The 72,089-nt window shown below is 40.7% G+C and overlaps 1 protein-coding gene across 3 annotated transcripts; it reads right to left on the reverse strand.

The window, feature by feature from the left end:
* Nucleotides 1-14,798: 14,798 nt before the first annotated feature.
* Nucleotides 14,799-53,053, reverse strand: LOC127435316 (beta-1,4-N-acetylgalactosaminyltransferase 3-like). 3 transcript variants are annotated; one of them, XM_051688708.1, is made up of 20 exons: nucleotides 52,905-53,050; nucleotides 43,232-43,275; nucleotides 43,020-43,055; nucleotides 38,960-39,049; nucleotides 38,775-38,865; nucleotides 38,586-38,686; nucleotides 38,376-38,443; nucleotides 38,179-38,254; nucleotides 38,011-38,077; nucleotides 36,733-36,876; nucleotides 36,537-36,643; nucleotides 28,094-28,194; nucleotides 27,880-27,941; nucleotides 23,561-23,738; nucleotides 23,208-23,443; nucleotides 21,493-21,646; nucleotides 21,343-21,415; nucleotides 21,052-21,205; nucleotides 18,394-18,520; nucleotides 14,799-17,838 (listed from the first exon to the last, which is right to left on the reverse strand). In XM_051688708.1, exons 1-20 carry the CDS (start codon nucleotides 53,041-53,043, stop codon nucleotides 17,739-17,741), a joined length of 2,148 nt encoding a protein of 715 aa, XP_051544668.1. In that variant the 5' UTR covers nucleotides 53,044-53,050; the 3' UTR covers nucleotides 14,799-17,738. The 3 variants fall into 3 exon arrangements, 2 of the variants coding, with proteins under 2 accessions (XP_051544668.1, XP_051544667.1); XM_051688707.1 differs by having other exon boundaries at nucleotides 43,193-43,275; XR_007896180.1 differs by lacking the exon at nucleotides 14,799-17,838 and having other exon boundaries at nucleotides 21,329-21,415; nucleotides 43,193-43,275; nucleotides 52,905-53,053.
* Nucleotides 53,054-72,089: the final 19,036 nt, after the last annotated feature.

The following is a 72,089-nucleotide window of genomic DNA, read 5'->3' on the forward strand; positions in this document are numbered from 1 at the left end:
GCAGTTATCCTGTGCCCACTGATCCTTGTAGCCAATGTGCTTTGTCAATGTTTAGCACGTTCATCTTCAACAGAATTTTATGCTGGTTGGCCAGCAATTTTTGGATAGCTATGTGGGACCAGCTAGACCAACACTAAATCAGCCTGAACCAGCATGAAAAATTCAAGCTGTTGTATCCTGGTCTTTTAGCAGAGTAACATGTGATAACATGTGGTAAAGGTTTTAATGTGGTAAAATAAAGAACAGGGTATTGTGGTTGGTCTATATATGGTCCTTTAGACCAGAGGCATTTCCACAGCCTTCAGTAGTAAGTTGAGAAGGTATAGACATCTAAAGTAGGGATCATCTAAAGTGGCTCATGCTATATTTTTAGACCATTTGTCCAGTGAAACTAATCTCACTCATCCTTGAACTAAACATTTGAGCATACACTCTCCACTGTGAATCCAAAGATATAGGGACCGACAGCATGGCTGTTATGTGACAATAAAAACCACAGGCCTTTATATATGGGGCCCTATTTGCGGTGTCCACTGAAATCCCGTGGTCAAAGGTTGTTCGCCAACAATGGATGCACACATATATGTGAAAAAAAAAAAAGTTGGCTGCTTTTTACTTTACGCTTGTGTATGTTGACTGTTATTACCTACTTAAAAAAAAATACAAAATAAAAATAAAAAAAAAAGATACATTTGCTGTTTTAGGTATGATTGTGCTGTGTTTTGGTCATCTGCTCATTCTCTCTGTTGTCTGCTTATGTCGTTCTCTCTATCGTTTGCTTGTGTCGTTCTCTCTGCATCTGCTTGTGTCATTCTTCCTGTTGTCTGCTTGTGTCATTCTCCTTAACGGGATAAAGTTGGGTGCATATGGGACCGTCTGAAAACTCCACACACTGCCTAAAATGTCACTGCCGTCTGATCATTCATTCAATTGACTTTCATATTCTATCCTGACAATCTGTAATTTGAAAAAAAAAAAAAAAAAAAAATATATATATATATATATATATATATATATATATATATATATATATATATATATATATATATATATATATATAAATTAAAACAATTACAAAAACACTTCTACCAGTGTGAAGGATGTACATGGATGTACAGTATTCAGTTATTTTTAGAAAAACAAAAACAAAACAAAAAAATACCAAAATGCTATTTTAACATTCCAAAGGTTGTAGCAGGCTGCCAGTGGATAGACTGACTTACTACAGTTGTGAATATTACAATATGTCTAAATATATTAATACAATATTCAATTATTTTAGATTTTTTTTATTTTTTTATTTTTTTTATTAATGTATTGGATTTAAATAAGTAGATACTTAAGAGCCTATGACTGGATCATTATTGCAGTAATTAATATGTTTCAGCTGGCAACAATTCTTTTTACCCTAACTGATGCAGTGTGTAGCTTCTAATTTCTTAAACAACCATGTTGGAAGATGTGTCCCATGGAAAAGATGTTACTGTGTTTCAGAAGGGGCAAATTATTGGCCTGCATCAACTAAGGAGATTGCTGAAATCACTGGAATTGGGTTAAGAACCAATGGTATAGTAGTGTCTGAAGATGTTGGCATACTGTGATATATATTTTTTTTTCCATTTAAAAAAACAATTTGGTTGTAATTATAGTCACACATGAATTTACAAAATGTATATTAGGGTATAACAAGTTTCTTGCTGGCATGGTGTACAGAACAACTAAGAACCATGGTATGGTAACTTTATTTTAAATATGTATTTAAATATATAGGTCTTATTAACAGTGTTGGGGAGTAGCTAACTACATGTAGCAATGCTACTAACTTAACTACATTTGTCAGTAGCTTGACAGTAGCTCAGCTGCTTTTAAAACAGAGTAGCTTTTCCATTAGCGAACTACTTTTTCCAGCAAGTAGAGGTATAGCGTGACCAAACGCTACATCATGTTGGTCAGATTATAACTAATAGCCTTCCTTATTGCATAGAAGCCAAACTTTTACCGGCAAAACTTCTGGCAGCATATTTCTGTCTGCTGATCAGAATCAGGCAGCGTAGTCTTTTGTAATGGCAGATCACAAACAAAAATAGTGAATTACCGCCATCTACTGAGAGCTTATTACAGCTCATTTGGATAAGAAGTGAGTGTCTGATGGTTATGTAAAGCAAACATCCACAGTTTGTTTACCTTTATAAGACCTACAGGGGCAGGTAAATCTGAAAATGATAAATGAACACCATTTTATTCTTCTATGAAACAAAGAATGTTTCAGACACTTTGTTCTTAATAGATCACACAAAAGCATATTTACCATAACTATTTTAAATAAAATAATTCAAAAAGTTATTACTGCATTTTGAGAGATTTTGTTTCTGTTCTAAATATGTTTATTTCGCTTCTCATCATTGGGAGCAGCGAGTTAATTATGATATTTATAAATATACAGTATATATTATAATAATTACTATCATGCAGAACTATTTGATTTCTCCATTTCTTAACATTTAATTAACTATTATTTTCATGAAAATAAATAAAATGATTGGTAAAATAAACCATTTATGACCTGTATTATTATGCAACAATCTAGGATGACCATCTGTCCACTTTTTTGGACTTAAACAAAGCGAACAAATATTGTAGAACAACCTCTGTATGTGACCTGTAAAGCTGGCACTTGCATGTCAATGGCAAAAAGTCAGAAAATACAATGAGCCTGAACCCAGCTGAGGGGAGAAACAAGCCCTGAGTCTTTATTCACATATTATCCACACTAAATATTATGTGAAAAATGCCAGCCCAAGGAGAGTTTGTCATTAAAATCTGATCTTTAGGGAAGTAGGCCAAAGCAGGACTGAAAAGTGTGTAGTGTTAAAAAGATTTTTTAATGGCGTCTTATCTTTTTTTAAATTTTATTTTTCATACTGTTGCATTTTATTTCATGGCCATTATTAACTGTATTAATGTTACTATTCATTAAATGTATTAAATACATTTAATATATTTAATTAAACACATTAAATGTATATAATTAATACATTAATAAATGTCATTAGTGTAAATTGTTATTAATATTATTGGTTTGATAGTAACAAAAAAAATATTGCCTCATTAAGTAGCTTCAATGTAGCTAGCTACTTTTTGATAGTAACTTGTAGTGTAGCTAACTACTTTTTCAAAAGAGTAGCTTGACTGTAGCTTAACTACTTAAAATTTGAGTAGCTTGTCAAACTACAGTTTAAAGTAGCTTCCCCATCACTGCTTATTAATGTTCCTTTCATTTGGCTACTATGATAATTACGCTAATTAATAAACTAATACATACGTACATAATTCGCAATAAACTGTTAAGCATTGTATAGCTTATACGAGTGTAGTAATGTTCACGTTAACACATTATCTAGTATTACCATATATAGCCTACGTAATAATTAATGTTTATTTTTTTTTATTTGTGTACTATAACGTGCTTTTCTGTGTATAGTGAAATTGTTTTCCTACTAAGAAATATACATTTTAATTATTTGATATCACGAGAAAAAGGCACCACCAACAGCAGTAAAAGGCACACACAAAAAAAAAAAAAAGACATTTTATATAACTACGGGACACAGTTGTCCAGGATCTGCAAAGAGCATTAAAAAACTTGCACGGGTGCAATAACATGCAGTATTTTCACAAAGTTGAATTGCATAAGTTGATTGGTTAGCAAATATCCAATCGTGTCTGAAATGAACGTTCTGATCGGTGGATCAGCTTAGTCAGACTGCCTGTCTTGCCAGTGCCATCAGTTGCGCTCACGCAGCTCTATGCACATTTACAGAGAATCTCTGTACACTTTTTAAAATAGTAATAATAATAATAATAAATATAGCTGCAAGCAGTGATGACGGGCCCAAGCACCATGGGTCCATTTCCACTCTGTAGCTTTCAGAAAACAATGCATGATGGACACAGCAACAACTCAACAATCTAAACTTGGACCCTAATCATAGAATGTGTAATAGATATATGCCACCATTCCAGTTTGACTACAACTTCATGTAATTGAATCCATTGCCATGACAACACTATTAAAGCTATCAAGCATCCCTTCAACATTTTCCATCAGCAGTGTCTAAACAAGTTTGAAGCAATTTGGGTAAATGTAAGAGGACTATTTCAAAGTCTGTTGTGCCACACTTCCTGCTGCCAGTTGGTGGCGCTATGACCCACAATTGCCACATCCATGTGATTAGCCCCCAAGAAAAAACAGAAACAACTCAATTTTGATCTAAATCACACAATGCACACAGAAGATTAGTGTAAGACATCATTAGAGACTATAAAAGGTCTACTTTTATTTGTGTACACTCACAATAACAACAAAACCTTGTGCTTTTGTAAAATAAAGAAAATAAACAGGGTGCGCTTTCAGCTGTCTGTCTCCGCAAGCATCTTTCTGAAACACGTCAAAAAAAATGAACTGAAACTCTGCTAATATTTATCACACAAACATGAAACATATATCTAAAGAAAGCTTAAAATGTCTACTTTTGAATTGTTTTATTTAAAATTTAAAACAAATATTCTCATGCAATGTAATCTGTATGAAACAAAGCGATGTACAGTTTCTCCTGGCTCAGCTAATTATCGCTAATGTGATCACACCCACCAGCAGAGTGTGCTATTCATATGGTAATGTGCTGAGGCGATCAATGCAAATGGTAAACGCCCCCAACAATACCTTAAAAAGCATCAAGTTCATTCACTTTTCTGTGCATTTGGAAGATGGCACGCTACACAGGTGAGGAAGCTCTACAGATGGTCCTGGATAGTGACGAAAAGTTCACATTTTCCTCAGAAGAAGAGCGGGAATCCGACAAGGAACGTTTGCATTTTGAAGAGTGACTTGATCCAGTCGAGGATACAATTTCGGATGAGTAAATCTTTACTTACATTAGTTGACATGCTATTTTATATAAACATGTACATATTTTACTAGTTGGACTATTTCCAGACTTGCCAGCCAGGATTCAGAGTATTGACATTAGAAATATGTCCTAATAGGCAAGTTTTAGTTACATTTAAATGTTGTTTCGGCTAAAGCAGGTATTTAAATTGTATGCTGTATGATATCAATATGATATGTAATATGATATAAAAATAATATGAATGTTTAGATTATATTTTAACTAGTGTTTATGCTGCCTCATTATCATCAACAAAGCTTGTGCTTGCAAATATCTGTCCGGGTGTAAATGTTTAAAATGTGCTGTAAATATGCCCATATTAGAAAATCAGCATATTAGAATGATTTCTGAAGGATCATGTGACACTGAAGACCGCAGTAATGATGCTGAAAATTCAGCTTTGATCATAGGAATATATTGAATTTTACAATATATTCAAATAGAAAAGTTATATTAAAAATATTTCACAGTATCACTGTTTTTGCTGTATTTTGGATCAAATAAATGTAGCCTTGGTGAGCAGAAGAGACTTCTTTTAAAAACATTAAAAAATCATACCGATCTAAAACTTTTAAACGGTAGTGTAGGTCTAATGTTTTTAAGTAAAGTCTTTATGTGAAGAAAATGTATAGTCAGATTACTTCTTTTAACTTAAACTTGATTTTGTGAATAAGCTACAAACAATACATTCAGTCATTAAGTCTCCTCACATTCATTCTCTCTCAGGGGAGGGGTCTTTGTCTCCTCAGGTGTGAATCACATCAATATTCATAATCATCCACGCCTCCTCGCATATGGCCTTTCTAACACTAAAAGTGTCTTACAAAAGTTAAATGACTATATTTTGTATGAATGAGTGATCAGGATGGTTTTCACAATTTTTGTTGCAAAAACTCTAGGTTACAAGATCCAGTTCTCAAACGTCTTGTGAACAAATGTTTAGTATGTGTTATATGGCCTTATTTCAGTGACTTAATTATTATTATTTTTTTCAAAAATACAAACATGTACATACATGTTGCTCGCATATTATTGTAGCCCAGTTTGTGCTGAATACAGTGTTATCAGACTTTAGCCATTAATATGTTTAATCAACTGAAAAAAGCACAAATGTCAAGGCATGACAAAACTTCTCCAGGGCCCAAAACACCCTCAGACCCCAGAGGGTTAATTTAGTAAATCGCCATGGCAACACCATTCGATATTTAAAAATCTGTATTCAGATAATCTATATATCTATCAAATTTTATTGTAATTTTTTTTTTTTTTTTTGCTGACTGATTAATTTAACATTTTTGCTATATTTAATATAATTATTTATTGAAAAAAATATGTAGATCTAAAGATTATATTGTAATGAAGTCATTTACCATTTTTATTTATCCTTAAAATGGTTTTAAATTAAATTAACAAATGTAATTCAAGGCATTAGGTGTTAAGATAGTTTAAGTAGATTTTAATATGAGCACAGAAGTCATTTAGGCTTGTAATTTTGTTGCAGTTCTGTGGCAATAGGTTTCAGTTTCTTTTATTGTTGCTGTCAAAATAAATGAAGTACATTAACTTTGAGCCTGCATTCGTTATTCATACGCACAACTGTTTAAATAGCCTCTAAATTAATTTTGGGCAAATGAGGACATAAATTATGTTATAATACTGCATGTCTGCCCATAGAATAATTATTAAAAGCAAAAATTACCAACTGGTTACCAACAAACTACTGTTTGTCATGGTTCCAGCATCTGTGCCGGCTCATACTGTTGTTTGTTTTTCTCTCTCCCTCATGTCTCACAGGTGGAGCAGGCATGCGATCATTGGAACGCTGATCAATCTGGGGAGTCGCTGATCACAGCAATGATTTACTCGCCTGTTACCATCTGCTTCACTCTGATTGCACTCCCTACTTATTCCTTGTGTCACCTCATTATTTGCCCGTTTATTGTTCACTGTCATGTTAACTGTGCTCTCGTGTAGTGGCAGCATGCTCTTGTGTCTGTTGGTTGCCCCTCTGTTGAGGTGCGGTTACCTTCCTGCTTGCAGTCACCCTCGCCAGTTCTGTGCTCAGTTCATGTGGAGGAGGATTCCTTGGTCTCTGCCTGCGTCCCGGGGACTATATCATCTGGGCTTTGCTTCGCAACACACCAGCTTTAACGGAAGCTCTATGGATTGTTCCTGACTTCCACAAAGCACATTTATCATACGAACATACCCTTCACTAGTCCATTGCGGCTTGCTGGATTTCAGCCTTCTGCAGCCAGCGCCAGGTGTGCCTTGACATTGAGAACTTTGTTAATAAAACTATTGAACAGTATCTCTGCTGTTGTGTCCTTTGTCCCCCCCGTAACACTATTGAACCACGACCTTGCCACAACGTCGTCATGACGGACTGGCACCACTCCAAAGTTATGTTGTGGCAACGAATACAGAAATGTCACTTTTCCGGTTGTCACAACATAATCAGTTACATTGCCACAACTAAAGTTTGGTCATCAAATTATGGTGTAGTTAGGAAATGGCCATGTGATTGGGCTAGCTGGAATTACAAAATGGCTGAATTTGCTGCTACTTTTCTCAAATTTTGCAATGCAATTTGCTGTATTTTTGGGGGTTGTTTTGCAGTGAAAACTCACAAATCATCATTATATACCTATGTAATTGTGTTAATTACATTTTAAATGCAATTACATGTAAATTTTTTTTAGTGCATAATAACTGAATATGCAGTTAGCAACCAAAAAAATTAAATACAAATAAATGCACACAAATATAGCATACATTTAAGTGAAAGCTGTGGGTATTGAAATACCCTTAATTATTTTTGTATTATAATTTTCTGCCTCAGAGAATGCACTAAAACTTGTCTAGGCCTTCAGTGCGATTCATGCCATTAAGAACAGTTTCACAATGAATAAGATGCCGTACGCCCATCATACATTACGTGTCAGTCAACTAATAATACCAATTGACATTTTAAAAACACGTCCACGCATGAAAGCCAGAATCAAGGAGGTCTAATACCAAGATAAAACTCTCTAATAATATTTGCGATTTAAATTTTGCTTGCATTGCAATAAATTTAGTCAGTGTACACGGTTACTTTTCAAAACTTGATCCGACACGGAATGCTCAAGCAGCCTAATTTACACTAAGAAAACTCCTGATGTTGCTATAACAATACAAAAAGCACTTACCAGTTTGCTTGAAGTGAAAGTGCAGTAACAAATAATAAAGAATAGGCAAGTGTGATCAAACTTTTCTACAGTTCTAGTCTTACACTGAGGGGCCGTTCACATTGAGCGCGTTTGTGTCTGTCTGCGCTGTTTTATAAATGATTTCAATGTAAATGTGCGCTAGATAGACGTCTTAGACAGCTTGTTTGTGTTTTTAGATGCCATGTCAAGTTTAAAAGAGCTTAAACTGTTAAACGTCTCGAGTTGAGACACATACGTTTTGCTCTTTTGTGGCGCTGCGTGTAATTTTAGTGCAACAAACGCATTCAAGCATGTGAATGGCACGTAACATGAGATGAGAGATATAAGATGATATAACAGGTGTAACTCTGCAGCTGAGTAGTTCTGTTAGCTTTACAATTCTTGTCAAAGGTAATGTGAAAGGAAGCGCCATGATTTGAAAGGCGTCAAAAGACGCTCCAACCTTGAACACTTGCAAATTGCAATGTTGACAGCTTTGTCGATTATAAGCAGGAGCGACAGTGATTCGCTCACTTACAGAGAAGCATAATAACGCCATTTGCATTTCTGACTAACGGGTTTCTGAAGGTTTATACATGTGTAACATCATAAATTCAGTAAAAATGCACTTCCCTGTGCGCACTCACACTAACTCAAGCGTCAGCTGCTTAATGCACGAGAGAGAGAGAGGGAGAGAGAGAGAGAGAGAGATAATTGACTAGCGCAGATTCTGCTGTTTTTTGCGTGTCCTCTATTCACGCCCCAAAATGTAAGACCTCAGCAAACGAAATGTAAGACTTCTTGTAATTTAAGATATTTAAGACTTTTTATGGCCTTACATTATAAAAAGTACATTTAAGACTTTAAGACATTTTAAGGACACGCGGGTACCCTGTTGGCATCCCATTGAGCACACAACTGAATAAAACAGGCTGCATGACACTGATAAATGATTACTACCAGAGTAACATTCATATACAGGTGTGAGGGACGTCAGAATTTCACAAATAACACAAAGAACAAACGTATTCCTCTCACTTGGTTTTGCGTGCGTGTCCCCTCCGTGTGCGAATGATGCGAAGATCTATTGGGATTTTACTAAAGTTAGTCACTGAAAAGGTTTGCTCTCAGACTTGGCACTAAACAGCACACGCAGCTTCGTGAATGGACATGGAGTGGCTGCATCACACTTTTCTTTGAGCATAATATTGCACTATTGAGGGCTAAGTATTTTATTTATTTATTTTTCAAAGAGGAGAGAGAGTGCCCACTCACATGCAAGGCTGCCAGATTGCATAAATTAAGTATGACATAAAGTGAAATATTTCCTATTTGTGCAAGTATAAATCTCTGCTTGGGGTGTTTCGCCTATTATCTGGCAACCTGAGCATAGTACAAGCTTGTGGATGCACCATAGGTCCCAAAGCCAGATAAATGAAAGATCTATTAAAAAAAGTTCATTCAACAATGGAGCTTGGCTGACCTCTATTGGAGATTTCTTGTAATTGCCACTCAAAGCTGAGCAGAGACAAATGGCAGTATTTTCTAGTATTTTTACATTTCATTTGACATTTTTATTATATTTGATTTATATAAAAGAAATGTTTAAACAATAAACTTAAATTAAAGCATGGCAAATACCTCAAAACATGTGAATATACACAAAAATGAATGACGACATTTAATGCATTGCCATGGCAATAGTATTTAAGATATCAATAATCCCTTCAGAATTTTAAATCTGCACTGTCTTGACATTATTCCATTTTTTTTTTTTTTTTTTAAGCAATTCAGGTAAAAAATAAGAGGGATATTTCAAAGTCTGTTAAAAGTGATATACTTCTGCCAGTTGGTGGCGCTACGACCGTGACCCACAATAGCCACATTAATGTGATCCGCCTGCAAGAACAAACATTCGGCTCAATTTTGATGTTTTTAATTTTCTGCATGCAGAAGATATGAGACATTTCCTTATTCCAATTTTTTTACGTTATTTTATCGCATCGCCATGGCAACATCGTTTGATATATAAAATTCCTTTGGCAATTTAGCATTGTCAATGTCTTGGCATGATGTCACGCACATTTGGTACCTGTAACATGAAATCCCTATGAAGAGTGTTTCGAATTTGAGAGCATGCATTTTTGAAACAAACCAAAATGGCCGACTTCCTGTTGGGCGGAGCTAATACAAGCCAAATGGAAAATATGTCTGTCATGGTGAGAACAATGCCCTCACCAAAACTTGTGAATATCAGACAGGCTCTGTGGCAACCACAGGGATAAACTCACTCAAAATGTTAGGGGGCGCTATGGAGTCCACTGGCCACACCCAAGACAAGTGACAAAAGAATTCTAAAATCTTGCCAAACTTTGACGGGTGTGCCGTGGCGCTGTGGAACCGATGAGGCACATCTATGCTGAATTGCAATATCAAATCAAAAGATGTCCTAAGACAAATGTGTAAACTTTCATAAGTTTTCAGCCATCGTAAGCCCCTCAAAACTCCACGGGAAAATGTGAAAATCCCACATTCCTGTTGGGCGGAGTCAAATACAACCAAGTGAACTTTGTCTATCATGATGAGAGCAGTAGCCATACCAAGTCTTGTGCATATCTGAGCAACTTAACCCAACCAGTGCCTGCATTTGGAGGCGCTGTAGAGCTCCTCGACCACACCCAAGCCTAAACACTACATGACTTTTTGATTTTACACAGGTCTGATGTGTGTGCCAAGTTTGAGTTTTCAAGAATGATGAATGCCTTATAAAACGGGTGAATGCATTAAAAATTAAATTAAAAATAATAATGAAAAACATTCCAAAAACAATAGGGCTTTAGCACCTTCGGTGTTCGGGCCCTAATAATAAAAATACAAATAATAATCCTTAGAAGAACAATAGGTCCTCTGCACTTTCAGTGCTTAGGCCCTAAAAAACACAAAATTCACTCAACGGTTCAGCAGCATTGTATTATTAGATTGAAAAAGTTCTGGGTCTAAAGCCTACTCTTTGTACTGGTGGCCATACGTATCATCACTTATTTTAGGTGGGCATATGCAAAATCCTAAGAAAGATAGGTGGGCATACGGCGTATGCCCTAGACTACACTACTGTTAAGAACTGTCCAATGCATTATTAAAACCTGGAAGGATAGTGGTGAACCGTCAGCTTGGCGGAAGAAATGTGATCGGAAAAAAATCTTGAATGATCGTGATCGTTTGGTGAAGTCACATCGTAAAAAATTAACAGCTGTGTGGCCACAAGAAAGCCACCTGTTAGTGAGGCTAATCGGAAAAAAAGGACTTCAATTTGCTAGTGAGCATAAAGATTGGACTGTGGAGCAATGGAAAAAGGTAATGTGGTCTGAGGAGCCCAAATTTACCCTATTCCAAAGCGATGGGCCCGTCAGGGTAATAAGGGAATTGCATAGTGCCCACTGTACAAGCCTCTGAAAGCAGTGTTATGATCTGGGGTTGCTTCAGTTGGTCAGGTCTAGGAACAGCAACGTTATGCGTCAAAAAAAAGTCTGAATGACCAGTTTTTCCCTTCAATGGTTTTTTTCTTCCCTGATGGCATGGGCATATTCCAGGACAACAATGCCAAGATTCATCAGGCTCAAATTGTGAAAGAGTGGTTCAGGGAGCATGAGGAATAATTTTCACACATGAATTGGCCACCAAAGAGTCCTGACCTTAACCCCATTGAAAGTCTTTGAACAAGGAGTTGTGTGGCATGTTCAGAGAGGAAGGGTCTTATTTTCCTGATGTTATAGAGAGCAAATCTACATGATCGTGCTGTCTTTGAGATGTGAAATTAATTTTCTACTCAAAATTACTCGTTCATGATCAAAAAGATTATTATTGTTACCATCGTCGTGTTTTGTGCACCAAGTGTTGAGATTTGCGTGTGCAGCTCCATATTTTTATCCCATTGCCAGTAATGCAAGGTGATGTTGTGTAATAGACTACATAGCATTCCTGGAGCTTTCCTGTGGAACACTTTCCTATCGTTGCTGTCTGATGATAAACACGTATCTCCATTTTTGGCAATTTTGACTTTTTACCATAGACGGAGTGCAGTGAATGATCTCTTCCTACTTTTTGAATTGTGCATTGAAATGACCAATGAAAAGATGTTTAATCAGGCTTTCTGTTCAACAAGTATCTCCACTGATATTGAGAAGTGTCAATAAAAAATGTGTATGTCCCACCCTTATGTTTAGAAGAGCGTCAACTATGGAGTCTGCTCATCTATAACATCACCACCAAGGTAAAGTATCTCCTCTTGTTCTTTAAAAACAGTTCAAATATGTACAACTATGAAAGGAGTCCAAAAGCATAGATTTGTGTAAATAACACTAATTTAACTGTTTTATGATTTGAAGTGTAATAAAGAGATGGGTCTGTGATTTCCCTGACAACCAAAGCCATTCATGCATGCACAATGTCATGTGGCTTTATAAGTAGACTATACCAGCCATATATGGTTGCCAGATTTCCATCTTCGTGAAACCACGAGTGAAAGCTAAATCTGACAGGCAATTTATGCGTTGGACCTGAAAACACATCTCGAAACTAAATTGTCCACTCAACAACCGGAATAGAAACCCTAGTCATATAACTGATTTCAATCTAAAATAGTAAGTGAAAGCTCAGATTGTATCCAAAAATAAATTCTCTAGCAATCGATAACCTACCAACTCTGGGAACATGAACGGTTAGACTGTAGAGTCTGTAACTGAACATGTGCCATTGGAACCCTAAGAAAACCATGTATGTCCACGTTCGCTATCAAAAATCTATGTCCAATTAAAATATTGAACAGTGAACAGATGTATAATGACAGGATTCTGTTTATGGTGCTAAACAGGCACGTGCCAGAGGGGTGGCTACAGTGGCCCAAACCACTGCCCCTTTGCCCTCCTGGTCTGAGTTGCCCCTCTGGAGAAAGTAATATAATTTGCACATATTCATTTTATAGATGCTTTTTTATCCACAGCGTAAAAGTGATTTATATGATGAATGGTTCAACACTGTCTGCATGATTTTTATTTATTTTTTGGTTTGTTGCATTGTGTCTCTGTTTTGCAGGCAGCGGATCAGGAGTGACAAGGGTAGGGGAGGTTCAACGCTTCGCAATTGAGCACATCCAAATGCTTTAAAAATGTGCATTAATTAGTATTGACATTGCTTGAGCGTGCCCAAATGCATTAAAAATGTGCATTAGTTCATAAAGTGAATGATCAAATCGCAGAGCTAACATAAGTCTATAAAAATGTATACTTTTATTTTGTTGATATTTAAAATTAAATATAGGCTGTCCAATCACTAAATTGCTGCACATCTAAATCATAAAGTTCTAATATACAATAAATGTTAAAGAATGACAAAGGTAGCCCTTAAACTGTTGCTGAACATATTGTGACGTAACGTGTGGTGTGTGGTTGAATTGGTGCGGGGGATTTCCATTTCCCAAGATGCTCAGCGTAGGGCTGGAATGTGTTAGTTAAAGAAAGCAGTTAAGTGTTAAATAATGTGTGTTTAGGAAAAAATTCAGTAAATAGAGATATGTTTTATGTTTTGTTATGCTGAGGTTGAAAAGGTGTGTTTTTATTTTCGGGGGGTTACCATGACTGAGAATGCTGGGGTGTTTTGATTTAGCTGGGGCCTGTAAATAAGCATGAACAGTAAATTTGTTTTTTAGATTGTATAAAATAAAATGCTGTTCTTGAGTCAGTAATCATACACTGTGTTTTCTTCATTTTAACATCCACCCATGCCATACGCTACAGTATGAAGCAAACTGTCTGCTATAATTTACTGAATATTGAAGTATATACACACAATACATGTGAAAGTCTATTTCAGTTCTAAATATAATAACAATTAAGATACCATGGAATTTAACTGCATAATGTTAAATAAAACCAGGTCTGCAAATCTGGCATCACATTATGCTGTGCAAATTGTATGTTCAAATTTAGTGTTGCACACTGTTTATAGTACCACACCTTTACAAAAAAGTAGATTGAGAAAGCGGAAGGATGCTTAAGAGAGTGATTTTTGCAAAGCTGGATTCAAAGCACCAGCAAGTAAACAGGTGAATGATTAAAATCTATTACAAAAGATCCTTCACACTGTGTCTCCGGTAAAGTATTTTTTCTTCAAAATCATCTGCCATTGGATGAAGTAATGTATGACTTTATGTTTAAAAGTAATGCATATTTTAATAAAAATGAATTCATAATACTATACAGAATAAAAAGAGATACATACATTATTCTACATGTGTTATACAGTATATTTAGCATAATATACTATATGCAGACAATATTTTTCTATATAACAATAAGTGAAGAGTAAATCCATTCAAGATGATGCATAACCACAAGGCTGCAGATCAGGTACTGGTGAGAGGACTTTAGTGACATACTATAAAGGGGCATAATACTAAGAGTTTGATAAAGAGGAAGATAGACAGATAGAGAGAAGTTTGTAAATTATTCTATGTAACTGTATTCAGGGGTGAAAAAAAGGGGTGGGGGGTTGAGGATGCCCTTTTTCTCAGTTTGAGCCACTGCCACGCAATATTTGTGCATGGCCCTGGTGCTAAATTTGACTAAAAATGTTATTTTTTGATTCATTTTGTAAGCTTTCTTATGAGAAAAATAGTTTTTCCATGGTCTTTAAAAATGAATTATAACAAGGTACGTGCCTTTCATCAGACAGCGACGATATGTTATTAATAAAGAAAATTAAAAATGTGGAATGATCTAGTAAAATGTTTATTTAAATATTACCAAGCTTATTTAAGTTCCATATACATAAGATTTGTGAGTAAAAGTTACTGGAATGGTTAAGTTGAATGAACTCTCTCACTTCAATATTATTTCATGAAATTAAGTAGATTTGACTTAATTTTATATAATTGAAATTGACTTAGAGTGCAAAAAATTGTGAAATAAAATTTCAGTAAATCTCACTCACTTTTTTCAGTGCAGAATACAAAATGCAAAAATATTCAAGTACACCGGCACATAACAGATAATGCATGCAGGGAAGAATTAGGCAAATATACACCAATTATAAAAATACAAAAATGGGCAATAAAATTCTGGAAACATCTATAACTCAGTAACCCACTCATACCATTATAAAGCCCTGCAATTACAAGACTTGAGCAAATAAACCAATCCCCTCTCTCAGCTGGTCTGGAGCTTTAGTCCAGATGCTTCACCAACATCTACTAATTCTCATCACACTAATGACCAGTACAAGAACAATATTGCTAAACTAATCAGATACAGACAATTTACAGCACAAATTAAAACAAAATGATATCACTTATAGGAAAGCTCAATGGAATAATAGGGTTCAAAACAGTGTTACTATGAATGCAAACTTTAATACAGTGAAAAAGACACTCTATTAGCATAACAAATAATATTTCACTCTTATCATTGTAAAATGGCACGTTTTTGAATGGCATGTAAAAATGTAAAAACAATCACTCAACCTTAATTGTTTCACTGGATCTGTTGCTATTTTAATTATCTAAAATACAAAGCACTGACCATTTAAAGTGTGAGCCTGTACATCTTGAAAGAGTTATATACATTTACAGCTCTACAGTGTTATTATGTGCCTAGATATTCTTTAAAATAAACTTAGTTTACCCAAAAATGAAATTTCTCTCATCATTTACTCACCCTCATGCCATCCCAGATGTGTATGACTTTCTGTCTTCTGCTGAACACAAATGAAGCTTTTTAGAAGAATTTCTCAGTTATGTTGGTCCTTTCAATGCAAGTGAATGGTGATCAGAACTCAGAAGGTACAAAAATCTCATGAATGCAGCATAAAAGTAATCCATACAAGTCCAGCGGTTTAATCTATGTCTTCAGAAGCGATATGATAGGTGTGGGTAAGAAACAGATCAACATTTAAGTTTTTTTTTTGTTTTTTTTTACTATAAATTCTCCTCCCTGCCCAGTATGGGGCGATATGCTTATGTAAATCACCAAAAACAGAAGAAGAACTCTTAAGAGAGAAGAGTGCTTATGAAAGTGAAAGTGGAGATTTATAGTAAAAAATGACTTAATTATTGATCTGTTTCTCACCGCTTCTCATTTACTTGCATTGAATGGACCAACAGTTCTTCTAAACATCTTCATTCATGTTCTGCAAAAGAAAGTCATACACATCTGGGATGGCATGAGGGTGAGGAAATGATCAAATATCCCTTTAACATTCACTTATTTTTACAACACATACAATGATGTCTTATGACAAAGTGAAAATCTTAGTGAATGCCGTATGTGGTATAATGACATGGAGAGCTTAAATAATTTTCAAGTAATTACATATATTGCATATTTTTGCTGTGATCTTGTTTTATTGTTATCATCTTCACCCCCAACCCCCCTTTTGGGTGTGGGCTGACTTGGACATGACATCCCGGGCTGAATATGAATCCCACTCCAGCCCTGTTAGCAACTGACACATAAGTGCCAGCTTTACATGTCATACATTCTGCTTCCCACGGATCTCGACCTGGGTAAAAGCATGGGAATTTTTGTGCAAATCTTCTGTAAATTTGCACTTTTGTTTGGGCATTGTTTCCACTCAGCTGTCATTTGCTGCTACTGTCAAGCAACTGTTTGATGCTGAACACAACAGCGCTTTGCGCGTTCGCGGAGAGATTGACAGGCAGGAATTTGGACAATAGTTGCTGCAAGCCTCTTATAATCCACCAATTGGTGTACGAGAGGGCGGGACTTACAAAGAGGGGTTAAAGCAATGCAAATATGAGCACACACACAAAAGTATTAGACCAGATGCACATCATAATGCAACTAAAGCCGAATCCCGGACATTTTCGCAAATTTAGAAATCCCCTCCTCCCTCCCAGGTTTCGGCACCAATGTAATGAGTTTCACAGCATGGGCAAGGAAGTGGCGGGAACCGGCTGAACAGGAGCGTAAACTTTAAAGACAGACAATAAACATAACATAAAAGTGCTTTGCAGCAAACAAAGACGCGCACACACACAACACGTGCGTCTCTCTCTTTCTCTTGAACTGGACTCCTGGCCCCTCCTTATCTCTCTCCCGCTGATTAGACAACTGAGCGCCAGGCATGCATCATCAGGGCCCGTCCACACCCTCCTCCTCGTCACAATAGTATATATATATTGTATGTATATGTATGTATATATAGTTATAATTAATTACTATTAATCAAGGTTAATAAATGCTGTAAAAAAAAACAAAAAAAAACATTAATCATATTTAGTTCATGATACATAATAAAGTTAGTGAATAGCACATTTTTGTACACCTATACATGCAAACACCACATTAGTGCAAAATATTTTGACCTAAAAAGTAAAACAAAAAACAAAACAATAAAACAATAATTTACTAACTGTACAAACACAAATTCATTCTGAATCCATGAATAGGAATTTTAATTCATTCAATGCTCAGTCATTCAACAATGTCATTCAAAGGCCACTAATACACTAGTACAGGTTATAAATGATGGCAGTGTGCAAAATATTTGCAACTAATTACAGCATGAAAACAAGCATCTGTTGTTAAGCCGGAATGTCGTCCCACATTCCATGTCTGCTGTGGAAATGGTGCAAAAAATTTCGAAGATGGAGACGCTCCACCTCTAACCCGTTTCCTAAGACTCTATAAGATCAAAAAATAAGATGACATTTTGAGATTATATTAACATAACCTGCTTTTTCAAAATATTAAAAGGTAAAGTTCACCTAAAAACAAAAATTCTGTCATTATTCAATCAATCACCCTCTTGTCGAATAGTGCTTTTTTGTCTAGTTTTTGTGTAAATTATGTCATTTTATAATCTGGACATGGGCTAGACATGAACTTCGGAGGAGGTGAACTTAAATTTCAGTCAGGCAAGCTAATATCATATGGCTTCAGAAGAATTGTAATATAGTGCATGGGTTATAAGGACAACTAATGGTGATGTTATAGTGTTTTGTTGTTGTCATTTTTGGACCTTGACTGTCGTTGTATGGCAAGAGCTGCATAACAATTCTTCAAAAAATTCTACTTTGTGTTCCATGGACATGAGAAACAGAATACAGGTTTGAAATGACATAAACGTGAGTAAATAATGACAAAATTTTAATTTTTTTTCTTTTGTGAACTATTCCTTCAAGATTTTCCAAAAACTACAGAATTTGTATAAATTCAATAACGATGGCCTCTCGTTACCTGTCTAACAACTCCCAGTCTTCACCTCCCCATTTTTCTTTAAATTCTTTTGTGTTCATGCCACCAATACGGACCATGTCTGATTTGTAGATTCCCATCAGACCATAACCAGCAGTCTCCCAAAAACCTATGGAACAGCAGAAATATTTGGCCTCACTCAATCAATAAGAGAACACATCAACATTAAAATCATGTTATAGTACAACTTTTGTAATATTTTTTTGTAGGTAAGCTTATGTTTTAAACTTTCATTCTGCACAAATGAAATGCCAAATCAGAATCACCTTAAAATAAAAAGTTCACCCAAAAATTACCCTCATGTCATCCCATATGTGCATGACTTTTTTTTTTTCTGCAGAACACAAACGAAGATTTTAGAAGAATATTTCAGCTCTGTAGGTCAATACAATGCAAGTGAATAGTGAACAAAACTTTGAAGCTCCAAAAAGCACATAAAGACAGCATTCCAGTGGCTTAATCAATGTCTTCTGAAGAGATCCAGTAATCTTTTTGGTGAGGACAGACAAAAATGTAACTCCTTTTTTACTGTACATCTTGCCATTGCAATCTCTAGGCACAATCATGATTTCAAGCTCAATTACACTTCCTAGTACTTGACGCATGCACAGAGCAGTAGATGGTGCTAGGAAGTGTAATCGAGCTTGAAATCATGATCGCCAAGGAGACTGCAGATGTCAAGATTCATAGTTAAAAACAGGCATGGACTGGCCATTGGGAGAACCGGGACTTTTCCCAGTGGTCCGGCCGCGAAATGGGGCCTCATGGGCCGCCGCGTTATGCAGAACACGCCACAAAATGGAAGGGGTTTTTCAGCGATATGCAGAAAAGAACAGCAGTTATATTTTGGTCTGTTCTCATCCAAAATTGACTGGATCACTTAAGAAGACATTGATTAATCCACTGGAGTCGTATGGATTACTTTTATGCTGCCTTTATGTGCTTTTTGGACCTTTAAAGTTTTGGTCACCGATCACTTACATTGTTTGGACTTACAGACCTCAGATATTCACCTACAAATATTTGTTTGTGTTTAGCAGAAGAAAAAAGTCACACATCTGGGATGGCATGAGAGTGAGAAAATGATGAGAAAATTTTCATTTTTGGGGGAACTTTGCAGTTGTCATGACACTCAGCATGTGTCTTGTTTTCTATTAGCTGTGCATGAGAATCCACACAAAACACAGGTTTTGTGCAGCTTTTGCAGTGTAAAGTAAATAATGCACAAATAACCGATTCACAATTAAGTATGCAAATAAATGTAAGAAAGAAGACAATTTGCAATTCTGTAAGCAAATATTAAAATGGCGAAATGGCTGTCCGTTGGATTTTTGGTGGTTGTCAGACCTATGCTATGCTAATGTGGTCTGAGTGGTTTTTAGCAGTGCTGAGGGGTTTTTAGCATGTTGCTATGTGGTTTCTATGGTGTTCTGAAGTGATAGGCTTCTACATACACTGATGAGCCAAAACATTATGATCACCTGCCTAATATTCTGTTGGTCCTCCGCGTGCCACAAAAACAGCGCTGACCCGAGGTATGGACTCTAAAAGACCCCTGAAGGTGTCCTGTGGTATCTGGCACCAAGACATTAGCAGTAGATCCTTCAAGTCCTGTAAGCTGCAAGGTGGAGCCGTCGTGGATCAGACTTGTTGGTCCAGCACATTTTATTTTATTTTTTTCTCCCCTTTTCTCCCCAATTTGGAATGCCCAAATCCCAATGCGCTCTAAGTCCTTGTGGTGGCATAGTGACTTGCCTCAATCCGGGTGGTGGAGGACGAATCTCAGTTGCTTCCGCATCTGAGACCGTCAATACGCGCATCTTATCACATGGTTTGTTGAGTGCGTTACTGCGGAGACATAGCACGTGTGGAGGCTTCACAATATTCTCCGCGGCATCCATGCACAACTCACCATGCGCCCCACCGAGATCAAGCTGAGCTACCCAAGCCCCACTCCCGTATACATCATTAAAATTTTCTCTGATTGTGCCACAGTAGACCTTCTCTCGGTTTAGACCAGACAGCCTTTGTTTCCCTCACGCATCGATGAGCCCTGGGCGCCCAATACTCTGTCTCCGGTTTGTGGTTTGTCCCTCCTCGGACCACTGTCGGTAGGTATTTACCACTGCTGACAAGGAGCACCCAACAAGCCTTGCCGTTTCAGAGATGCTCTGACCCAGTCATCTGGCCATAACAATTTGCCCCTTGTCAAAGTCGTTCAGGTCTTCACTCCTGCCCATTTCTCCTGCGTTCAACACGTTGACTTTAAGAACTGGTTGTTCACTTACCATCTAATCTACCCAGACCTTGACATGTGGCCTTGTTAGGAGATGATCAACATTATTCACTTTATCTGTGAGTGGTGATAATGTTTTGGCTCAACAGTGTATATCAGCTAGGCTGATAAATTTGTCCATTTTGAGATTATTGCATAGTAAATATGTTTGTGAATTTTGATAAAATTTATTTTAGCATTACAATATAAAAATAAAACATTAATTTAGATCAAATCCCTAAGCAATAGTATAATTATTGACAATAAGCAATATTAACAGCAAACATCGCTAACAAAAAGAATGGGAATTTCAATACAGTGCTGCCTTGCAAGGACTGTGATTAGACCAAATTTGAGACCAGTACCAGTTGGGTCTCTTGGAGATGCACCGCAATCCAGTCTCATCACAACTGGCGCATAGACCATCTTTCCCTCGATAGTGTGTTTACGTATGTAGTTTATTACATTCACAGGATAGTAGAGGTGCAGGTCGCACAGGAACAAAATACTGTGCTCATCCTAAGGAGGAAAGACCAAAATTAAAATATAGCATTCAGCTACATTTCATCCATTCTTCATCTATGGTTTCCTTAATCTAAAATAGTAGCATTGTAGGAAGCTTTAATTATTGAACCTACCTACTTGAGGTTACCTACTTCAACAAGATCTATTCCTGCTTGAAGGCCCCCCGATCTCTGAAAATTACCCTCCATCTTCCGATACTGGTAACTGTAAATATACGCAGACAACTTTAGCATTCACATAACAAACTCGTGTCAAAAACATTTAAAAACAAAGTGCTTTACCTTGGTAATTTTGCTTTTTTAAGTCTTTCCTTTATATCAACATCAGAACTGCTGTAGTCTATAATGATTACATTAAAGTGTTTGTCCCCAGTTACTCTGTAGATTTTCTCCATTTCCCTGATAAACTGTATGATCCATCTGGCCTGATTTTTCACTGTTGAGAGATTAGAGGAATAGTAAACACGTTCAATGCTTGCATTCACAATTTTCCTTTTGCACACTCCGTGTCCTGCTGAAAAGACCATCTTAAACCAGCCTGAGGTGGTTTGCTGGTCTTAGCTGACCACCAGGCTGGTTTTTACTTTTCAGACTGGTGTAGTTTGATGATTTTAAAGGGGTTTTGGTCAGTCTGGGAGACCAGCTAAACCCCAGCGTGGCCAAGATGGAAGACCATGTAAACCAGCCAAATACTGGCTTGACCAGGGGTGCGTTTCCAGTACAATGATGTAACTCACTGCGTATCCACCATAGTATGATGCATTGTTGTAGAAATTAACTAGCTAGTCACGACTGTTTCTCAAAACAGTAGTAACTATGTTGCACATCCATTGTTCCAACCATGTTTGTTTAGCTGTTAATGACGTTACTCAGGGGGTGGAGGAATAACTTCCGCAAATGAATTATAATAGCTCATTTTCACGTACACCAGAAAGCAATTTAATGCAAGAAAGCTGCTGAAGACACGAAAGCAGCATGCACTTTGTAATGCGACAGATGCATTGTGCTGCAATAGATGGGTTTCCCTCTATATTAGACTTTGGTGTTCCCCTGACACACTTGAGCATATGCACATGCGCTCTCTTCAAAAACATATTAACGCCACTTACTGTATGCATTAACAAACAGTATGCATCCGACAGAAACTGTATGTGATAAAGTGCTTTCTCTTAATAGCCTTTAATCCCTTAAAAGGCTGCATTCGCATTTATGTGACATTTCAGGATGCCGCTTTCTGCAAACCCCCGGAATAAATAGTTTTCTTAAATGCATGTAAACATAGTCAAAGTCTTGACAGAATGAAAAATGTATATGGAATGAAAGATATAGAAGCTTCAGCAATGTCAAATGATGTCCATACAGCAAAACTAACAAGAAACTATGCTTCTAACCACAGGTGAAGAGACACACATATTTGTGATGCTGTTTGCCAATGTCTGTTGGAACTACGGTTTTGGAAACACCAAATCGTTGAACTATGTTGGTAACGATAGAATTGCCACCATAGTTGTCTAGCAATGCTTTGAGGAAACGCACCCCAGGCTGGAAGACCAGCTGAACACCAGCTTGGCTAGGCTGGGAGACCAAGTAAATCAGCTGAACACCATCTTGACAAGGCTGGAAGACCGGCTAAACCAGCTGAACGTCAGCTTGGCCAGGATGGAAGGCCAGGTAAACCAGCTGAACACCAGTTTAGCCAGGCTAAGAGACTAGCTAAACCAGCTGAACACCAGCTTGGCCAGGCTTGGATACCACTTAAACCAGCTGAACACCAACTTGGCCAGGACAGAAGACCAGGTAAACCAGCAGAACACCATCTTGACCAGGCTGGGAGACCAGCTAAACCAGGTTAACTAAGACTAGCAAACCACCTTGGGCTGGTTTAATCTGGTCTTTTCAGCAAGATGAACAATATTGGATGACACAAAACGGAGCAAGTACTTTTACATTTAGTTTAGATATTCAAGACTGATATTCACAAATCTGCGTGTAATCACCTGCCACAATTACATGAACAGTAGCAGATGGGTTCCAGCTGAATTCTTTTGGACTGCAGAGAATTGGGTCTGTTTGTGCGTTCTGGTCCATTTCCATCTGCGGTGCATAAACGTAATGTGAAACCAGGACTTTCTGACCCTGAGGGCCCACAAGTTCCAGTTCCACCAGATACCGGCTGCCCACAGCATTGTCCTCACGCCTCACTACATTCAACACTCGCAGCAGTGAGAAACCACTGTAGAGATGCAAAGCCATATGTGTTTGATTATCTGCCTCTTAATGGACAAGCAATTTAAAATTAAGTGACAAACAAAGAGAGAGAGAGAAAGATTAACATACTCAAAGAGCTTACCGTGTGGGCTCTTTTGAATGCAATGCTTTCAAAAAGGCTCTAACAATGGGTATGACATCATTTCGGGTCATCACAATGTTTCCTGCTTTTTTGCATGAATTAATTGCAGCAGCATTTTGCTTTGAAGCAACATCAAAGGGTTTCACGTCAAAGACACGCCGCCATGAAGAAGCAACACCTAGTTTGGGTTTTGTAAAATGTTTTAGAGCACTGTATTTAGTAAGTGTGGTATATGCACAATATTCAGTATATAGCTGTGGTCTACACTCTTAAACATAAGTTTTTCAAGAATTCTTTGAAGCACCCCTACACTGTAAAAATTAAAAGACACTCGAGGCACCATTTGGGGTTCCTCAGATGCCACACAGCTGGAACTCTCTGGAGATACTCTAGACACCCTTTAAGTTCTCTGAGAAACTTTCTTTTAATTCCTGCATGAACCCTAAAAAACTCTAAGGATTGCCAACTGTTCCTTCAGTATCCCCATCATAAGGGAAAAGCTTTGATGCTTTTGAAATTGATCTGAAGTTCCTTGAGTACATAAGGAGGTTCACCAAAGAGTTAGCCAGAGGTTTTCTGCCAGTTTGGCATGTGAGAAATGATGCTGCAAGAATTTATGGTCAGGTGAGGAAGCCTCTTCTTATCAAGAACCTTTTTTTTTTTTTTTTTTGCTGTAGTATTGGGTTCTTGAGTTGACTATATGGTTATTTGGAGATTAACACAAATGTTTTTGATGTTATATTATAGGTCCTTCAGATCAGTGCAATGGTTCTAGGTTTCATCCCAGGCCTCCTGTGTTCTTTGGAAGACCAGTACATGGATGGTATTTTTAAGAATTTAGAAGTCAACAGGTCAACAGCATTCAGAACACATTTTACCTTAGTACTGTGACATATTTGTGAGTGAAACAGGATATTCAACTAAACAAAAATGTAGGACGGGGCTTGATCTGGCTACCGAGGGAATTCACAGCAGACATTATCACTGCTGTGTACATCCCACCACAAGCCGACACAGACCGGGCACTCAAGGAACTGTATGGGAGTATAAGTGAGCAGGAAACCGCGCACCCTGAGGCCGCGTTCATTGTGACCGGGGACTTTAATAAAGCCAGTTTAAAATCAGTCGCACCAAAATATCACCAGCACATTAGTTTCAACACACGAGGGGACCGGGTTTTGGACCATTGCTACTCTCCGTTCCGGGATGGCAAATCCCTCCCCCGCCCACCATTTGGCAAATCGGACCACTCTTCCATTCTGCTTCTGCCCGCTTACAGGCAGAAATTGAAACAGGAAGCACCCACCCTCAGAACGATCAAGTGCTGGTCGGACCAATCAGACTCTACGCTACAAGACTGTTTTGATCGCACGGACTGGGAGATGTTCCGGTCCGCCTCTGATGACGACATCGAGCTTTACGCTGATAGCGTAATGTGTTTCATCAGAACATGCGTAGAGGAAGTGATTCCGACCAGAACTGTGCGAATCTATCCGAATCAGAAGCTGTGGATCAATAGCGATGTTCGCGCGGCACTTAATGTGCGGACCTCCGCTTTTAATTCCGGGAATGCGGAGGAGCATAAACAAGCCAGTTATGCCCTCCGAAAAACTATCAAAACAGCAAAACGCCAGTACAGGAGTAAGATTGAAGGACAGTTTAACACCACCAACTCTAGAAGCATGTGGCAGGGAATTAACATCATCACGGACTTTAAAGGGAATAAAAACTCCGCCATGAACACCGCTGCCTCTCTACCGGATGAGCTAAATACTTTTTATGCTCGTTTCAAGGGAAATAACACCGCCCTCGCGGAGAGAGCTCTCACGGCCGAAGCTACAGAGGTTAGTTCACTCTCCGTCTCTGTAGCGGATGTAACCCGATCCTTCCGACGGGTGAATATCCGCAAAGCCGCGGGTCCAGATGGCATTCCGGGCTGCGTCATCAGAGCGTGCGCGAACCAGCTGGCTGGTGTTTTTACGGACATTTTCAACCTTTCCCTCTCTTTGTCTGTAGTCCCCACATGCTTTAAAACATCCACCATTGTGCCTGTTCCAAAACAATCGAAAATAACTTGTTTAAATGACTGGCGTCCTGTTGCTCTGACCCCCATCATCAGCAAATGTTTTGAGAGACTAATCAGAGATTACATCTGCTCTGTATTACCACTCAATCTTGACCCGCTGCAGTTTGCATACCGCAACAACCGTTCCACTGATGATGCCATTGCATCTACAATACACACTGCTCTCTCCCACCTGGAAAAAAAGAACACTTATGTGAGAATGTTGTTTGTAGACTACAGCTCAGCATTCAACACCATAGTGCCCTCCAAGCTAGATGAGAAACTCCGGGCTCTGGGCTTAAACAGCTCGCTGTGCAGCTGGATCCTGGACTTCCTGTCAAGCAGACGCCAGGTGGTTAGAATAGGCAGCAACATCTCCTCATCACTGACCCTCAACACTGGAGCCCCGCAGGGCTGTGTTCTCAGCCCACTACTGTATTCCCTGTACACACATGACTGTGTGGCAACACATAACTCCAATGCCATCATTAAGTTTGCTGATGACACGACGGTGGTAGGTCTGATCACTGACAATGATGAAACAGCCTACAGAGAGGAGGTGCACACTCTGACACACTGGTGTCAGGAGCACAACCTCTCCCTCAACGTCAGTAAGACAAAGGAGCTTGTGGTGGACTTCAGAAGAAAAGACAGAGAACACAGTCCAATCACCATCAATGGAGCACCAGTGGAGAGAGTCAGCAGCTTCAAGTTCCTGGGCGTCCACATCACTGAGGAACTCACATGGTCTGTCCACACTGAAGTCGTTGTGAAGAAGGCTCATCAGCGCCTCTTCTTCCTGAGACGGCTGAGGAAGTTTGGAATGAACCGCCACATCCTCACACGGTTCTACACCTGCACTGTAGAGAGCATCCTGACTGGCTGTATCTCCGCCTGATACGGCAATAGCACCGCCCACAACCGCAAAGCACTGCAAAGGGTGGTCGAACTGCCAGACACATCATCGGAGGTGAGCTTCCCTCCCTCCAGGAAATATATACAAGGCGGTGTGTGAAAAAAGCTCGGAGGATCATCAGAGACTCCAGCCACCCGAGCCATGGGCTGTTCTCACTGCTACCATCAGGTAGGCGGTATCGCAGCATCAGGACCCGCACCAGCCGACTCCATGATAGCTTCTTCCCCCAAGCAATCAGACTTCTGAACTCTTGATCTCCCACGATCAAAATACATCAACCCTGCACTTTATTACTCTTTTATCTCACACCGGACTGTCATAAATTATATTACTGTTATTATATTATGTCTCTCTTAACAACTGACTATCAACCGACAGCCTGAATGTCAATACAGTACAATACTGTACATTCTATACATATATATATATATATATATATATATATATATATATATATATATATATATACTTTTTTTATATATATATTAATTTTAATTGAATAATGTGTATCTATATAGTAAAAAACAAAAAAACAAAAACAGCATATTGTATACTGTACAGTGTATGTTATTATTTGTATATTGTTGAGTGTAATTATGTGTATAACAGATGTTTAAATTGTGTTGTGTTAATTTGATGTTTTAAGTTGTGTAATTATGTATAACAGATGTTTAAATTGTGTTGTGTTAATTTGATGTTTTAAGTTGAGTGTAATTATGTATAACAGATGTTTAAATTGTGTTGTGTTAATTTGATGTTTTAAGTTGAGTTTAATTATGTATAACAGATGTTTAAATTGCGTTGTGTTAATTTGATGTTATTGTAAATTGGTATATGTCTCATCACTGTCACAACTGCTATGTTGATCGGAACTGCACCCAAGAATTTCACACACCATTGCACTTGTGTATATGGCTGTGTGACAATAAAGTGATTTGATTTGATTTGATTTGATCTGATCCATTGGGAATAGATTAAATTGAGAAAAGTCTGCATTCTATACCAGAATAGAGCCAGAGCTGAATGTGAGTTTGCAGTGTATTCTGGAAATCTTACTACCCTCCTGAAACACAGCTGGCACCCACTTTTGAGTTTTTATTTATTTTTTGACATGGAGGCTGACTGTCAAATTTACCCTCGAGAGCAATTCGATGTTTTCCAGTGTAATGCTGCTTTCAAATTCTTAGTAATATCCATAAACTTTGTTATATTTTAAAAGGTTATCATATGGCATCATGGGAACAAGAAAATATTTCCCTAAAACCATTTTTGGAGCCTTTATTTTAAGAGAGTAGCATGTACAGTATAATAAGGAAACTTCTATAATAAGAGTTTTACCTGCAATGTTTTTTTGTAAGTCAGTTTCCTTAACCTCGTAGAGATAAGGTTCAAACCCTTGACTTGAACAGTGAAGATAAAACCATACATTCACAAGTTACATACAGTTCATTAAAAGCAGGAAATATAATAATCAACTTAAGTAAACTTTACAGAACTCAAGAAGAGAGGAACATTGTGTACATTATATCAAAGCATTAACAAGCTTCATTACTTTTCCTGAAATGATGGTTCCTGTTTGTAGAAGCACATATGTTCAGTGCGATCATGAGTTTGCCTTGTGTGGTCATTTGGGTAGACTGAAGAAAAGTAAATCTACAAGAACAAGAAACAGGGATTTTTGTTAGCCTCTGTGTTTGACTGTTTTCCTGTAGGTCAGTGGTTTATAACTGCCATGCCCCTTTTTTGGTATCCTTGTGCATATGCATATTATGTGAGTTACTGTTTTCATCGGCTTTATGTGTTCATGACAGGAGTTGAAAGATTGGATAAAACTTTACACAAACAACGTTAAAAAGTTATTTTGATACACAGCAGTTTCATTTTCACATATAATGTTTACAATTGTATAATCTTGTGAATCTGCTTCTAAAAGACTGAGTGAGTGAATTCACTAAACAGTTGCGCCACTTTTGCATGTGGTATTTTAGCACAAAAACCTGCGTCTTATTCACTATCCACCATCCACTAACCATCTAGTTTAACCAACGCAATCAGTGCTGAAATTGCGCTGCGTCTTGAGTATTTAATAGAAGTCATTGTAATTCCTTACAGCACAAACATGCCTCCTTTCTATGTAAATTAGACTTATTATTCACCTTATGCGCCAGAGAAACTAGCACGCAGCCATCTTGAAAATTTTGTCTCTGAACTTCTGTTCTAGCGGTTCTATTTAAATATCTATGGTGTTGATGTCAAAGTGTAATTAGCTAGCGAAGTAGATTTACAGGTTATAGAGTTGTCAAAAACTATCATAAGTATTTTAAAGTGCACAGGGGATGTCATAACAACTGGAAGCAGATAAATAGGCTACACAAGATCCTACCTTCAAGCTGTGGACGTACTGATGTGCCTCTGTGCTCATGAAACTCCAAGAGACAACACAGTCATTAAAAATATCTCATATGACACCTCTGACCATCTTCTCATGTTATTCACCCATCGTGTTATAGTTAAGGTAAGCTGAGTTCCCTATCTGTCACACACTCGACATTGTGTCGATGTAGTGACACTAGGGGTCACTCTTGGGAGGCCGAGACACCTCTGGTCTTTGATAAAAGGACATACGGGTATAAAAGGAACTGGTATGCAACCACTCATTCAGATTTTCTCTTCGGAGCCGAACGATCATGCTCACTGAGCTGAACTCCCACGACTGTTCATTCACCTCTGCTGGATCCGACGGCGCATTTCAGCAGCTTCTCCCCCCTCTGCACTGGTGCAATGCAGAGAATGCCCCTGAGCATTTCGGCAGAAATAAAGAGTATATTTCTATAAAAGAGTATATTTCACTAAAAGAGTATATTTCTCTAAAAGAGCGGCACACACGGAATGTCTTTTTAAAGACGCGTCTTTCTAAAGATGCTTTTCCGATTGTGTGTTATTCCTGGTTGCGCTCATTACCTCTCGCCTTCTGACGGTCACGATCACTGTCTTTCGTGTCTGGGCACTGCTCACGCGGAGACAGCGTTTATGGATGGTCATGTTCTCATTGCGAGGACATGTCCATGGCAACGTTGCGGTCGCGGCTCGCCTTTGTAAGAAAGCAAGCCACCCCAGAGGCTCCCTGCCTTGGTCCTCTTACCCACGGGTATGAGGCCAGCGCGGCTAGCACTGGGGGCGATTTGGGGACCCCAATGGGACCGCCTCCGCTGGGTATACCCCGCAGACCTCTCATTCCCCAGCATGCTCATCTGCCCCAATCGGGCTTCCGGATGAGTCTGCCGGCTCGTCCCACGGCGAGTTCGACCTCTTATTCGGAGCCCGTGAAAGTGATGAGCTCTCGAGTGCAGCATCGGAGAGCAGGCTCGTCCAGTCGGAAGCCTCAGCTGGGCTCCTCCCTTCGGGGACGATTGCTCAGTCACAGGCTGACGCGGAGATGACGACATTTTCCCGGGCAGCCGCGGCGCCGCTCAAAGCCACGCCCTCCCCCGTTCCTTTCTTCCCGGAAGTGCATGAAGAGCTGACAAGGTCATGGGAGGCACTTTTTACTGCCCGGTCCCGATCTTTTCAACTTCCCCGCCCTCACTACCCTCGATGGTGGGGCAGCCAAGGGCTATTCGGCAATCCCCCAGTGGATAAAGGCGCTCGCGGTGCACCTATGCCCGCAGAGCGCCGCCACCTGGCGCGGGTGCCATAGCCCCCGTCCAAGGCTTGTAGGTTTACGTCGTCTCTGACGGCCAAGGCCTACGGTGCCGCTGGACAAGCCGCCTCCACCCTGCACGCCATGGCTCTCCTGCAAGCCCGCCAAGGCACTAAAGGAACTGCACGAGGGTAGTTCCGCCCCGGGATTGATGCAGGAACCGAGCTCGGCAACCGACCTTGCTCTCTGAGCAACGGAGGTCACGGCGTGGTCTCTCGGGCGGACGATGTCCACATTAGTGTTCCAGGAGCGCCACCTTTGGCTCAACCTGGTCGAGATGGGTGAGGCCGACAGGACACGATTCCTTGCTGCCCCCATCTCCCAGGCTGGCCTATTCAGCGACACCGTCAAGGACTTTGCCCAGCAGTTCTCGACAGTGGAGCAGTAGACGGATGCTAGCCGGTATATCCTGCCCCAGTGCAGTTCAAGATTCATTCTACTCATCGCCAAGGGCGTCCCCCTGCGGTGACTGCACCGGCTCTGCCGCAGCCCGCCCCTTCGGCCCGGCCCCGGCATGGAGCCCACCGCAGGAAGCAGAAGCCACCTGTCTCGCGACCGCCCAGAACCCATGAAAGGCTTCAAAGCGCCCCAGGGACAACGAAACCCGCTGCTCTGGAGCTGGTAAGCAGATCTCTCCATCTTTTTGTTACCTTTTTGCATTTAATTGCGCTGCATGCCCAAGTTGCTGCAGTACTCAAGAGCTCAGCAAGAGCGGTTTCCTTGTTCCCTGGGTCACGTATCTGGTGTGCATGGCCGTCATCACGACCACCGTCCACCACTCTATTTGGCAGGTTTGGACCGCCGCTGGAGCGCCAAACCTGCCAAATAGAATGCAAAAAGGTAACAAAAAGATGGAGAGATCTGCTTACCATCAGCTGTGGCACAAATCCGCCCCCGATGTGACAGTCTCCACGGGTCACGAGGACAGGCCTCTTCCTGCCCTGTCCCAGGCTGTTCCGGGGGTGGTCACAAGGAGCCAGGTAAGTGCTTCGATGTCCTTAGACTCAGCACGGCCACGATGTGGTGTGGCACCTCGAGCTCTGCCCCACCGCGAGGCCCCACCTGCCGGTATGTCCGATGACGTTGTCCCTTTGGTCCCCCTTGCGCGGAACTTGGATGCGTGGCTTGTGCTTTCCAATCCGTCGCGATGGCTGGCCCGGACCGTCCGACTCGGCTACGCGATTCACTTCACCGGGCGTCCGCCCAGGTTCCTTGGTGTCCACTTCACCTTGGTGAAGGATGAAAACGCTGCTACCTTGCGTGGAGATCGCTACCCTCCTATGGAAGGGCACGATAGAACCTGTCCCTCCAGCCGAGATGAAGGGGTTTTACAGCCCCTACTTCATCGTACCGAAAAAAGATGGTGGGTTGCGGCCAATCTTGGACCTGTGAGTACTGAACTAGGCTTTACACAGACTCCCGTTCAAGATGCTGATGCAAAAATGCATTCTGGCGAGCGTCCGGCATCAAGATTGGTTAGTGGTGGTAGACCTGAAGGATGCGTACTTCCACGTCTCAATCCTTCCTCGACACAAACCCTTCCTGCGGTTTGCATTCGAGGGTCAGGCGTATCAGTACAAAGTCCTCCCTTTCGGCCTGTCCCTGTCTCCTCGTGTCTTTACGAAGGTCGCAGAGGCTGCCCTTGCCCCGTTAAGGGAGGTGGGCATTTGCATTCTCAACTATCTTGACGACTGGCTAATCCTAGCTCATTCTCGAGACATGTTGTGCGCACACAGGGACCTGGTGCTCTCACACCTCAGCCGACTAGGGCTTCGGGTCAACTGGGAAAAGAGCAGGCTCCTCCCGGTTCAGAGCATCTCTTTTCTCGGTTTGGAGTTGGACTCAGTCTCCTTGACGGCGCACCTTACGAACGAGCGCACCCAGTCAGTGCTGGCCTGTTTGAAGGTGTTCAAACAGAAAACAGCGGTTCCACTGAAACTTTTTCAGAGGTTCCTGGGGCATATGGCATCCTCGGCGGTGGCCACCCCTCTCGGGTTGATGCATATGAGGCCGCTTCAGCACTGGCTCCAGACTCGAGTCCCGAGATGGGCATGGTGCCACGGGACACATCACGTGGTCATCACGCCGGTCTGTCACCATCTTTTCAGCCCTTGGACCGACCTATCTACAGGCAGGCGTTCCTCTAGAACTGGTCTCCAGGCGCATCATGATCACGACAGACGCCTCCAAAACGGGCTGGGGCGCTGTTTGCAATGGGGACGCAGCCACCGGCCTCTGGACGGGTCCACGACTGCATTGGCACATCAACTGCCTCGAGTTGTTGGCAATTCTGCTCGCCCTGCAGAGCACGTGTTAGTTCAGACAGACAACACGACAACGGTAGCATATGTCAACCGCCAAGGCAGTCTGCGCTCTCGTTGTATGTCACAACTTGCCCGCCGTCTCCTCCTCTGGAGTCAGCAGCACTTCAAGTCGCTGCAAGCCGCTCATATCCCGGGCAACCTCAACACTACAGCGGACGCGCTGTCACGACAGGTTACCCTCAGGGGAGAGTGGAGACTCCACCCTCAGGTGGTCCAGCTGACTTGGAGTCGATTCAACAGGCACAGGTGCACCTGTTCGCCTCCCAAGAATCCTCCCCACTGCCCGCTCTGGTACGCCCTGACCTAGGCCCCCCTTGGCATAAATGCGCTGGCACACAGCTGGCCCCCTGGCATGCGCAAATATGCGTTTTCCCCCAGTGAGCCTACTTGCACAGACACCTGTGGTGGTAGACACGATCACTTAGGCTAGGGCCCCCTCTACGAGGAGCCTGTATGCCTTTAAGTGGCGTCTGTTCGCTAAGTGGTGTTCTTCCTGTCGGGAAGACCCCCAGAGATGCGCAGTCGGATCAGTGCTTTCCTTCCTGCAGGAGAGGTTGGAAGGGAGGCTGTCCCCTTCCACCTTGAAGGTGTACGTTGCCGCCATAGCAGCACTCCACGACGCAGTCGACGGTAAGTCCTTAGGGAAGCACGACCTGATCATCAGGTTCCTAAGAGGCGCCAGGAGGCTGAATCCCTCCAGACCGTGCCTCGTTCCCTCATCGGACCTCTCTGTAGTTCTTCAGGGTCTACAGAGAGCCCCCTTTGAGCCTTTGCAGTCAGCTAAGCTTAAGGCACTCTTCTTGAAGACTGCCCTCCTGACTGTGCTCACTTCCATCAAGAGGGTAGGTGACCTGCAAGCGTTCTCTGTCAGCGAAACGTGCCTGGAGTTCGGTCCGGGTTACTCTCACGTGATCCTGAGACCCCGACCGGGCTATTTGCCCAAGGTTCCCACCACCCCTTTAGGGACCAGGTGGTGAACCTGCAAGCACTGCCCCAGGAGGAGGCAGACCCAGCCCTGTCGTCGCTGTGTCCGGTGCGCACTTTACGCATCTATTTGGATCGTACGCAGAGCTTTAGAATCTCTGAGCAGCTCTTTGTCTGCTTTGGTGTACAGCGTAAAGGAAGCGCTGTCTCCATGCAGAGGATCGCCCACTGGCTCATTGACGCCATAACTATGACATATGTCGCCCAGGACATGCCGCCCCCGGTAGGGCTACAAGCCCATTCTACCAGGGGTGTAGTGGCTCCCTGGGCCCTGGCCAGGGGTGCCTCTCTAACAGACATTTGCAGAGCAGCGGGCTGGGCAACATCCAACACCTGCGCAAGGTTCTACAACCTCCGGGTGGAACCGGTTTCATCCCAGGTAGTGGCACGCAACACAAGCGGATAATCCTGGGATAGCCAGCCGGGTGTATCGCTTGCACATAGCGCCTTCCACTTCCTTTTGAGCTGAAGATGTGCGCCATTAATTCCAAGTAGTGTTCACAAGTTTGTTCCCTGGTTGACTTCCTCCGAGCCCTGTGGCAGTCGAGTTTTCGGAGAGATTCGCTGCCGGCCTAGTACAGGCGCTAACTAAGAGCCCTGTTCTGGGGTAGGAGCTCCGCATGTGGCAGTTCCCTGTAAGGCTAACCCCATGCAATTATATATCTTCCGCTAATTAGTTTCCCTGTTGGCAAACTGCGTCTTCCTTGGGCAGAGCCCCTCTGCCCCAGTCTCCATGTTTGTAGTAACTCCTCCCCCATTGGGCAGGATCTACCTTGAAAACTCTCCACATGGTTGGAAAGACCATGTGACATATTTTTCCACTTAAATATCCCCCCCTCTCTTTGGACGAGGTGTGGTCTCCGCTGTGTCTTCCCCTTGGGAGGGACACCCCCCGACTAGACCTGGTGACCCAGTTGGATAATCCCCCTTCTTTTTTAGGGAGTGGAAAAAAGAAGGGGAAAAGAGGCCACGACTGGGTTAAGCCTGTCTCTATCTTTTGGGTAGTCGACTTGTCCCCAAAAAGGGCCGTTCGACACTCATAACTATGTTGGGGGAGGTTACGTGTCGACCTGGTGTGCTGGCTATGATGCACACAGTAGTCTGCCCACCACACACCGCCAGTTCACGTAACACATTTCAGCCAATTGTGGCGTTTCGTATAGGGACCCCTAGTGTCACTACATCGACACAACATCGAGTGAGTGACAGATAGGGAACGTCATGGTTACTTGTGTAACCTCCGTTCCCTGATGGAGGGAACGAGACGTTGTGTCCCTCCTGCCACAAAGCTGAACTACCCGCTGAAATGGCCAGACCTCCTCAGCATAAAACCTAAATGAGTGGTTGCATACCAGCTCCTTTTATACCTGTATGTCCGGGGGAGTGGCATGCAAATACCACTCGCCAATTTTCATTGGCCTTTTATCAAAGACCAGAGGTGTCTCGGCTCCCAAGAGTGACCCCTATTGTCACTACATCGACACAACGTCTCGTTCCCTCCATCAGGGAATGGAGGTTACACAAGTAACCATGACGTTAAACCGGGACAGGGGAGGGGTGCAACTATATTTATGCACACACACACAAACACACACACACACACACGAAAGTGTGTTTTATTTTATATTCTGTTTACAACAATTTTATTTTATATTCCATTTACAACAATTTTAATCAAATTTAACCCTCTAAAAATGTAGGGTGGCAAATCAATTTTAGAAAGTACAGTTGTAATTTTCTTTAATGTTGAACTTGCATGTGTAATAATACGAGCAGTCACTGTTGGAAATTTCATATCATCTCCACATTTTAACACAAATTGTTAACAATTTGAAACCTACAAATTAAGCAGAATCACACGTATAACAATTAAATGCTTGTATTATGAAAAAGTGCAGTGTGTCATAGCTGTCCGAATGTGATCTGTCAGATCCAATTTACTTCCACGGGTATTGGAAAAACATTTAGAGTGACAGAAAAAAACACCTCACTAGCATTTTCTCGTATTAAAGGGGCGCTGAAGACTCACACCATCAACTCTTGGTGAAAAATACTTTCTGTGCTCCCACACATGTAATCCATTTTGATCGACTCATCTCAGTAACTTCAAATCAAACAGGAAGTTATATGACAAAATTCGAAAGAGCGGAGCGTGGAAAAGGGGCAGGGTTGAATAAGGTGATAGATTGTAATAGATTGCACTTCATTCACAAAAAATGCCTGCTGCAATTTAAATTGTGCTATTACAGCCAGATTAAAGCAGGCAGTAAATAAATTTTTATTTAAAAGAGATGTTACATGTTTGATGTACATTTTCTATCGATCATTTCAGCAGTAATTCGTCAAATGATGGAGAAGAGCTATACAACCTGGCATACATCCAGATCTGCGGTGTAGTCAAGCACACTTTTGCATGTTTTGACTACCCTCAAATGGCTAGAAAGCATTGCACATCAGTGCTACAGCATGATGGTATATGACTCCCACAGCGTCAGCTTCTGGCGCATTGAATTGAAGTTTTTGAAAAGGGAATGTCTTGGTTACTACTACAACCATGGTTCCCTGAAAGGAGGGAATGAGATAATTGATAGCATGTCACAGATGCTGTCCATAGAGCTCAAAGAGCTTTATACAGAACATTCCTTAAAGAGGCACCATTGTGATATTTGGTGGAAGATTCTGGTCATTGTCATTTTGGGTGAAATTTTTTACCAGCAGACAGTCTTTTTACATACTACTCTGTACAAGCCAGATTCGTAAAGTGGATCTTTTAATAAAGTATACTTTTGTTCAGATCCCATATTTTTCGAGAACCTAGTCTCAGATTTATTTGCACAATATACCTTGGTCTTTATGGTGATGGTCTTTATAGCACACTGATTTTACAATTTGTTTGTTCAATTTGCGACAGTAATTGTAAAAGTACCTAAGAAAATTTTAAGGTTAGAGTGTAGAATATGTATGCAATGTTCAAAAAGGCAACTCACTAAATTGACGCCTTCATATCGTCCAATCTTTCTTTCGAGTAGGTAACTTGGTTTGTAATGGCATTCGACAAACAAGTCTTTCAAGTAGGATTCATCCATCATTGTGACTGGTTACACAGAAAGAAAAGGAAAAATTAAAAGTGTGCTTGGGGAAACCAATTGTATTCTTTAATTTTCAAATGGAGATAACACTCACTTTTATAGATTTGGTCTCTTGGGTCTAATTTGACCATGTCTCCTGTAGGTTTGGTAGACTTAGCAAATGGCTCAATGAATCTATCATAGCTCGCTTCTGTTTGAGGTATGTGATCAATGTCTCCCATTTGTAGAGATGATTCATCTGAACAAGTGAAAAAGTACACAGAGTATCAACAAGTCTTGTTAGGAAAATAACACATATGGGATCACAGATGGACATTTTGTGAATCTTTGAAATCCAAAACATAGCAAGAAAACAAACAATTAAATTAATTATTTTGCGTTCACGTTGTGTTGTAATTACCATCATTATGTGATTCCTACTTTCTGTTCACATCTTTGTAGAACTTAAGTTGAAAACTCAGAATTCTTTTAAAGCTTAGACTTGAAAGTCATGACATCACGTAAAAAAGAATAAAAATTGCAGTGACCTCAACAGTTAAAGTTGTGTTTCAAGTTTAAGATGTATTTTTATTCATAAGCAATCGATCTGTCTGCTTGTCTGTTTGTCTGTGTTTATACCACCTAATAAAACAGCAACCACAAACAGCACCCTAGCAGTCACCAAGCAATGTCCTAGCAACTATCAGAACAATCTAGCAACTGCCTAGCAACACCATAGTAAAGCTCTAGAAACTAGCTAGAAAACCCATCCGACTGCCAAGAAACCAGCCAGAAAACTTTAGCAATGGCTTAGAAACCACCCACAATAACCTAACAACTTCCTAGAATCCAGCCAGAACGCCTTGTCAATGGCCTAGCAACGCCCTAGCAACCAATCAAAACACATTAACAATTGCCTAGCAATGACTCATAAAAACTTAGCAACAACCTAAGCCTACACCCCTTCAAACTACTATAGTATTTAAACTACATAGTGTAACACTTATATTACCTTAAAACTTCAAATTTCTCTTCAAACTGTTCTTTACTTTCAGGCAAGTTTATTTTTATTTTTTATTTTTTTTTACAAATGTTCCTTTTCTAGTTTACTACATTTTCACTTATTTGTGCAGATGATTTTGAATTTTGTTATTATCAGATTCAGCATTTTTTTTTTTTCTAAAAGTTTACATCTCTATCTTTTGTGCCCCCAATCCAACCCCCCCACCTTAACAGCCCAATGCATTATACATGTGTCAGTAATAGAAATGTCACAGAGTGCACAGGACATGTATTTGTAACTTGTAACACAGCTAGTTTGGTCTACACTTCCACACCTCTTTTTGGGCTCATGATCTCTCTATTATGCCATTTTACTTATTTTCAAACATACCTTTATATACTGATAAAAACTCAGAGCTTATCACTGTAAAACTGCTGTTGTAGCGGTTTAAACACCACTGAAAAGAAAAAAAACAAACATAATCTGATAAACAAAATACAGTCAACTATATTAAATTCATTGTGCAAGCAAAAATGTATCTTTGAAACAAACACATACTGCTATTTCCAGATGATCCATTCCATCATTCTGTTTTAGAAGGGCTTCGAAAAAATACTTCATGTCTTTCACTAGCCTAAAAGAAAAGAGACAAGAAGAGTCTAATTTATAGGATCTGTTGGGTTCGACAATCTATAAAGCATGCTATATGTGAATACGTTTTGAAAAGACAGACTCCACAAACAAATTTTCCTTACAAGATGGGTTTGGATATCTGGGATGCAAATTTCCAATACTCGCCTGGTGCCGTCCATTCATCTCCTGTCTGATTTAAAAGAGAAGATTTCCATAATTTCCCTTGACAGTAATTAATGCATTAAATCGACAGCCCTACTACTGACATTTACTTTATTTCAGTCTTGCCCACTGGAACCTCATTTTAAATTCACATTCACTCCAGACATTACCTCACCAACATAAACGAGCCGTTGAAGGTTTTGAGGACTTTCGTCTAAACTGAGCCAAAACTCAGAATTGTCATCGGAGGCAATGGCAAAAATATATTCATCTGTGAATGGGATAATACCGCTGTTGTTAATTGCCACTTTTGGACAGTTTTTTAAAATATAATAAATACATTTTCAAGCAGGACCTACCAGTCACTGCAGGGTGAAGATAGCCAAAGATTCTAAGACCATAATCTTTCGATTTCGGAGACACCGCAAGCCTGCTCACTGTAGTACGCAACTGTAAATAAGTCAGAAGATAGCATATGACTCACTAAGGCCATCTTTGTTAAAAAATAGTATAAATTGTAATATACAGTATGTATAGAACTAACACTGGGAAATAGTGGATAGAGAATGTTATTCCTAAACTGATCAATGGATCCACCGCAGTAGTCTTCAAAAATGTGCATGTTCACATGACCCTGAAAAGGAGATAAAACCCTCCATAATACAGCAATCAACATGTTGTCTTCAGTAAGTACTGATATCATGAAATTAGTACAGGTTCTGTAGTTGTCTGAGAAATATATTCTGAATTGTCATCTCACATTCTGAGAAGGTAAAGCTTCAAAATGATTAACGGCCACCATCCAAGATTGTCAGGATCCTGTCACTTTGTCAGTCATGTTATAGTGGTGACAGGATCCTGACACTCATAATCTGTGTTTGTATTCATGTTCGGAGCGTGGTGTCTGGGTCCTGACTCAGCCTAGTTCGGTTTATGTTCTGGGTCGGGATTCAGACACTCGTGCTCCATGTCTCGTCTTTTGTGAGTGCATGGCTTCGGTTTCTGTCCCCTTGACATGCGCTCTTCTGTCAGTCTTGTGTGATGTGTGTGCACATGGCTGTGTTTGCTTCCCCATCACCATGTGCACTCATGTCTGTTTTAGTCTTGTGTGTTAGCATATGGCTTTGTGTTTGTCTGCCATGTGCTTCCCTGCTATTTGGTAAATATACAAACTATCCATTGTTGACACCCATTGATTGGTTCCTCTGTAAAAGTATGCAGAAATGAGCGGCTTCCCATAAATAACCAAATTAACTTGCTGAGCAACACTTTCCGAAGCGTTAATTTTAGTGAAATCAAGATCCTCTTACAAGTGTGACATTTTGAGTTTTATGCAAAAAGTGTTTTGGGGTCAAATCGGAATTATGTTATGAGTTGAAACTTTATTTTTGTTGTTTTTTGTGGGGGGGGCGGTTTGCTTTTGTGTGATTTTGTGTCTATTGTGTTATTTGCTTTGACATGTTTGATGTTTTGCTGTGGTTTGTGGGTTTTTCTTTTTCTTTAAAAGAGTTTCCTCATTACATTCATGTATTAAATGGGACTAATTAGTAGGATGCACATTAACAACTCTAATTGGCACTTAAGACTGGCAGAATAATTGTTTCCTGTAAAAGAACAGCTGTCCTGTGCAGTAGGGGGCAGTACTCCGTGCAGACGAGTAGGATATTCCAACGTTGTGGTATGCCGAGCAAGAGGCGGAAGAGCAGCACTACTGCGCCTGCGTCAGCGTCCTGAGGAACGCATGTGCTCCCTTGTGTAGCCGGAACGGAGCAGATGGTGACGGCTGATGAAAGATATCTCCAGAACAGGGTGAGTTGAGCAATTCTGACGTTGTGCCAGAGCAAAGAGGACGGTGTCGGCTGACGGAGGACATCTTAGAGACGGAGTTACCAGTGGAGTGAATGCGTGGGGACCTGACGGAAAGGCCAAGGTGTGATTTAACCAATGCCGGATAACCACGTACTGGGTAGTGAGTGATTGCTACCCAGTCATTGTGTGAGTACAATTTATGCTATTCTATTACGGAGGGAAGAACTGTTTGGAAGAAGTGTGCTGCTAAATAACATCCTATCACCGACAAAATTCTTATCTGCTAACATACCCACATGGATTTGGGGGTTATTAATGGTGTTGTCTTACAGACAGTTGTAAAAATTGGATAGACACAGACTAAGTAAAGAAGATAATGAGTTTGATTGCATATATTGGCAGTTCTTTTCTGCTTTACAGTGTGATCTACCCTTGCTGTGTGTGGACGATTTAGGCTTCTGTTTAAGATGCAATAGCATCACTGGGGTGAAACCATTGTTTTGGGTACATATTTGTACCCTTAAGGTCACAAAAAGGTAAGTTTTTTTTGTTCTCAAAAGAACAAAACATAAATGTACCTTCAAAAATACACATTAGGTCCTTAGGGTACAATTATGTACCCAAAACGAATTATAAATTTGAACTAAAGTACAGAAAAGGAACCCTTGTGGGTACCAACCCAGTGATGGCCATTGTAGCATAAACAGTACCATTTTTTCTGAGTGTGTACACCAGCAACTTGATCACTCAGGATGCTGACATGTTGCTACTGAATGTTCCAGTACCAGTGGCGTTTCTAGCTTGTATGACGCCCTGGGCAAACCCTTCTTGATGGGATATTAATGAAAAAACAGATATCAATGTATTAAGTGAGTTTAAGTAGACAGGACTGTGGCAGACTTGTTCATCGGGAAAGGAGGAAGAAGGAACCAGATTCACACTTAACAAGACTTTAATAATAACTTAAAACACTGAACTGCAACATAATAACAGGACGACACACACACACACACACACACACACACACACACAGCTCTGTGTGTGTCTCTCTCTCTCTCTCTCCAGAACTCTCGACTCCTCCTCTTATCTCTCTCCTGCTGATTAGGCCACTCAGCACCAGGCACGCACACTCACAGCCCGGCCACGCCCTCCTCCTCATCACATACCCCCACTGCCCAGTTCAGGCTGGAGAAAGCTCCGGACTGACTTACTACTCCCCCCCCCCACCTCCTTCCTGGAGGGGAAGAGTTGCCCCTTCAGCCATTTTGATGGCTGGTTTTCCCCACCTCCTGGGTACCTGTGTAGGACGAGTGGAGGGGAGGTGAGAGGAAAAGGGGGTGGGAGAGACAGAGAGAGAGAAATAAATCCCCAAAAAATCAGGTTCCCGACCACGCCGCCATTTGGTCCTCGGCCAGCTGGGTAGCGGTCCTCTGCGACGCAGGGTGATGGCACTGGACCTCACCTCCTGGTGGATGGCAGCTAGCTCCTCCACCTCCCGAAAGATGTCAGCGGCTGCTCCACCTCCCGGCGGATGGTGGCGAGCTCCCCACCCCCTGGTGGACGGTAGTGGCTCCTCCGCCCTCTAGCGAACAGCAGCAGCTCTTCCACTTCCTGGCAAATGGCAACGAGCTTCCCCGCCCCCGGCAGACGACAGCGGCTCCTTCATTTCCTGGCAGATGGCAGTGGGCTCCTCAGCCTTCAGGTGAACTGCTCCAGTACCACCGCATCAAACATCCTCTGTGTCACGAACCTCCATCAGCGGCGAGGGCTCTCTGACAGCACGTCTTCCTCCAGTCCCAGGTTTCGGCACAAGTGTGGCAGACAAGCCTCTTGTTCATCGGGAAAGGAGTAAGCAGGAACCGGATTTACACTTAACAAGACTTTAATAATAACTTAAAACACTGAACTGCAACATAATAACAGGACGACACACACTCACAGCTCCGTGTGTGTCTCTCTCTCTCTTTTCAGCACTCCCGACTCCTCCTCTTATCTCTCTCCCACTGATTAGGCCACTCAGCACCAGCTGCGCACACTCACAAAAATCTTATATTTCAAAATATCTGATCTGTTTGATGTGTAAACGCAGCCTAATAGACCTTAATATTTATCAAACAACAATATACAACTAAAAAGAACAACTTTACAATTCGTTTTTGGCACCACTTCTTTGGACAATTCATGTGTGCATACATTCAATAACACTTCCTCATTCGGCCACTCGGGGCAGTAGTTAGAATTTTGGTAAGCACAGAGTGATTTCAGCTGAAGATCTTTTGACCTACTGTTGTCAAATGCACAGTGAGATCAGTCTGACCCCAGACCACCTTTTCACGAAGACTTGTGCGTCGTTTGGAAAATGATCTTAGATACATATCCGATTTTGAAAGTGGCCAAAACAGGCCCGGTACCAGCTCTAAGTGTTTGGTGGGCTAGATAACTCTAAGGGTGGGACAGTCAATTGATTATTGCAAGGATAGGCCAAGCTTATATCTGGGTTGGATTGATCTACTTAGGCCCCTAATGTGGAGCTGGGCCTGGGCCAAAATTGAATATTAATAAATCAGATTTCATAAGTGTCAACTGTTTACACAACAAGATCTGATCTGTGGAAACAAAATTGGTATTGGTTGATGCAAATTTGTTGTGCAAATGCGTTGGTTATTTACCTTGTCAGAATGTGAGATTTTTCAAAGTGTTCCAAAATAATCACTCTCTTTTTTATTATTATTTGTAATTCTCTTTTTAAAATTTACATTTGATAATTTGAAGATAAAAGTTATCTTTGTACACACCTCATTTTTTATGACTGGCAGTTGGTTGTTGGCCCTCTTGTTGTTTGGGAAAGAAACAATAAAACAATAAAACATTTATTTTATTTAAAACAGGAAAATGGGAAGGGAATGTTCTCATCTCTTGTTCGCTTCTTTAAACATATTTTACATAATGCAAGAAAATGACAGGTCACCTCGATCACCACAGTGGTAGGTGTTTTAGTATGCAATACCTCATCTTCCATGATGTCTTTGTTTAAGTCTGGTTTTGCAGGCCCTTGAATAATGAGGAAATAAAAGTAGATAACAAACATGCAAAACAAAACTATGCAAATGCTCACCTCTTGTTGACCACAATCTAAATTTGAATGGTTGGTTCACATACTCACATTTACTTGTGGCATTTTAGCATTAACAGTCAACATTTGAGCAAATAAACCTAAATATACACTCACTGGCCACTTTAGTTGGTACACCTATACATCTACTTATTCATGTGATTATCTAATCAACCAATAATGTGTAATGTACAAAATCATGCAGATATGGATCAGGAGCTTCAGTTAATGTTCACATCAACCATCAGAATGGGGAAAAAAATTTATCTCAGTGATTTCAACTATAGCATGATTGTTGGTGCTGCGATTTTCACGCACAACAGTCTCTAGAGTTTACTCCAGTGCATCCAGTGAGTGGCAGTTCTGCGGACGGAAATGCCTTGTTGATGAGATTGGTCAGCGGAGACTGGCCAGACTGGTTCGAGCTGACAGAAGAGATTTGGTAACTCAGAACACCACTACGTTGTATTTTAGTGAGCAGAATATCATCTCAGAATGCACAACACGTCGAATCTTGAGGCGGATGGGCTACAACAGCAGAAGATCATGTCTGGCACTTTATTAGGACCATACTGTTCCTAATAAAGTGCTAGGTAAGTGTATATACACATAAGAATGATTAATTAATGATTGTTTACATTTTTGTGTACCATAATGTGCTTCTCTGTGTATAGTGAAATAGTTTTCTTACTAAGAAATATCAATTGAAATTATTTGATCTCACAATATAAAAAAGCCTCCCCGACAGAAGTGAAAGGCAGAAAAAAATGACATTTGATAGTACTGGACAACTCAGAACTTGGCCAACATCTGCAATGATCATCAAAAACTAGCACGGGTCAGTACTTTCACAGAGTTTAATAGCATAAGTTGTATTTAAATGCTTAAAAATGGTTTTACTATAGTAATGTTTAGAGATGCTCCAATTAGCATTTTTACCACGGATACCGATTAACAGATACCTGTTATTTGATCATCGTTACCTATTCTGATCATTTAACCTTCTATCACGAGCTCTGTCATGACCGGTTGAATTCAAATTAAGACTTCTGCTCCTGTCACCAGAAAGTCTCTAACTGACGTAGTGAAGATTCAGGTGTACAGAGCGCGAGAGATAAAATTGTGACCCTGAAGAGAAACATTTTGATGTAATGGCGCTGTGCTCCAGTTTATATGCTTGCGACAAAGCATGCATAAGGGGCGGAGCGTTAAACACCATCTGCCAATAAATAAAGGGCTTCAGAGATCGTCACTCTTGGGAGGAGTTTCCCATAGCGCCAGCTACTGACGCAGCATCAAAATAACCAACTTGAAAGGGAACTGATGCACATCAACAGGTTAACCAATAATTGTAACCATGATAAATCTTGCAGTTACTATGGTTTTACAACAAATTCCATTGTTAAACTGTAGTAAAAACAGGGTTAACTTGTATTTCTACAGTAACCACAGTTGAACTATTTGTAGTATAACCATAGTAACCACAAAATTATGATTTTAATTGCCAAAGTTTTCCTGTACTATTACTATGGTTTAACTATGAATATCATGGTGAAACTATGGTTACAGTAGTAAAATCATGGTACATTTTGTGGTTATTGTTCTACTATAAATAACATTGTTACTATGGTTAGTGTAGTAAAACTATGGTTATTGCAAGGTAACTCAAAGTACTGCAAAGGAACACAAACTATTGCGACGGAACGCAAAACAATTTCAGAAAAAAATTCCCTCCCTGTCCTCTAAGAGGCTTTGTAAAAGTATGGAGGCAAAATTTTATTTTTCCAGGTGATAAATGTATAGTTTATATGCACTAGTGATAGTAAATTCTAAGGTATTACCAACAGATAAATTCTTAATGTGCTTTTGTTTTTAGGGCAGTGGTTCTCAACTGGTGGGTTGCGACCCAAAAAAAGGTTGCAGATAAAAGAGAAAAAACAATACTAAATGCAATTAATATGCATACAAGTGTAACTAGCAATATAATAGTGCACAGTATACATTTTTGAAAGAGAGCTGAAAACACTCACTATTTTTGTTGTTCATGCCACTATGTCTAATTAAACTCTAGAATTTTGGCACAAATTCATCTGTCACTTAGTAGAAGCAAAACAAAATAGGTTGATGCCAAAATGGACAGGTTCATTGACATATGCCTGCATCTTTGAAAACCAATAACAAAACTAAGTTAAGGTAAACAAGATTAAAGAAAATATGACCCAGATGCAACTAGGATGAACATGGTTTGTATCGAATGCAATGTGTTTCTTTGAGATGAATTATGGGCTGCAGAGAGCATGAAACCATTCAATCCAAAAGACATTTAGACACCAAAATGGTCAATTTTCTTATATCCCCATATGTTACGGTGTAGCCACATGGCAACAGTTTATTTTCTTTTACTTTCTTACCTTTAGGAAAAAAACTAAAACATCATGCATTTTTGGAATTAAACGGCCAGTCTTTACAGTAACTAATGTTTTTTTTAAGCCACATGACATTTAATTTGGTCTCCAAGACAGGGAAGACACCTGCCGAGGTGCTCCACAAATTGATCTATTATGATTTTTTCTCTGCATCTTCATTAATTAGATGATGTTATTTACTGATCAACTTTATCTAACATAGTTTTAAAGAAAATTTTTGCCATACAGCAACAATGTACTACAAATTGCTGTGTTGCAATATGGCAACTCTGTACCACACTGGAACTGCACTAATCATTTTCTTATTGGGAATTTTAAAGAAAGTGGCACCAATTATTTTTGCATTCATTTATTTGGAAATGTTCACCATAATATGATTGCATTTATGCATCTATAACACAATCCTGGTTTGTATTTCTTCTTTTCTGACAAAATTGAACAGCAATGATTTATGGAAATAGCAAGTAGATTGCATAGTTAATTCTGATTGACAACAGTGAGGATGAGCTTTTGTGACAGTGAAAATGACATAAATAATCAACAATATAATAGTTGGTATGAGTTCCTAGTGTATAAATAAATTAAAGAAATGACTGGTTCGAACTGACAAAGTTTATGGTAACTCAGATAACCACTCTGTACAATTGTGGTGAGAAGAATATCATCTCAGAATGCTATTCTGAGATGTGGGTTGGCGCTGTTTTGGCGGCACATGGGGGACCTACACAATATTAGGCAGGTGGTTTTAATGTTGTGTCTGATCGGTGTATATATATATATACACACAAACACACAGTATGTAAGGGATAATGTATAGTCAGCCGGTTGTTATCGCACAATAAACCCTGACAGGGTGATCAGGACCCTGATGCAAAGCGGAGTGGTCTTATATCACCCTGAAGGGGTTTATTTTGCAATAACAATTGACTGACTATACATTATCCAGCTTATTACACAGCTACTAACCAAATAAATAAATACATGGACATAAAATATTGATTTGCGTTGAAATTATGTAATTTGAGAAGAAGAAAAACGCTGAACAGCTGAAATCAACCCCCGGTTTGCGTCAGAGTTCTGTTGGTGGATTCTTTTTGCGTAAATGACCATCTGACTCCTCATTATTCAGCCTATTACAAGACTACTTGCCAAATAAACAAATAAATGGACATGAAACAGTGAACTGAGTTGAAAATATTTTATTACCTTACTTGAAGAGATTGCACAGTTATAGGATAGGATCGCTCCTCCCTTGCCAAACCGGGCCAGTGGTGGTTCAAGGGCCACTGTTGGGCCCTTGAGCAAGGCCCTTGACCCTATCTGCTCCACGGGTGCCATATCATGGCTGACCCTGCACTCTGACCCCAGCTTAGCTGGGATATGTGAAAAAAAAGAATTTCACTGTATATGTATAATGTGTGATAAATAATTATAATTATTATAACACCCATAAAAGCAGTGACCATTTGGCTACAGGACTAACCTTTCTCACTGTAAAACAGCTTCTGTCTCAGTTGATAAACTTGTGATGTTTAGTCTCATTTTACAGCCTGAATAGAAACACTTTTACTGTGCAAAAGTTTTATGCACTTGTGAAACATTTTGCATAGTGAGGATTTCTTCAAAAATCATCCCATAAATAGTTTTCATTTATCAATTAACGTCATACAAAGTCCAGTAAATATAAAAAAGCTAAATCATTATTTGGTGTGACCACATTTGCCTTCAAAATTTCCCCTAGATACACCTGGACACAATGTTTCTTGGTTGTTAGAAGACAGATTGTTCTAAGCTTCTTGGAGAATTTGAATCTATTTAGGCTGCCGGGGCAATGCCATCTGTTGCAGGGCTCCCTGTTCTTCTAGTCTATTCTATTCTATTTACAAAAGGAATGTTTGGGAGTCTAAAATGTATATTTCCTATGACACACTAAAGCTGAAGATATACTGTAAATAACCTTATTAAGACAAATGTTTTTGTGAAACATCTTATGTGCCTAAGAATTTTGCACAGTACTGTATAGAAATGTTTGGACATTCTGTAATATTATTTGAAGACTTTCACTTGATCGTAGATTTAGGATAGCAAGATAATATGCCTCTCCCCCTCCAGACCTGTGGACATTTGCCTCTGTATTCAGCAATACATTTGCATGTAAGGTTTTGGTTCCTTTCCATTGTCTCATTGATTGCCTCCCACTCTGACTGCCTTCTCATTGAAGTGTTAACAATATCTTGCTTAGGGTATCAGATGGACACTTAGCAGCTGATTACGTGGCCTCTCCAGCAGAACAGTGCATCAACTTTTATCGGTGCAATTTCCTACTCAATACATTTTCCATTTTACTGTTTGTATATTTGTGTAACTTAAAGGTGCACTCAGTAACTTTTGTCTTTGTGTCATCTTGGACTTAAACTGACATCTAGCAGCTTGGATGCAGCATAATTTAAGATCAATAGTTTTTAGTTTCAGATGCCATTGTAAAAATGTTAGTATTCACAGTCAGCCATGATTACTTTAATCAATGAGTGAAAGTGTCAAATAACAGGAAGGTTACTGAGATTAAGCGAGTAGTATTCGGCTGTCATGTGATTCTAACATGGCAGCTCCCAAGTGTGGACCGTCTCCATGTAGAATAAAATAGGTTTTATAAGGTTACTGATATGACTGGAGTCTTAATTTTAATGTGAGTGGTCACGATTCCCTACATACGTATTTTGCAAAATTAAAATTTATGTCTTTAGGAGTGAAACTTTTTTAATGAGGAAAAATTACTGAATGCACCTTTAATAAATATCTTTACTTGCTCTAAAGGTCTTAGGATCTCTTTTTCAGACTGAAAGCTTAAGCATTCTATCATTTATTCTTTAAGTTTAAACCTAAATTTTCCATCTACTTCTTAGAAGTACTGTCTTTTTAATTAATACAATTCTAAATTTACAACAACTTTAATCGGAGTCAGATTTATCTTAATGGAGTCAGATAAATAATTAAATTAAAGATGTCATCTTTCAACTGCTTTTTGTTCCAACTTTTGGTTCAAAATAGTAGCCTAGGCTTCTAGCCTTACATCACTATGCAAAATACTCCTGATCCATGAAATCATTGCATGCAATGTTTTAAGTTTGATTTAGAGGTAATTTTATCTAATATTTCTAAATTTTTTAAATGTTGCAAATTTATGTAGCTAATGAGAATCTCTGAAATTATCACATTTATTTTCAGACAAAATACTAATTTATCATTTTCCGTTTTGTACAAGGTGATTGAATCAAACGTTTTTGATAACTGCCCAGTAAGTGAAAAGCACCCTGTTGCAGGGGCTAAAGGCCCCATAAACACATTTTTTTAAGTGGGGTGAAAATATTTGATATGAAGAATGTTCAAAGTGGTCTCACATTGACTGATCCAATCACAATGGAGATTCATTTGTTTATAGAATACATGAGATGTTCTGAAATGCCAAATGTGATTGAAATGAACAAAAAACGGTTAACCCTTTTCTGAAGAGGTTATTTTGAAAAAGTATTTTCTTAATTTGTAACTCAAAAAAATCTTGCTGTCTCAGAAGTATTGGACAAATTTTACTCTATAACTGTCCCTATATTACACAATATCACTATCACCCCTCTGGGGCCCTTTTACCCCAATTGTGCCACCTTTTTTTAATCATAACAACGTTCCATTAAAATGTATATTATATAAATTATGTTGGTCAATCAATATTCAATAAAAATTGTTTATTTTTTCATTGCTGTGTGTGTGTGTGTATATATATATATATATATATATATATATATATATATATATATATATATATATATTCATTTTTATTTTTATTATTTTATTAATAGGGCTTAGTAGAGCTTTTTATGTCAGAAAATCAAATGAGAAGATATATTTCATAGTTAGAACATAATGTGTACTATCCATGTATATACAGAAGTCGGCGTTTACATACACCTTAGCCAAATACATTTAAACTCAGTTTTTCAATTCCTGACAATTCATTGTAGAAAAAAATTCCCTGTCTTAGGTCAGTTAGGATCACTACTTTATTTTAAGAATGTGAAATGTCTGAATAATAGTAAAAAAAATATTTATTTCAGATTTATTTCTTTCATCACATTCCCAGTGGGTTATAAGTTTACATACACTTTGTTAATATTTGGTATCATTGCCTTTAAATTGTTTAACTTGGGTCAAACATTTTGGGTAGCCTTCCACAAGCTTCTCACAATAAGTTGCTGGAATTTTGGCCCATTCCTCCAGACAGAACTGGTGTAACGGAGTCAGGTTTGTAGGCCAATTTGCTCACACACAATTTTTCAGTTCTGCCCAAAACTTTTCTATCAGATTGAGGTCAGGGCTTTGTGATGGCCACTCCAACACCTTGACTTTGTTGTCATTAAGCCATTTTGCCACAACTTTAGTGGTATGCCTTGTCTTTTTGGAAAACCCATTTGCGACCGAGCTTTAACTTCCTGGATGGTGTCTTGAGATGTTGCTTCAATATAAACACATAATTTTCCTTCCTCATGATGCCATCTATTTTGTGAAGTGCACCAGTCCCTCCTGCAGCAAAGCACCCCCACAACATGATCCTGCCACCGCCATGCTTTACGGTTGGGATGGTGTTCTTCGGCTCACAAGCCTCACCCTTTTTCCTCCAAATATAACGATGGTCATTATGGCCAAACAGTTACATTTTTGTTTCATCAGACCAGAGGACATTTCTCCAAAAAGTAAGATCTTTGTCCCCATGTGCACTTGCAAACTGTAGTCTGGATTATTTATGGTGATTTTGGAGCAGTGGCTTCTTCCTTGCTGAGCAGCCTATCAGGTTATGTCGATATAGGGTATACGATATAGTTTTACTGTGGATATAGATACTTGTCTACTGGTTTCCTCCAGTATCTTCACAAGGTCCTTTGCTATTGTTCTGGGATTGATTTGCACTTTTCACACCAAACTACGTTCATCTCTTGGAGAAAGAATGCATCTCCTTCCTGACTATTGTTTGTACAGATGAAAGTGGTACCTTCAGGCATTTAGAAATTGCTGAACAAAGATGAACCAGACTTATGGAGGTCCACAGTTTTTTTTCTGAGGTCTTGGCTGATTTCTATTGATTTTCCCATGATGTCAAGCAAAGAGGCACTGAATTTGAAGTTAGGCCTTAAAATACATCCACAGGTACACCACCAATTGACTCCAATTAGCCTATCAGAAGCTAATTGGCTAATTGCCTAAAGGCTTGACATTATTTTCTGGAATTTTCCAAGCTGTTGAAAGGCACAGTTAACTTAGTGTATGTAAACTTCTGACCCACTGGAATTGTGATGTAGTCAATTAAAAATGGAAAAATCTGTCTGTAATCAATTGTTGGAAAAATTACTTGTGTCATGCACAAATTAGATGTCCTAAACGACTTGCCAAAACTACAGTTTGCTAATATGAAATCTGTGGAGTGGTTAAAAAATGAGTTTAAATGACTTCATCTTACGTGTATGTAAAGTTCTAACTTCATTTGTAGCCTACAGTATGTCTCATTTATAATTCTGCATACTGTATGCAGTTTATGGTAATATAAACAAATGTCAACACTGTTGTGCTGGGTCACTACTTCATGTCCAAAATCTGGGTCCTGAAGCAAAACCAGTTGAGAAACACTAACAACCATTTTCTCAGCACTTAAATAATAATAGTCAAATAATCAAAATAATCTGTAAAATGAAAGGAATGAGAAAATGACCGTAAACGAATATTCCGGGTTCAATACAAGTTAAGCTCAATCGACAGCATTTGTGGCATAATATTGTTTACCACAAATAATTATGTCCACTCCTCTGTACTTTATGTAAACGAAAAAAAGAATAATCTAAGTTAAATGCCTCACTCTACAACGGAAATGAATGGGGCCATTTTTTGGAGGGTTTAAAGGCAGAAATTTGAAGCTTATAATTTTACAAAAGCACTTACATTAATTCTTCTGTTAAAACGTATGTATTATTTGAGCTGTGAATTTATTTCAATCGTAATTTTTGCAGCCATTTTAGGGTTTGTTAACATTACATCGTCACTGCAGCAAAGTTGTAAAATTTGCTATAATTTTGAAAATAAAAGGTTAGTAAGATATTTATCACACTAAAATTATGTTAACACATGCATGAGGGTGAGTAAATTATAACAGAATTGTTATTTTGGGGGGAAATTCCTCTTTAGAAGTTAGACGTTCCAGATGCTACAGGGTGATTGTGACGAGGAATGAGGATCTAAAGGCAGCTTTAATGAAAAACAAAATAACTCAGAATAAAACTAAACAAAAACATGGGAAACCAGGTACAGAACATGACAAAACATATAAAGACTGACAAAGAAACCAGGGGAAAACAAGGGCTTAAATACATGGGGGCAAACAAGGGAACGAGGAACACCTGTGGAAACGATCAGGGGAAAACCAATCATAAAATGAAACTATAAAAGTACTACAAACTAACGGGAAACAGGAACTAAACAAGAATTTCAACATAAGTCTATATAAAAACAGGGAATATGTGACAATGATTAACCACAGAAATGTTCAAACCAGCTAAACCAGGCATTGATAATCCTTTGTATTGAATTGTAAATATGTGGTTGACTACAGTCTAAAACAATGGTTCAATGTAAGACAAGCAGAGCAGGCTGAATCAGAATACTTAAAATGATTTAAGCATGGATCCAGGACAAAAAAGTAGTACATTTACTGAGAAGGCCACTCAAATTATATGTAATCTGATAGATGGTAGAAAACAGAAAACTAAAATAGGTTGTATGGTTGTGACATGGGCAAACCTAAGCATTCATTGTAGGTTATCTTGACTTGTACTATTATTTCACATAATAATCTTTTTTTTATAAATGGCTTGATGAACAAATACATCAAGTTCCTACTAGTTTGACTCTTTAAAATGATCTGGCACTCACAAATAATTACAAGTTAGGACTTGGAACTTAAAATTCACACACACACACACACAAAATCTCACTTATTTGACAACAATGAAATGCCATGCTTGATAAAATAATAAAAAGCATAATACATCAGAGAATAATACATTAGAACACTTATCGAGCATTTAAAAATGAAAGTCACTCACCAGCAGGGAAAAAAATATAATTTGAGTCCTTATAATATGCTCCCAAACAAATGACAACATAAAATAAAATGCATACAAAAAGTACATAAAAAGAATATAACATCATCTTGCGGTTGTTGAAACCTCTCATGACAAACATTTTGGAAGAGTGCTCAGCTCAGTATGATGTACCTCCTTTATAGTGTTATTTACAGACTGCACAATTGTCTTGCACAACAAAAAAAAAAAAGAAAAAACACAATAAACCTGCAGAACAAGATACGAGTGTATGACGAGTGCTAGTCAAATGTGCTGGCTGCACTCCAAAAGCCATTGGTAAATTTCTTGACTTGAACTAACTCTGCCTGGGCAGAACTAATCGCCGTATTTGTTAATAATAATAATAATAATAAAACAAATAAAACAAAACAACAAGAAACAAATTGCATTCAAATATAACATGCCATTCACTTGGATTTCAACAAAAAACACAAGAATAGAGAATGTCATCGATGTGAAATATTGATCTCTGGTCCTTTGAGAATTTTCATGTCTTGTTCCCATTTTGAATGGACAGAAATAAGATATTTGAAGTATACTGTATCCCTCCTTAAAAAGCTTGAGGGCATTTATTATTCTGAAATACTTCAAATTAATTTACATACTTTTTCAATTGTATGAGGTACTATAGTAGCAGTTGACCTTTCTTTTATGTGAGCTAACTGGAGTAGATTACTTTATCATAATCTGATTACTGTTAGTCTCAGCTAAAGGTACCATGCTCCATTATAAAGTCAGCAAGGAATTTTTCCATGTAGTTCCCTATCTGTCACTCACTCGACATTGTGTCAATTTAGTGACACTAGGGGTCACTCTTGGGAGCCCCAAACACCTCTGCTTTTTTGAGAAAAGGCCAATGAGGATTGGCAAGTGGAATTTGCATGCCACTCCCCCAGACATATGGGTATAAAAGGAGCTGGTATGCAACCACTCATTCAGATTTTCTCTTCGGAGCCGAGCGGTTCTATTCATTGAAGCTGAATTCATCCACGAAGTTCATTCATCTCATCTGCTGGATTCTACGGCGCATTTCAGTGGCTTCTCCCCCTCTGTACCCGTGGAGTGCAGAGAACGCCCCTGGGCGCTTCGGCAGAAACAACTAAAAGAGTATATTCTAAAAGGAGTATATTTTCTTTCTAAAAGAGCGGCACACATGGAACGTCTTTTTAAAGATGCCTTTCCGTTTGTGTGTTATTCCTGGTTGCGGTCGATATCTCTCCGCTTCTGATGGCCACGATCGCTGTCTTACGTGTCTGGGCACTGCCCACGCGGAGACATCGTTCGTGGATGAGTCATGTCCTCATTGCAAGAACATGACCATGGCAACGTTGCGGTCGTGGCTTGCTTTCGTAAGCCACCCCAGTGGCTCCCCGCACCGGTCTTTCTACCTATGGGTTTGAGGCCGTGTCTGTTAGCACTGGGGATGATTTGGGGATATCAATGGGACCACCTCCGCCGGGTATCCCCCCATGGATCTCCCATGCTCCAGCACTCTCGCTTGCCCCGATAGGGCTCTCGCACGAGACCGCCGGCTTGTCTTAGCGCGAGTTCGACTTCTCGTTCGGAGCTCCAGAAGATGATGAATTATCGAGCGCAGCATCGGAGAGCGGGCTCGTCCAGTTTGACGCAGAGGCTTCGGCTGGGCTTCCTCCTTCGGGAACGGTCGCCCAGTCTCACACCGACACGGAAATGACGGACATGCTTTCCCGGGCGGCTCGACGATCAGTTCCTGGGCATGGGGTGCCGCCCACAGCCATGCCCCGCCCCCCTTCCTTTCTTCCCGGAAGTGCATGAGGAGCTGACAAGATCATGGGAGGCACCTTTTACTGCCCAGTCCCGGTCTTTCAGCTCCCACACTCTCACAACCCTCGATGGTGGAGCGGCCAGGGGGTATTCGGTGATTCCCCAGGTGGATAAGGTGCTCGCGGTGCACTTGTGTCTGCAGAGTGCCACCACCAGGTGCGGGCTCCCGTCCAGGGCCTGTTGGTTTACGTCGTCCCTGACGATTGTGGCCTGCGGTGACCTGCACACCATGGCTCTCCTGCAAGTACACCAAGCCAAGGCGCTAAAAGAACTGCACGAGGGTAGTTCTGACCTGGGATTGATGCAGGAACTGCGCTCGGCGACCGACCTCACTCTCCAGGCGATGAAGGTCATGGCACGGTCTCTCGGGCAGGTGATGTTCACCCTGGTGGTCCAGGAGCACCACCTTTGGATCAGCTTGGTCAAGATGGGAGAGGTGGACAAGGCACGGTTCCTTGATGCCCCCATTTCCCAGGTTGGCCTGTTTGGCGACACCGTCGAGGACTTTGCCCAGCAGTTCTCGGCGGTGAAGAAGCAGATGGAGGTCTTACACCATATCCTGCCCCGGCGCGGCTTAAGACCCCATACCCTGTCTGCTCGTCGCCAAGGGCGTCCTCCTGCAGCAACAAAACCGGCTCCGCCGCAGCCCGCCCCAGTGGCCTGGCTCTGGCATGGAGCCCTCCGCAGGAAGCAGACGCCACCCATCTCATGGCCGGCCGCTAAGAACCCGAGGAAGGCTTCAAAGTGCCCCCGAGACGGGCGACCCAGGGACGAGGAGACCCACTTCTCTGGGGCTGGTCGAGAGACCACTCCATCCCCCGGTGGAGGGCCGGGAGGAGAATCTTTTGTCGCTGCATGCCCAGGAGGCTGCAGCACACAAAAGCCTGACAAAAGAATGGTTCCCTCGTCTCCTGGGTCACATATCCGGTATGCATGGCCGTCGTCACGACCACCATCCACCGCCCAATTTTGGCAGGTATGGCGCTCAAGCGGCGGACCCCCCGCACCTGTGCGCCCAGCTGTGGCACAAACACGCCCACACGGGATTGGTTCCAGTGGACTATGGGGATGAGATTCCTCCTTCGGCCAATCTTATAGTGGGCGGCAGGAGCCAGGTAAGTGCTTCGATGTTCCTGGATTAAGCACGGCCACAGGGCTCAAGTCCCCTCGACGTGGCACCTTGAGCTCTGCCCCATCGCGAGGCCCCACCCGCCGGTACGTCCGACGTGATCATTCCCTTGGTCCCCCTCACCCAGAGTTTGGGCGCATGGCTTGTGCTTTCCAACCCGTCACGATGGCTGACCTGGACCATCCAACTCGGCTACGTGATTCAGTTCACCAGAGAACGCCGCTACCTTGCATGCGGAGATCGCTACCCTTCTGTGCAAGGGCGCGATAGAGCCTGTTCCTCCAGCCAAGATGAAGAAAGGGTTCTACAGCCCTTACTTCATCATACCGAAGAAAGGCTGTGGGTTGCGACCAATCCTGGACCTGTGAATACTGAACCGGGCTTTGCACAGACTCCCGTTCAAGATGCTGATGCAAAAACGCATTCTAGCGAGCGTCCGGCATCAAGATTGGTTCGCGGTGGTAGACCTGAAGGACGCGAACTTTCAAATCTCGGTCTTACCTCGAAACAGACCCTTCCTGCAGTTTGCCTTCGAAGGCCAGGCGTATCAGTACAAGGTCCTCCCCTTTGGCCTGTCCCTGTCCCCTCATGTCTTCACGAAGGTCACAGAGGCTGCCCTTGCCCCGCTAAGGGAAGTGGGCGTCCACATCCTCAACTATCTCGACAACTGGCTAATACTAGCTCACTCTCGAGAGTTGCTGTGTGCACACAGGGACCTCGTGCTCCGGCACCTCAGCCGACTGGGGCTTCAGGTCAACTGAGAAAAGAGCAAGCTCTCCCCGGTTCAGAGCGTCTCTTTTCTCGGTTTGGAGCTGGACTCAGTCTCGATGACAGCATGCCTCACGAACGAGTCGGTGCTGAACTGTCTGAAGGCGTTCAGATGGGGAACAGTGGTTCCACCGAAACTTTTTCAGAGGCTCCTGTATCCAATCCTCAGCGGCGGCCACACTGCTCGGGTTGATAAATATGAGACTGCTTCAGTACTGGCTTCAGACTTGTGTCCCAAGATGGGCATGGCGCCGCGGGACACATCGCATGGCCATCACACCGATCTGTCGCCGCCTCTTCAGCCCTTGGACCGACCTTGCATTTCTACAGGCAGGGGTTCCCCTAGAGCAGGTCTCCAGGCATGTCGTGGTTACAACAGATGCCTCCAAGACAGGCTGGGGCACCGTATGCAATGGGCACACAGCCGCCTGCTCCTGGACTGGCCCACAGCTGCGTTGGTACATCAACTGCCTAGAGTTGTTTGCAGTACTGCTCACCCTGCGGAGGCTTCGGCCGTTGATCCAGGGCAAGCACGTGTTGGTCCGGACGGACAACACAGCATCGGTAGCATACATCAACCGCCAAGGCAGTCTACGCTCCTATTGCATGTCACAACTAGCCCACCATCTCCTCCTCTGGAGTCAGCAGCACCTCAAGTCGCTACGAACCACTCACATCCCGGGCGACCTCAACACCACAGCGGACATGCTGTCATGTCAGGTTACCCTCAGGGGAGAGTGGAGACTCCATCCTCAGGTGGTCCAGCTGATTTGGAGTCGATTTGGTCAAGCACAGGTGGACCTGTTTGCTTCCCGGGAATCCTCCCTCTGCCCATTTTGGTATGCCCTGACCGAGGCACCCCTCGGTATAGATGTGCTGGCACACAGCTGGCCCCCTGGACTACGCAAATACGCATTTCCCCCAGTGAGCCTACTTGCACAGACCCTGTGCAAGGTCAGGGAGGATGAGGAGCAGATCATCCTAGTAGCACCCTACTGGCCGACCCAGACATGGTTCTCAGATTTCACGCTCCTTGCGACAACCCCCTCTGGCGAATTCCCCTGAGGAAGGACCTTCTTTCTCAGGGACGGGGCACCATCTGGTACCCATAACCAGACCTCTGGAATCGTCACGTCTGGCCCCTGGACTGGATGCGGAAGACCTAAGTGGCCTACCACCTGCGGTGGAAGACATGATCACTCAGGCTAGGGCTCCCTCTACGAGGCGACTGTATGCCTTGAAGTGGCGTCTGTTCGCTAATTAATGTTCTTCCCGATGTGAAGAAGCCCAGAGATGCGCATTCGGATCAGTGATTTCCTTCCTGCAGGAGAGGCTGGAGGGGCGGCTGTCCCCCTCCACCCTGAAGGTGTATGTAGCTGCTATTTCGGCTCATCACGATGCAGTAGATGGTAAGTATTTGGGGAAGCATGACTTGATCATCATGTTCCTGAGAGGTGCTAGGTGATTGAATCCCTCCAGACCACACCTCGTCCCCTAATGGGACCTCTCCATAGTCCTTCGGGTTCTACAGGGAGCTCCCTTTGAGCCCTTGGAGTCAGCTGAGCTTAAGGCACTCTCTTTACAGACTGCCCTCCTGACTGCGCTCACTTCCATCAAAAGGGTAGGGGACCTGCAGGCATTCTCTGTCAGTGAATCGTGCCTGTAGTTAGGTCCGGGTTACTCTCACATGATCCTGAGACCCCGACCAGGCTATATGCCCAAAGTTCCCACGACTCCTTTTTGGGATCAGGTGGTGAACCTGCAAGCACTGCCCCAGGAGGAGGCAGACCAAGCCTTGGCGTTGCTGTGTCCTGTGCGAGCTTTACGCATCTATTTGGATTGCACGTAGAGCCTTAGAAGCTCTGAGCAGCTCTTTGTTTGCTTTGGTGGACAGCAGAAAGGAAGCACTTTCTCCAAACAGAGGATCGCCCACTGGGTCATTGACGCCATCATGATGGCATATCAGGCTCAGGATGTGCCACCCCCTGCGGGTTTACGAGACCACTCCACCAGGAGTGTGACGGCCTCCTGGGCCCTGGCCAGTGGCACCTCTTTGGCATACATCTGAAGAGCAGCGGGCTGGGCAACACCCAACACCTTTGCGAGGTTCTGCAATCTCCGGGTTGAGCCGGTCTCATCCTGTGTATTGGCAGGCACGAGCAGGTAAGTTCTGGGACAACTGGCCAGGTGTACCGCTTGCGCATAGCACCTTTTCCCACCCTTGAGGTGAAGACGTGTGCTCTTGACTCCCAGTCGTGTTCATAGACTGTGATCCCTGAATGATTTTCCTCCTTAGCCCTCTGACAGTAGAGTTTGTGGAGAAACTCGCTGACCGGCCCAGTACGTGCGCTAATGAGCCCCTGTACTGAGGTAGGTGCTTCACATGTTCTGGTTCCCCAAAGGCGACCCCATGTAATATCTTCCACAAAATTGTTTCCCTGATGGCAAACTGCATCTTCCTTGGGCAGAGGCCCCTCTACCCCCGGTCGCCACGCTCTGTAGAAACTACTCCCCCTTCAGGTAGGACCTACCATGGGACCTCTCCACATGACATACTTCCGACAAGACTCAGTAAGACCATGTGACATATTCCACTCAAAATACCACCCCCCCCCCCCTTTTGGGCAGGGTGTGGTCTCCGCAATGTCTTCCCCTTAGGAGCGACACCCCCCTACGCTGACACTTATGGCTCCCAGTCAGTTAACAAATTCCACTCTTTTTGGGGAGAAAAGAGAGGGAAAAGAGACCTCAGCTGGGCTAGCCTGTCCCTGTAGTTGGGCAGTCAACTTGTTCCTGATGGACCATTCGACGCCCATAAGAGTGTTGGAGGAGGTTACGTGACAGCCTGGTGCGCTGGCTACGAGGCACACAGCAGTCTGCCCGTCACACACCACCAGTTCACGTAACACAGTTCAGCTAGTTGTGGCTTTTTTTATAGGGACCCCTATTGTCACTACATCAACAAAACATTGAGTGAGTGACAGATAGGGAACGTCCTGGTTACTTTCGTAACCTCCGTGCCCTGATGGAGGGAACAAAATGTTGTGTCCCTCTTGCCACAACACTGAACTACCCGCTGAAATGGCCAGGACCTGGTCTCGGCTCCTCAGCACAAAACCTGAATGAGTGGTTGCATACCAGCTCCTTTTATACCCGTATGTCCGGGGGAGTGGCATGCAAATTCCACTCGCCAATTCTCATTGGTCTTTTTAAAAAAAAGCAGAGATGTTTGGGGCTCTCAAGAGTGACCCCTAGTGTCACTACATCGACACAACGTCTCGTTCCCTCCATCAGGGAACGGAGGTTACGAAAGTAACCAGGACGTTTTTTAGTGTAGTTTTTTAAAGGAAAATCACAACAAAAAGTTTGCTTGTAGTTTTTTGCACTTTAAATACAGCAAACTGACTTTTCATTGGCCAAATAAAACCTGGTCTAATATAATCATGTTTTACTTTGCTCGTTGTACGTATCACGGCAGTTGTCTGGTGAAATAAACACTAAAAGTGCAATGACTTTTATTCTCTTTCACACAAATTATGAGGGACCATTTAGGCTATAATTCAAACATTACCTCTCATTTACACACAAAACACTCTCACATTACCAAGAAATGACTGCATGTACACACAAAATGCATGCAAATTCACATGAAACTCTTGCTTATACACACAAAATGCATGCACATACAATGCTTTTACCTCTCACATACACATCACTTATGCATTTACTGATTTTACTATCGATCACATAGGAAATCGGCATGTTTCTTCCGAATGTTCATGTACATTGACATCGACCACATTTTGCCAATATACTGACAAGCACCAACAAATAAGACATTTTTGCATCAATTTAAGCATGATCACATTTCCCTCTATAGATACTCATAGCGTGTTGTGCAAGAGACCTCAGAGTCATGGGTTCTGGTGCTGCGTTCACACACAAAGGTGAGCGCAATTCGGAGGTTGCATTTTGCTCTAAAATAAATGCTTTACTGCACTGACATTTAGGGTTGGGGTTTGAGTTAGGGCGTATTACTCTTCACTGTATTACATCAATTACAACTAAAAATACAACTCCTTTTTAGCACCAACTTGTGGACATTTCATCAGGCAACTGGAAAACAACACTTTTAGCTTTGGCCACTGTGGGCAGTGGTTTGAATTTCGTTAAGCACAGACTGATTTCAGCAGCAGAACTTTTGACCTGCTGTCGCCAAATTCACAGTGTGATCAGTCTGTGAAAAAATAATGAATGTAACAGTTGGACATTAAATTGAGACCCCACTCAAATTTTCTTTCAATGAATAAAATGCATTGCATCCTACATATCTCAAAGGCAAGCTCCACTCTGGGTTACAGGTATGTGTGGCACAGAAAAATGTATGGCAAAAAGTTATTTAATACATTTTGCTATGATACTACTCCACCCTGGGAATACACTAAATTACCCCATGCAATTGGTCACAGGCTCACACAGGTTGCCAAAATAGTCAAAGATGGATCAAAAGCAATGAAAAATTAAACCACACAATGTTTTACACCCACCACCAAAAGATTAAACATTCCAACAGGAAAATCAGATCCAACTACAAGAAAAAAAAACTTATGAGTAAAGAAGGCCACCATTTAGAATATTTAGTGTACACAAGCAGGCACAATAATGGTAATAATGGCAATCATAATTATTAAAGATTCACAAAAATTAAATCAATCAATTTAATCAATGACAATTATCAATTAATAAATATATCTTACCCAAATGCAGCAAAAAACAAAAACAAAACAAAATAAAGATTAATGGATAATTATAGGCTTTGTTTACACTGCACTTTGTCATTTTCTAAGTAACCAAAATTGAATCTATTTGTTCAGACAGTGTAGTCAATAATGGGTATATCTACATTGGTTGACATAATAATGACTTTAGCTTCAGAGAGAGACTGTCTTCTACCACAACTGAGTGTAGCTGTCAGTGTGGTAAGAGTGAACAGAATTCTCACTCTTTTTCCATGCTCATGTTATGACGGTATCTCAAATCTATGCTGTGTGACACCACTCATTCACCATTCAAAGATACATATTGTCCTAATAATACTAATAATAAAATTTTAATCAGATCTGACTGCTTAAAGTAAAACACTTTAGAGATTTCAAACCATCGTCTTTTTTTTATTTTTATTTATTTTATTTATTTATTTATTTATTTTTTTGCTGTTTAGACTACAGAAAGTTAAAGACCCCATGAAAAAGCTAATATAGTAATGAAATTTAAAAATGTCATTACTTTTTTATTACTGATACACTTTGTTGCAACATAATGTTAATTGTACTGCAACATCTTGAATATACTTGCATATATTGCTTAATTCTACTTATTTGCAGTTGAATGGGTATTCTAAAACACTTTAATCCAAATAAGTATGCAATTCTGAACAGGAGCATAGCACCAAATTTTGGGCCCCAGGCACAGAATTATTTTAGGGCCCCCTGACAAATTTAGGTTTGTGGTGGGGAAAATATCCAGTATAAACATTTTAGATAACAGTGCTAATTCACAACTTTTTATTTTCAAACACAAATATTATTTGAATCAAGCAAAATAAATAAATAAATAAATAAATAAATAAATAAATATATATATATATATATATATATATATATATATATATATATATATATATATATATATATATTAGTTTTTCATCATAATTGTTGCATTTTAGCTTTTGAAAAATGGGAAAATGCATTATATTCCAGCAATAAATGTCTTGAAGCTGTATTTATTATTTTGCATATATATTTGTTACATGTTTATTGTTTACATGCATAAATTGTTCCATTTACAATTATTTACATTGATACCCAGAACCAGTGGCATAACTTGGATCTTGTGGGCCCCAGTGCAAAAAAACTTGATAGGGCCCCTTGCCACCCCTACCCACTCATAGCCTACAACAATTAACTTAAAATAAATGACATTATAATGTAATTTTTTGGTTTGCGCAATATTGTCACTAAGTGTCTCAATACGTTTGATCCTCTCAAGGCAGCTTTTCAGAAATTATTTATCTTAAAATGTCTTTCTGACACAAATGGAATTCCACAAATGAGTTGTACTATTTATTCTGAAAGGCTGCATTTTACTTAAAAAAAAAAAAAAAAAAAAGATCATCATGGATGAGATGCATAGTATGTAGTCCAGCTATAAATACAAAACAGTCCAGCTGAAGCCTTGTGGTAATTGCATCTGTAAGCCAACAAAGCTATAGTTGGTTGAATTGTTTAGGCAGTTTTAATGCTTTAAGGTAAGGCTCGGACATCACAGGTCTCAGTATAACTACCCCATTGCTCAGAACACATGCTAAATTGGTGTTGTTTCTTTAAATAGAGAACAACATCTGAGCGCAATAATGATTTTGTACTTCACATATTCTTTTGGTGGCTTTATGTGAGGAAAATTTCATATGTACCTCATGGAGTTCTGGAAAAAAAAGAACAGTTAGGCATCACAGATAAACATCTAATTTTGCACTGACGTAAAATATGTTTATACAGTAGATGCGTGAATAGTGGCAGATGTTGACCGTTTGATTTTAATTGTGCACGTCACTTTATTATGCAAGCATCTAAATGTTTTTCACTGTTTGATAAAGAGCATGTAATGATGTAGTTGCTAATAATGTTACCTACCACCTGGTGAATATTTCTGTTTTATTTTGTCGCCAAAAGCAATTTTTTTCTCGGATTTGGTGCATGCCAGGTGATAATTTTGGACCATGTTTACATGAATATCAAACAAATATTCCCCTAAGAAGCTACATTGAAAGGTATGGCTCACTTTCTTTCTGTAAAAAACTAAATAAAAAATAAATAAATTGTCTGCCACTGTCACAGTTATTCACTGTTTTGTTCTATGGACTCTTATTTTGATATGGTTTTTGTGTCATCCTTAGTTTCCCCTGGACTACACTTCCCATAATACACTGCCCTCATCACTGCCATCTGTTCCCAATCCTCCTCACCTGTCCTCTATTTCCTCATTAGCAGCTTTTGTATAAATATCCTCCTAGGTTTGTCCATTCCTTTGTCAGTTCTTGAAGTATTACCTTGTGTTTGTTGTTTTGTGATGTTAAGCATTATAGTTTGTTCCACTCCAGCATTTACTATTAAATTATTGAAAGTATCTACTCTTGCATCTCCTCTCTTCTGCTCCATGAAACCAACGTTACAGCCACCTCCCGCTCTTTCTCCAATCCTTTTTCTTTTGAGTGTCTGATTTTGGATTCATTTCTGTACAAACTAGTGTTGAGTCCAAAAGGGGCTGAGTCGGACTCAAGACCAAGTCCATAACAGGCCGAGGTCGAGTCAGAGTCCGAATGAATCTAAATTCAAATTGTAACCGTAAACTCAACATCAATATTTTAAACTTCACAAATAAGAAAAAACAATTGTCAATATAAATGTAACAAATACACCTCTGTTTTATTAGTTTCCTGCTGAACAAACTTCAAAGTGGTTTCAGAATGAAAGCATATGCTTAAGGTGTATGAAGACAAGAGTGTTCTTCAACACAATTCTTATTGTACTGTTGACATTTCACTTGTTGCTTTTTCTCCTCCATTCAAACATAGACTAAAGAAATTGAAAGCTGCTTTACTGGCACTTCTGTCTGTCTTTGTTTTTTAGTGGCTGGATCCTGACACTCACATTATGCCTTTTGTTGTGTGAGTGCACATGGCCTTGTGGGTTTTCTCATTGCCATGTGCATTCGTGTCTGCAGTGGAGAGTGAAACACCGCCCCCTAGTTTGACTTGTTTGTAGTTTATCAGTTACACCTTCCTTCCCTCCTTACCTTCTTCATTTCCTTTACTATTTAATCTCCCTGTTTTCTCTGCCTGTGCCAGTTCGTTGCGGAAAGTTTAGGTTATCGGTCTGTCTGTGCCACTGGAGATTCCTGTTTTGAGCCCGGACCTAAAGGCTCCCCTTCTCCAGCCCTGCCCCAAGTCTGTGGAACATCGTTTTCCCCTACGGGGTGGTTTCTGTTGTGTTTTTTGGATCTAATAAAAGCCCATCGTTTATTCTGCACTTAAAGTCCTCGCCTCTTTAGCTCCACACCTGACAAGTATATGAATACAGTAATCATATATCTAAGTAATGGTAACCCTGTGGTATTTTATTTTAAGTAATTTGAAGCAACATGTAAAAACAGTTGTATGTGAATAGGTTAATTATATATTGAAGTACCAGGGTAGTACCATGATACACTATATTGCCAAAAGTATTCGCTCATCTGCCTTTAGACGCATATGAACTTAAGTGACATCCCATCCATAGGATTTAATATGACGTCGGCCCACCCTTTGCAGCTATAACAGCTTCAACTCTTCTGGGAAGGCTTTCCACAAGGTTTAGGAGTGTGTTTATGGGAATTTTTGACCATTCTTCCAGAAGTGCATTTGTGAGGTCAGACACTGATGTTGGACGAGAAGGCCTGGCTCGCAGTCTTCGCTCTAATTCATCCCAAAGGTGCTCTATCGGGTTGAGGTCAGGACTCTGTGCAGGCCAGTCAAGTTCTTCCACACCAAACTCGCACATCCATGTCTTTATGGACCTTGCTTTGTGCACTGGTGCGCAGTCATGTTGGAACAGGAAGGGGCCATCCCCAAACTGTTCCCACAAAGTTGGGAGCATAGAATTGTCCAAAATCACTTGGTATGCTGAAGCATTCAGAGTTCCTTTCACTGGAACTAAGGGGCCAAGCCCAGCTCCTGAAAAACAACCCCATACCATAATCCCCCCTCCACCAAACTTCACAGTTGGCACAATGCAGTCAGACAAGTACTGTTCTCTTGGCAACCGCCAAACCCAGACTCGTCCATCAGATTGCCAGATGGAGACGCGTGATTCGTCACTCCAGAGAACGCGTCTCCACTGCTCTAGAGTCCAGTGGCAGCGTGCTTTACACCACTGCATCCGACGCTTTGCATTGCACTTGGTGGTGTATGGCTTGGATGCAGCTGCTCGGCCATGGAAACCCATTCCATGAAGCTCTCTACGCACTGTTCTTGAGCTAATCTGAAGGCCACATGAACTTTGGAGGTCTGTAGGGATTGACTCTGCAGAAAGTTGGCGACCTCTGCGCACTTTGCGCCTCAGCATCCGCTGACCCCGCTCTGTCATTTTACGTGGCCTACCACTTCGTGGCTGAGTTGCTGTCATTCCCAATCGCTTCAATACCTCTGACAGTTGACTGTGGAATATTTAGTAGCGAGGAAATTTCACGACTGGACTTGTTGCACAGGTGGCATCCTATCACAGTACCACGCTGGAATTCACTGAGCTCCTGAGAGCGGCCCATTCTTTCACAAATGTTTGTAGAAGCAGTCTGCATGCCTAGGTGCTTCATTTTATACACCTGTGGCCATGGAAGTGATTGGAACACCTGAATTCAATTATTTGGATGGGTGAGCGAATACTTTTGGAAATATAGTGTATATTTTGAATTGCCTTAAGGCCCCATGTAAATACAATAGAATATAAATATTTTAACCATATATTAAAGTTCCATTTTAGTACCATATTATTCTTTTAAGTCATTTGAAGCACCATGTAAATACAGAATGGTACATAAATATGGTAGTTGTGTATAAACGATACCTTTAAATATTGGAATGTTATTGCCCAGATGTGCTCAAACACACACGGAATTTGGCCTCTGAACAGAAGCTTTCAGTACAGAAATACAACAGCTAGACACAGAATAACAGAATAAGACTACTAATACACTCACAGACCACTTTATTATCTAATCAGCCAATTGTGTGACAGCAATGCAATGCATAAAATCTGCAGATATGGATCAGGAGCTTCAGTTAATGTTCACATCAATGCATAAAATCATGAAGATATGGGTCAGGAGCTTTAGTTGATGTTCACACCAACCATCAAAATGGGGAAAGAAAAAAATCAACCCATTCTGATGGTTGATGTGAACAATAACTGAAGCTCCTGACCTGTATCTGCTTGATTTTATGCATTGCACTGCTGCCACACGATTGCCTGATTAGATAATCGCATGAATAAGTAGGTGTAGAGATGTACCTAATAAAGTGGTCTGTGAGTGTATTAAGGGTATGTACATACACTTGATACTATGTCTGTTCTCAGCATGAAGTCTGAATGCAGTTTGCGCGTTTGCATTTCGGGGATACCACCAGCAGGTGCTATCAAAGTGCATGGCCAAATTCTTGAATTACAATGAAACTGTAAATTCCTCTGACAATTACAGTTTACAGGAGCCATAATGTTGTGTCAGTAGATCAATATGATTAATTATACTCTCTATAATGTACCAAAGCCTACATCCAATTAGACAAGCACCACCTTTTTCATGCGTATATAAAGAGCCTGTCATAAACCCTCTTCGGATGGGATTAGTTTTCTAAATGACATTTGAGTTGCAATTAGTATCACCCGATGTCTGAGATTTAATGTACTGATTCAGATGGGATCAGATGGGTCGCTGCATCTCACTTGACGCTGAAAAGGCGTTTGATATGGTAGAATGGGATTATCTTTTTAAGATTTTGGAAAGGTATGGGTTCGGGAATACATTTATTGGTTGGATTAAGTTACTTTATGGACACCCTGTAGCAGCGGTACAAAAAAATGGATTAATTTCAGATTATTTTACTCTGAATAGGGGCACCCGGTAGGGTTGTCCTCTTTCCCCATTATTGTTCTGTCTTGCCCTGGAACCATTAGCAGCCACGATAAGAAAGTAGGATGATTTTCCAGCGGTGATGGCGGGAGGTGTGGCGCATAAGCTTCTGCTTTACGCAGAATATATTTTATTATTTGTCTCTGAACCTACTAGATCTATGCCTTGCCTCCACAGAATTATTAATTCCTTTTCCAAGTTCTCAGGATACAAAGTCAGTTGGTCTAAATCCAAAGCTTTGGCTCTGACAGCATACTGTCCAGTAACGGCCTTCCAGCCGGGCACCTTCCAGTGGCCCAAACAGGGCATTAAGTATTTGGGTATTTGTAAAGAGGAGGCGAGAAGCAGCTTTCCTGGTTCATCATTTGTCCATCACTTGTTCGGGTCTGTGGTGCCCAGGCTCTCTCTCCTTTCTACTTGCGGTGTGGCTCTATTTATCTGCTCTCCCCATGCTTACTGAAATTAGAGACAGGTGTTAGACATAATTTAGCTCAGGTGTAAGCGCCCTTACCGCTTTCTCTCTCTCCGGAGAGATGCTTGACCACGCCCCCGCTGCCACAGTATTTTATTCCCAGCAAATCTGTCTGATTTAGTTAGAGTTAATTTTGACCCTTTAATTAAAAGGTTTTTGAGAGATGTGGACAGGTGGGCTTCATTACATTTATCGATGATTGGAAAGATTAATGTTATTAAAATGAACTGTATTCCAAAATTCAACTACCTGCCACAGTCACTCCCTATAGATGTCCCCCTCTCTTATTTCAAGCAATTTGATAGCATAGCGAAGTCCTTCATTTGGAATGGTAAACGTCCCAGTCTACATTTCAACAAATTACATAGGCCAATTGACAAAGTTGGGCTAGGCCTACCCAAGAGTTTGTTTTATTATTATGCATTCGGTCTCAGACATTTGGCTCATTGGTCGCTTCCACCTGAAAGAGCCCCTCCCTGGTTTTCTATTGAACAGGAAGTCCTTGCCTCTATTTCACCATTGCAAAGCCTTTCTATCAAACTAACTGGAGAAGTTAAGTCACACCCCGTTATTTCACATTTGCATATGATTTGGACAGGAGTGGCCACAGTATTTAATTCAGACATTTATTTAAATGTTGCCTCATGCATATGGCTGAACCCCAAATTATGTATCAATAAATCCCCTTTCTGTTGGTCAGAGTGGATTGTGAGAGGGGTTGCTACACTCGGTAACCTGTATGAGAGTGGAGTGTTGAGATCTTTTGAGAATTTGGGTCATCATTTTGGGATTCCCAGATCTCAGTTTTATAGGTATTTACTGCTACGACACATGCTCTGTATGGTTTTTGGGAGTAGCACACACACCCCTAAGGCAGCAGATGCTTTTGGAAAAGGTCACGAGGCATCAGTGTATTACTACCTGCTAATTCAGAGTTTGGGGGATGTAGCTTTAACTTCTATCAGTAGATCATGGGAGAAAGATTTGAATTTGGTATTGGAGGAAGGAGTGTGGACTAGGATTCTAAAAAATTTCAAGTCTGCATCTAGAGATTCAAGGGTTCGCCTTATGCAATTTAAGATTTTACATAGATTTTACTGGACCCCCTCTAGATTATATAGGCTTGGTCTTAAAGACACACCCACCTGCATATATATGTATTTTTTTTTTACTTTATGTGAATGAAAAGACACAAATTCACCCGCTTTCTCATTGGAAATAGATCAATTTCAAAATATCACTGTCCTGGTCACAAAAGCAAAGTTTGTGGGAAATAATAGCCATTTTCTATACTTTTGAGGCATAAGCAAGTAAGAAATAACACTTACATAGTGTTATCATACTTTATTTATTTAATTATTTTTTAATAATTGTTTTTGTGTGTCTATAATCATGTGGGACCACTGGGGTGTTCTTGTGGGTGGGGTTGGGGGTTGGGGATTTTTGTGGGGTAGTAATAGAGGGAGTTAAGTATTAATTCTGTTTGTAAATGTTCTTGCTTTTATTTGTTAATATACAGTGTGAATCAATAAAAAATGTTAATCTGAAAAAAATACATTTTAAATAATTTTAAATAATTATAAATTACTTATTTTTTTAATCCTATTAAAATAGTGGCTGCTTATAATAAAACCAATTAAATTAAAATACTGTAAATCTGTAAATTATATAACTCTAGCGTAACGTAATTGAGCGGAGAAATTAAGGTGAGTATTTTACCTGATATTACAGTGGCCAGTCTTAGCAGTTTCCGCGACATTGCTCTCTTTTCATCGGATGACAAAAAATATACATCCAAATTGAAAGGCACATAGCAGGCAGAAGATTATGTAGGTCAAAATACATGTGGAGAAGCATTGTGAAAATTCAATTTCAGCAATCACAGACATTCACATTCGGATGGGATTAGATTGCTCAGAGGACCCTTGAGTTAGCCGAAAAACAGTAGGTAATTTGCTCTGGAATTTTTACAGAGGTTGTCAGATTTGGGATTAAAATCACAAAGTATGTTTGTGAAACATGAATTTCATCTTTATATCCTCCTAATGTTGCTATCTTACCCAGAATGGCCCAGTTACGTAATATATTTGTAATATTTAGGTAATTCCATTACTTACTGACAAAGTAACTGCAACGTCATGGGCCCATAATTTCATTACCATTAAATTACCAATTCACAACATCATCTTAACGTCCTCCTTATGTCCCAAGCTTACCCAGAATGGTCCAGTTACATAATGTATTCGTAATATTTGGGTAATTATGTGACTTATTGGCAATGTAACTGCAACGTCATAGGTCCGTAATATAATTACCACTTCACCTTCCAATTCCAATTCCACTTTTTTACATTTTCCAATGTGATCCCAACATTTTTTAAAAAATCAGTCCAGTCGCAACACAGGAAAATGACATGACATATTTGTGTTGTAGCAGTTTAATAATTGCAACAGTATCATCCAAAGTTCAACAACCACATCATTAAAATTACCTTCTCGTTGAAGTTCTGTTAATATTTTTGCGTCTGTGATTATTTGGCAGCTTTAATCACCTGAAATGTCCGCTAACATTATGCCAAATATTTATAACAGAAGTGTCCAGAATAATGCTATTTTTATTTTATTTTTTATCCCCTTTTCTCCCCAATTTGGAATGCCCAATTCCAATACTTAGATAGGTCCTCGTGGTGGCGTGGTTACTCACCTCAATCCGGGTGGCAGAGGACAAGTCTCAATTGCCTCTGCTTCTGAGACAGTCAATCCGCGCATCACGTGGCTCGTTGTGCATGACACCGCAGAGACTCCCAGCATGTGGAGGCTCATGCTACTCTCCACACAACTTACTACACACCCCATTGATAGTGAGAACCACTAATTGTGACCATGAGGAGGTTACCCCATGTGACTCTACCCTCCCTAGCAACCGGGCCAATTTGGTTGCTTAGGAGACCTGACTGCAGTCACTCAGCATACACTGGATTCGAACTCGCGACTCCAGGGGTGGTAGTCAGCGTCAATACTTGCTGAGCTACCCCGGCCCCCTGATAATGCTTTTTGTTAAAATAAATGTATACATAATATAATATAAATGAATATTATATATAAATGTTTTATTTTTTGCTAACCGATTAATTTGACATTTTTGGTATAATTTAATATAATTATTTATTGAAAAAAATATGTAGGTCTGAAGATTATATTGTAATTAACCATTTTTATATATCCTTAAAATGGCTTTAAATTAAATTAACAAATGTATTAAGGTATTAGGCGTTAAGCTGCTCTAAGTAGAGTTTAATATGAGCACAGAAGTCATTTAGGCTTGTAATTTCATTGAAATCCTGTTTCAATCCTTTTTTTTTTTTTTTTTTTTTGCAATTAACATTTTTATTGATTCGTCTATTAAATATGAACAGCAGAGCATATATATATACAGAATCAATATTTAACCCTCACTATCCCCCCAACCACACCAATCCCCCACCTGACCCCAACAACACCCCAGTGGTCACATAATTATAGACACACAACACAAAAATTAAATTAAATTAAAAATAAAATACATAATAAACTAATCACACACATCCCCTATACCTCTCTCTCCATTGTCCCTCCCCGAGAGCCCTCCAAAAAAGACAGATATCTGCCCCACTTCTTCACAAACAGGTCTAGACTCCCCAGTCTTCTGGATACCCCGTCCTCAAGAGCTGCCACTCTGGCCATCTCTGAACACCACTCCTGAAATGGGGGTGCTCCAGCCGACTTCCAACTCCTTAAAATGATCTGTCTGGCAATCATAATACTAGTTAGGACCCAGTTTTTCATGTGCTTATTCTCCAAATTAATGACTGCACCATCTTCTAAGATACAGAGTCTGGGGCAAAATAAAATATGAGAGGCCAAAACCTCGCACATAAAATGTCATGGTTACTTTCGTAACCTCCGTCCCTGATGGAGGGAACGAGACGTTGTGTCAATGTAGTGACACTAGGGATCACTTGGTTTGGGAGCCCCAAACACCTCTGCTATTTTGAAAAAAGGCCAATGAGAATTGGCGAGTGGAATTTGCATGCCACTCCCCCGGATATACGGGTATAAAAGGAGCTGGTATGCAACCACTCATTCAGATTTTGTGCTGAGGAGCCGAGACCAGGTCCTGGCCATTTCAGCGGGTAGTTCAGCGTTGTGGCAAGAGGGACACAACGTCTCGTTCCCTCCATCAGGGAACAGAGGTTCCGAAAGTAACCATGACG

This window comes from Myxocyprinus asiaticus, chromosome 45 (assembly GCF_019703515.2).
Source record: "Myxocyprinus asiaticus isolate MX2 ecotype Aquarium Trade chromosome 45, UBuf_Myxa_2, whole genome shotgun sequence".
In the NCBI taxonomy this organism is placed as follows: domain Eukaryota; kingdom Metazoa; phylum Chordata; class Actinopteri; order Cypriniformes; family Catostomidae; genus Myxocyprinus; species Myxocyprinus asiaticus.

Bases quoted from the DNA above. Each gene is read 5' to 3' on its own strand.
- LOC127435316 (XM_051688707.1), bottom strand. From the start codon at position 53,043: ATGTTTGTCATGAGAGGTTTCAACAACCGCAAGATGATGTTATATTCT. The intron at 21,647-23,207 runs GTGATTACACGC...ATCTCTCAACAG, and splicing joins TGTTCATGTAATTGTGGCAG to TGAAAAATCAGGCCAGATGG. The intron at 17,839-18,393 runs GTAACGAGAGGC...TTGATCTTATAG, and splicing joins GACTGGGAGTTGTTAGACAG to AGTCTTAGGAAACGGGTTAG.